Source organism: Peromyscus eremicus, chromosome 6, assembly GCF_949786415.1.
Source record: "Peromyscus eremicus chromosome 6, PerEre_H2_v1, whole genome shotgun sequence".
Taxonomy (NCBI): domain Eukaryota; kingdom Metazoa; phylum Chordata; class Mammalia; order Rodentia; family Cricetidae; genus Peromyscus; species Peromyscus eremicus.
In genome coordinates, this window is record NC_081421.1 from 64,903,959 (window position 1) to 64,972,770 (window position 68,812).

Genomic DNA, 68,812 nt, shown 5'->3' on the forward strand with positions numbered 1-68,812 from the left:
AAGAGAACCTGGCTGCTCTTCCAGAGGACCCAGGTTTGACGGCTCACAACAGTCTGTAACCCCAGTCCCTGGGGGATCTGACACCATTTTCTGGTTTCCTTGGGCATTGTATGAAATGTGGCACATAGGTGTACATTCAGATAAACACTCAGACACATAAAATAAAATAATAAATAAAATCTCCAAAAAAAAAAAAAAAAAAAGGAAAGAAAAGATATCAAAAAGGTTGGTGGGTGGCCCACTGAGGAAGGTTTTTGGGGCATTAGAGTATGACCTATACCTCAGCAAAGTTAGTGTGCCCAGGATGGTATACCATGCCTTGGTCTCCTAAAAGTCATGAGAATTCATCAATGCTCTAATCTGGGGGAGATTTGAACTTTTAAAAAGTTACCCTGGAGGCAGAGCTGAGGAGTCGTCAGAGTGAGGCCCAGGAGCAGGGGTGGAGGAGAATCTGCAGCAGGACCAGATGACTTGGAAGAGGCCTAAAGCAAGCAGTGTGGACAGAGACCAGGCGTGCTTAGAAACAAGCGTGCTGACCAGACATCTGGTTAGGAGCCAGGGGAAGCAGGAGGCTGGGAGGAAGCCAAGTGTCTGGTTTGGACCATTGGGTGGATGGCAGCATTCTTTGTGGCAGAGGGGAAGCCTGGTTCTTCCATCTGTCTGCCTCCAGACTCCATTCTTGCCCTCTGGAGACTTTGCTTAGCTCCCTTTTCTTGGTCCCCATGGTAGAATGTTTCCTGTGGTCATTCCTTGGGGATTTGTAGCCTCTGAGGCTGTTTTCCAACCTTGTCTCTTTGGCACTCCTGGGACTCAGAGGAGACGTTATTTGCTAGTGTAATCACTGGTGTGCTCTCAGAAAAGGGAGGGCTCCCTGACCTCTGGCTCCTACCCCCACACCCCTGTTGTCACTCAGCAGCTATAGACACTGGTAGGCACCTGGTGTGGGCGAGATCCCGTGCTCCAGCAGGAATGAGTGAGACCCAGTCTTTACTGGAAGGTGAGGGAGCCGACAAAGTTTTCTTCTTAGTTTATTTCAAATCCAGGCCACAGTACATTTGAAGTCAGCAGGAAAAGGTGCCAGATGTGGAGATGCTGAGAAGACAAGGCTCCTGGACCCTGGTGTGGCTGAGACTCGAGACTAATTTGCTGGGCAGATGGAGGCTGGTCTGAGAAGCAACTATCCTTAAGGCCTCTTGTCATCACGGGTGGCTGGAGCGCACGGAAGTGTAACACTGCTGGATCACCTTTTAATTTTCTCTCCTCCCTTGTTAGTTGAGTGGGAACATGACCTTGGGCCCCAGTTTTCTTTTCTATCAAGTTGGTGAGATTGGAATGTGAGGACCCAGCTAGGGCTGGATGTGGGCAGTTGTCTTACAAACCAGGGTTTGTAATCTATGGAAGCACTTGGCACACGGTAGGTACTCCACAGCCACAGGGATGCACACACCCCTTAGGAGCAGCAATCAAGAATGTAAGATGTGGGTCCTCTTATAATGACAGTGCTGCAAGGGGAGAGCCATGGGTAGGAGTTATAGAACGGATCATGAATGACTTCATGCAATTTGATAAGAAAAAGAACTTCAAAGCTTATTTTAGGGTGCAGGGGGGGATACTAAAAGTGATCCACCGTGGTGAAAAGGTTTAGGCTATGAGGTGTGGTACCACTTACCCAACATTGCAGGGTGAGTCAGAGACAATAGTGGCAGAGGAACCTGGGGCGGCGATAGTGAGACCAATTCTCTTTTCACTGAACTGCCTCCCCCCCCCAAAGGGGTGAGTGAGCTGACTTGAAGTGTTCAGGCTCTCATTTCTGACACTTTCTGCTGCCCCTAATCTTTCCCCAGGCATTTGAAACAGGTTCTCAGTATCTGGATTCCAGTCCAGTCCACCTAGGCTTCTCAGCAGGGACTGTCCAGGAAACCCCTTCTATGCGAAGCAGGTGTGGGTGTGGGAAGGCTCCCTGGAGATGAATCACCGCTGCCTCCTCCTTGGTGAATCATGCTTGGGGCTTGGGAACAGCCGGCTAGCTGGCAGCTGGCGGACCTGAAGGAGAGCCGAGAACAACATTGCAATGACACATCTCAACCACCAGAGGGCAGAAAAGGGATAGGCAAACCCGGAGCCAGCCACGGCTGGCACTCAGAGCTTGAGAGGGGGTGGATGGAATGTGAGGACCCAGCTAGGGCTGGACGTGGGCAGTCGGTGCCTAGGATGCCTCCATCGTCTGCCTCTGAGCTAGATTCTCTGCTGGAGAATGTCAGAACAGATTGGGGCTGAGGAGGGGGCGCGGTGGTGGGGTGGGGCTCATCCACCCAATGCTGTCCTGATCTTCCAAATACAGATGCCCAAGGTCACACAGAAAGTCAGAGAGGCAGTCTGCTTTTTCAAGTTTCGGGAGCATTGCCGTTGGATGGGGCACAGATCTGGCCTCCATGTCTGAGATGAGACACCTGACCGTGGACAGGTGTCCAGGTCTTGCTGACTCTGTAGAATCCCTCCTCTTATTGTGTGCCTTTCTCCCTGGCTCCTCTCTCTCACTATTGTGCTCTCTTGGATCCATTTCCTCATTCCCTTCTTTTTGCCTGACTCTTCCACCTGACTGCTTCTCAGCCTTCTTTGTCAGCCTCCAGGCTCTGTCCTCTGGGGACTTCGCTCCTTTCCTGGGTCCCTGGGGCAGGATGTTTCCGGTGGTCACTCCCCCGAGATCTGTAGCTCTCCGAGGCTCTGTTTTCCAACTCCATCTCATTGCCACTGCTGGGACTCAGAGGAGGAGTTATTATTTACTAGTGTGATCAGTGGTGTGCTTTCAGGCAGTGAGAAAAAGACCCCCCTGGCTCCTACCTACCCATTAACCCCAGTGACCCCTATTGCCAGGGCAGCAGTCATAAATGCTGGGAGGCACTGGTGTGGGCGAGATCCTGCGCTCATGCAGAAATGAGTAAGACCCAGTATTCATCAGTGAGCTCACCATGGTGAGGGCGAGAGAAAGGGAGTATGTAAGTGAATCTGCCTAAATAGGAGGACGCTAAGGGCAGGAGGGAGGGCACAAGGCGTGCTCTGTGCTCTGCATGTGCCAGAACAGGTAGAAACGGGGTCTAGCTGGGTTAGAGAAGGCCTTTTAAGTGGTCTTCAAAGGGTAGACGAGGTCTCAGCAGAAGGAGACACCATGTGGGGCTGTGGACACATTCTGAGCAGGGTCATCAGTGAAGCCACGGGCCTTGGCTTCACCATGTGCTTGTAACCTTGTTCAGACAGAGAGGAATGGCGGGGTATGTGTGTGTGTGTGTGTGTGTGTGTGTGTGTGTGTGTGTGTGTGTGTGGAATACAGCGGGTGTTGGCATGTAGAGTGTTTCACCATGCACTTTATGGAAGAGACACAATGTAGCTTCTGAGCAGAGAGGTGCCCGCAGATGTGAATGAAGTGGCAGAGTCACTGAGCGGCCACGCTTTGTTCCCCGTGGGCCTCAGGGTGGAGAGTTTTTATTAAGCTCTACCTAAAGTAGGTTGTGATGGAAAGGGAGGTATCACTTTAGGAGGGGGGGGCATTCACATGCCTTGGCGAGGAGGTGGGGGGACACTAGGTGGCTTGGCAAAGACATAGAAAAGGACACTGGAGGACCCAAGACCCACTTGATCTGTGCTGTGCAGGCTAGTTGCCACGGTGACCCCGAGGCAGAGACCAGGGGGTCTGATTCTGCTAGCTCTCAGAATTCAGTGGTTGTCCTGCCCTCCTCCTCTCCCTTGGTGCTGCCCGGTGAGGGCCTCCACACTGGTGCTTGTGGCTTGGGGTTTCTGGCTGCTGCTCCGGCCCTGGGGAGCAGGGTGTGCCTCTGAGTCACCACCTGGGCATCTGGGCCTGGAACCATGGGTGAGTCACCCAGCACTGGGGGAACAGAGAGAAGCTGCTTGGTGTATGGAGGGGGAAGAGAGCTGGGCCCACAGGAAGGGTGGTGCCCGACTGGGGATGGATAAAGGGCAGAAGGGGGCAGTAGGGAGTCTGAAGTCTTGAGGTCAGCTCTCCCCTGAAGACCCCTCCCTTGGACACAGTGTTTATTTTTCTCCATGGAGAAGACACATTGGAGACTGGGTCTAGGCCCCTGTTCTCAGCTTTGGGTAGAGGAGTCATTCCCACCCACTCACCCCTCTGTACAATGAAGAGGAGGTCCGTGTCTCCCTTTACTCCTCTTCTGCATCCTCTGCAGACTGTTGCTCACTGCAGCTGGGCCTGGTACGGAATAACCACCATGGCTCGTTTTGAGGTACTTGTAAACACACTCACTCACCTCACTACCGTCTTTCAGAGGGATTCTGGTGCCAGGCATTTAAAGCAAAACAAAACAAACAACTAAAGCTTTCTTCGAGCTCCTGACATCCTCCTCTATATGTCTCCAGCTGCTCTTTTGGACCCCAGCTTTCTAAGTGTGGCCTGGACTGCTTCTCTCCGTCTCTTTCTGTCTCCCTTACACACACACACACACACACACACACACACACACACACGCACACACACACACACACGCACACGCACACGCACACACACACAGACACACACACACACACACACACACACGCACACGCACACACAGACACACACACACACACACACAGACACACACACACACACACACACACACGAACACAGGCTGTGAAGTTCCTACCCACTCTGTGTCCCTGAGTCCTCTGACACAGGAGGGAGCTGTGACTCACAGGCATAATATGAGAACCAGGCTTGGAATGAGTCTCTAGGCCCCAGAACAAAAGCTGCCTCCCCTCATCCCTGACCAGGCTCCCCTTTCCCACAATGCCTCTGTCTCCTTGCTGTGGCCTAGATGAGCTCAGGGATGCCCTTGGCTGGGCCTGGAGGCTCCTCCAGCTAGTGTCGAGGCCAGCACTGTCTGAGAAGGGAGTGGACCAAGAGGGAGGATGTGGGGTGGCAGGATGCCAGATTCGATCAAGATCAGGTTGGGGCAGGTTCTGTTTCCAAAAAATGAAAAGTTGGAGGTCAGGAGAGCCTATAAATCCCTACCCTGGGTGTCTTGGCCACTTTACTCCCTTCTGGGTCTTTCTGCCACCTGGTCTGGTGAGTACCTCTGTGCTGCAGCAGACCTGGGTTCCATCTTTGTCCCGCTGTCTTGATCCTTGTCTGTATAGTTTTCTCTGACTTCCGAGTGGGGTCTCCATTTGAAGGGACCCTCTGTGGAGTTGTGGATGGAAGGACCTTCTCCAGATTACTCTTCAAGGGCTTAGGGGTTACTCTGTGGCCGGGTCTGAGGTCCCTGTGTTTTTCAGGTTAGATAAGCCCATCTAGAGCCTCATTTGGGGGTTTAGGCCTAGAGGTAGGTCATGGATACGTGAGAGGTGCTTTCATAAGAATCCCTAGTTTGAGCCAGATACAATGCAATAGAGCCTAGCTGTACTCCTGCACTCAGGAGACTGAGGCAGGAACGTCATGAGGTCAAGGCCTGACTGGGCTGCATAGTGAGATGTTGTCAACAAAAGCAAACAATACTGAGTTCATTCATTTTTGCTTTTGCAACGTCTTAGATTTTATTAGGACTAAGAAGCCAGAGACCGGGCCTCAGTGCTCAGCCCACCTGGGTCCCTGTGTAGTGGCAGAGCCTTGCCCAAGGCTGCTTCCTGTGCTTTTCTGAGTGGGTGAAGGTGGGCTGGCGGGGCGGGGCTGGCGGGGCGGGGCTGGCAGGGAACACTCAAGGCTTTCCCTTCTTCCAGCCCCGGCTCCTCTGGCCTTACCCTGGAATCCACTCAATATTCTTAGAGGAATTTGGAAAAAGTGACCTCTGAACTGTGACCTCATCTCTTCCCCTTCTAGCTTGATCCGAAGATACTGGCCATTTAACTTTTTTTTAGTTCTAACCCCAACAGAATCTTTCCTGATGGGGAGGGTCTTCAATTGGCTCCATCCTGCCACGGGTCTGCAAAGAGCCAGCTTGTGTGACACAGCTCTCAGCCTGGCCGGAGACACATCTGTCACCCTATGAGAGTCCCTGGTCCGAGGGACGAAACGTTCTTGCCTAAGAGAGTTTCCCTTTAGATGGCAGAGACTCTGACTTAGATAGACTAGAGTTGGCGAAATGTTCAGCCCCTTCACGGAGCCTCAGACTTCTGGGCTGTTCCCATGGCTACTGTCAAGAAATCCTGGGAGCCCGTGGACACATTTGTGCACTGATAGGAGTCAAACTGACACCCTAGCCACCCTGCCATCTCTTCCTATGCCCCTCTCTGCCTCCCATGGACACTCAAGGAGGGAGGCCTACCCTCAGAGGTGTGTCCCTTAGGACACAAGGTTCTGCTTCAGGTGACTCCCAGACCACAGGGGAGGTATAACATCCGATTACAGTGTAAAGTGGCAGTGTGGACCCTCATCCTCAGGGAGCACACTTCCAGGGCGGGATGCAGGCACCGACTTGCCATTTCTAGAGGGGCTTGGTGAAGCAGAAGCGGGCCTTGTAGACTGGACTTGAGGCCGCAAGTGCCTTGGTGGTTGGTGTTCTTTTGTGTCTCTAGATCCAAGATGTCCAGTCCCCTGGAAGAGGCTATATGAATGTGGTTGTCAACACCTTCTACAAGTACTCCTGTCAAGAGGGTGACAAGCGTAAACTCAGCAAGGGGGAGATGAAGAAACTTTTGCAGAAAGAACTGCCGAGCACTGTGGGGGTAATTGAGGAGGCTGGGAGGGGAGAGTCCTGGGGGGGCGGGGGGGGGGGGTTGGCGGGGGGGGTGTTGGCGGGGGGGGGGTGTTGGCGGGGGGGGGGGGGGGGGGATGACGACAACATCTTTTCCTGCTTTCATTCTCAAGGTGCCTGCTGGTGCCAGTGCCAGGGTGGCGCTGGGGATCTTCCCCTTAGCTTTCATGTCTCCGGTCCCTGGGATGGCAGTTAGGTCTATGGCCTTATTAATGGCTGTTCCCTTCAGCATTCCTGAACACAGAGTCCATCGGTCTAATCCTGTTGTTTTCTAGTTGAACAGTCCCAAACTCAGAGAAGGGTAGCAGCAGGCCCACGGCCACACAAGGACATTACTAGGGCATTAATTTCTCTTTTTTTTTTTTTTTTTTTTTTTTTTTTTTGGTTTTTCGAGACAGGGTTTCTCTGTGTAGCTTTGCGCCTTTCCTGGAACTCACTTGGTAGTCCAGGCTGGCCTCGAACTCACAGAGATCCGCCTGGCTCTGCCTCCCGAGTGCTGGGATTAAAGGCGTGCGCCACCACCGCCCGGCCTAATTTCTCTTTTTTATTTTACACATTTACATGGCAAGCCGAGAAAGTATGCAGAGAAAATAGGTTCCAGCTGAGACATGCGCCCTGGGACATTTGGCACAGTGGTTACAGCTAGCCCTCAGTTTACTTCCTGCCCTATACAGACTAGTGGGGAATCCTAGAGTCAGGTCTCAAGTCTTAATGTATGAGGCAGGTCTTGCTTTTTTTTTTTTTTCTTGTTCATTTTGGGTTAATTCTCTCTCATTGTTTTGACCGGTATTCAAAAGTTTGTCTTTTCTGAATTCATCCTTGAATGAATGCCCTTGCTGACGTAGGGGGCAGTAAACTTTGGTTTTTTTCTCATCATCAAGATGAAGCTGGACTCTAGCAGAGACTGGAGTTTATACATAGTCTGAGGAATACCCAGCATCCCCCACTTCAGCAGGCATGCTGGAGACTCTTACATCATACGTTGTCTATCTGTCCTTCCTCAGTGGGCCTTCTTGGTTCCTCTCAGGGGTTTCCTGCCCACCATGAACCTGGCTGCCCAGTGGGGAGGGGAAGCTGGATGCTGATGAAAAGAGGAGGTTTTGGTAGTGGGTCGGGCAGGGGCCAGCTTGGTGACAACTCCATTCCCTGTCACCTTCAGGAGAAGGCAGATGAAGAGGGGCTAAAGAAGCTGATGGATGACCTTGATGAGAACAGTGACCAGGAGACAGACTTCCAGGAGTACTCTGTGTTTCTGGCAGCTGTCCTTATGACATGGGAAGACCTCTTCCAGGGGTCCCCAGAAGGGCCCTGAAGCAGTGTGCCACTCCCTGCCACATGTCTCCTGGACCGATAAGCTCTCTGTCTTTTTGAACTTGTGTTAAATAAACTTTGGTTTGTTCGTTTGTGGACAATATTGTAATGGCTCAGTGATGCTTTGTGCCTTGGCTGGATCAGTTAAAGGGCTGGAAACAGAAAGCTCTCTGGTTTCCAACACTTTCTGTACCCTGACTCTCCTGAGGCCAAAGGTTCTACTCTTTGGGATTTCACATAAATGAATGAGATTTTGGGAACTGAGGTAGGCTGGTAACATTTTATTTTGTTAAGAAAGATATTTTAAAAAGGCAGGTTGGGCATAGTGGTTTAAACTTTAATCCCAGCACTCAGGAGACAGGGGCAGGGACATGGCCAGGGGCAGGACCGGGGCCAAGGGCAGGGCCAGGGGCAGCAGATCTCTAGGAGTTTGAGGCCAGCTTGGTCTACATAGTAAGATCCTGCCTTAAAACAAAACAAAACAAAAACAAACAGGAAACATACAAAAAGATAATTGCCACCTACAACTACAATCATTTCCTTTCCCTCCCCAATTTCAACAGAGAAGGGAGGGTATAACCTCAGAGCATAGCACAGGCCTTACCTTTCGGGACTGTGACAGGTGAGTGGGCCTGGGAGCTGCTCAGGAGGCGGAGTTGGCCTAAGGAGTCCTACAGTTTCATTAAGGGTTCCCTTGTCAGATTCCAGGCCCTGGGCAGTGTACTTGTTGGCTAGCTCAATCTTGAGCTTACCCTCTCCCGGTTGATCTCTGCTAAAACCTCTTAGGAGCCAGCTCAAGCCAAGAATTCTTATGTTTTCTACCATTTTCCTTAAAACTGTAACCTAAGCTGCCATATGTTTTCTATCATCCCCCCCCCCCCCCCAGCTGAGGACTGAACCCAGGGCCTTGCGCTTGCTAGGCAAGCGCTCCACCACTGAGCTAAATCCCCAAACCTATGTTTTGCATCCTAAGGCATATCAGGCCGCAGTTTGAGCACATTACTTGCTGTGTCACAACAAGGGTCACCAGCTTACAATCCTATAAACTCTAGGCCCTTTAGTTCCACGCTCTCTTACCTCCATCCAATTTCATCTTTTATTATTCTTGATAGGTTTTGATAGCTACTGGGTTTTGTACTAATAACACAAGCGTTCGGAAGTTACCCAAGGACTGACCTGTGGTGGTTTAATGGAACCATTTGCATTTGAACGCCCATGTGGTTAGACTTCTTGGTGGACAGTTCAAGTTTGGTTCAGTGACTGACAGAGATACCCTACTAGCTACCTGTTGCTGTATAGTGAACCATTCTAAGACATGGTGGGTGAAAACGTAACGTTTATGTCTCTCATGGTTCTGTGGGTAGGTTGGAAATGGTTGTGGGAGTCTTACTTGGGGTATCTCAGGCAGTTGTAGGTGTGAGTTGGGGCTGCAGTCACCCAAGGGTGCTCTCTCAGCATACTTTGCACTTGGTGATGGCTGTGTGGCTGGAGCTCAGACAGAACCACCAGTGTGCTGATAGATTTATGTCAACTTGACACTAACCACAGTCATTTGAGAGGAGGGAACCTCGATTGAGAAATGCCTCCATAGGTTTGGGCAAGCCTTTAGAGTATTTTCTTAATTAGTGATTGATGGAGGAGAACCCAGCCCATTGTGGGTGGTGCCATCCCTGGGCTGGTGGTTCAGGGTTCTATAAGAAAGCAGGCTGAGCAAGCCATGAGGAGCAAGCCAGTAAGCAGTTCCTCTTCATGGCCTCTGCATCAGCTCCTGCCTCCAGGTTCCTGCCCTGGTTGAGTTTCTGCCCTGGCTTCCTTCAGGGATGGACTACAGGGCAGAAGTGTAAGCCAAATGAAGTCTTTCCTCTCCATCTTGCAGTTTGGTCATGGTGTTTTGTTGCAGCAATAGAAACCCCGACTAAGACAATCAGCTTACCGTATCCCTCTCCAACAGGGTGTCAAGAAGGTGGGCTTCTCTCTTCTTATAACCACGAAAAGAGACCATTTGTCCCAGACGGCCTGCCTGGCCCTGTCTCCCGGCTCTAGACATGTAGGGAGGACAGAGCACAGAGAGCAAGTGGCTGTCACATGGCCTCTCACCTGGCTCCTTCCTCTTCAGAGCTCTGTCTGATCTACTCGGCAAGTGGCCCCCACACATCAGTTTCCCCGGGGAAGGAAGGAAACAAGCAGAAAAGCGCTGCCTTTACTTGTGTTATTAGAATTATTATCCATCTCCTCTTTTATTAAAAAAAAAATCCCAACTTTTTTTTCTTTCAAAGTGTCAACACAGCCAGCTAGAAGTAGCCCTATTACATAGCTAAGCCCCCAAAGATGTAGGAAAAGCCCTGTTTAGAGAGGTCACTTCTGCCATATTAGTGAGACAAAAGCTCTTGAGGAAAAAGCTTTTTGGCTCTCATCCTACTCTGTCTTCCACCTAGAGCATAGACAGTGAGACCTGGAGGTATAGCAGCCATGCTGTGGTCAGGAATCAACAAACACAGTGTAGGGGATGGTGTGCTGTAGGTTTAAAGAACAAAACAATGGAAGAGCACTGGACTTCAGATGTGTTCCTGGACCCAACCCCAAATCACCTACAGCAGACTTATTATGTAAAGTGATTAAAGTCACTGCCAGCCAAGTTTTCTACAATTTACTACTGAATAAACTCTGGATTAGTACAGAATTTGACATTGTGGATGTATCTGTGTGTGTGCACATGTGTGGACACATTTGTGTGTGTGTGTGTGTGTGTGTGTGTATGTGTGTGTGATGAGGGTGTTGTGTATGCTATGGCATACATGTGGACTCCTTTATGCGGGGTCATCCTGAATCTGAGCTAATCTTAATGATTTGTGGGATGAATAAAGTACAGCAGAAATGATGCCCTGGGAGTTCTGAAATACAGCTTACAAACCTTACAGCTTCCAGTTTAGGCTCTTGCAGGCCTCACTCTAAGATACGTTAGAAGCTAGGGCCATCCTCTGAGAAGCCCAAGCTCTGTGGGAGGACTACAAGTCAGACCTTCCTTCCCAGGGAAACTCTGATGTGTGGGGGCCACTTGCAGAGTAGATCAGACAGAGCTCTGAAGAGGAGGAAGGAGCCAGGTGAGAGGCCATGTGACAGCCGCTTGCTCTCTGTGCTCTGTCCTCCCCACATATCTAGAGCTGGGAAACCAGGCCAGGCAGGCCTTCTGGGACAAATGGTCTCTTTTCATGGTAATAAAAAGAGAGAAGCCCACTTTCTTGACACCCTGTTGGAGAGGGATCTGGTAAGTATGGGTCAGGAAGTCATGATGCCGGTAATTAGCATCCTGGGGGTAGTTCTCAAAGCTCTCTGTAAGCACATTGTCATTTCAGCCTCATGGCAATGTGAAAGGGGCTATCATTAAACCTTTTTTACAGATGGGAAAGCAGAGAGGGGCAGCTTCAGCATTTGGGGAGCGCTGCTTCTGACTAGGTGCTTGGCCTACCCATGCGACAGCCATTTAATCCTCACGGTGCCTGTACCTGGCAGGTGAGGAAGCAGAGGCCGAGAGGTTAAGGGCTAGTGTCTGGGCTTGACTCACATCTGTAAGAAAACTCCTCATCCCTGTGGGACACTGGCCTGACAGGCTGGGCCTCTTGCCTCTTTCTGAACTTTGGGCTTTGTGTGAACTGGAGGGGACCTGGCTGAATATGGTTCAGATGTACCCAGCACCTCACCCCAAGTCACAGAGAGATGGCACCTGCTTGCAGGTGGTTGGCTCTGTGAACTCTGATTTCTTTTGGTGCTTCATAGGTGCAGGCTTCTCAGGTTTGGATTTGGACAGTCAGTTGGGCTAGCAAGACCAGACTTACCTTGCTGCCTCTGAGGTTCCCCTCACTTGGAGAGGTTCCAAAGTGACTAACCATTCTTTTTGGTATTTGACTGACATCAGACTGTTGAATCCAGACCAGAAAGCTCCCCTCTTCTTTGTGCGGAGGCAGAGGAGGATCTGGACATCACCCTGCTTGTCAAGGATCTGTGGCCAGATTTCCCCCATTCCTCCTGGACTTGCTGCTGGATGAGAAATGTCGCAAGCTCATCTGTCATACTACCATTTTAGTGTGTGGCTCAGCCACAGAGAGCTCTCTAAGGTCTCATGGAAAGGGAGACTAAAGGCCAAGGTGAGTTAGTTATCAAATCCAAGCTGATCGTTTGCTCAGCCACTCAGAAAGGAGCCCAGGGAACAAGTAAAAAGATCTAGTTCAGAAATCCAGCAAAATGGGAAGATGGTAGGCTGGACAACACCTTAACCCAACAGTCAAGGTCCTTCTATCCTTACACAAGGGGGAAAGACGTGGGTCTTGACTAGGGAATGGCTTGAGACTTCCCTGTGCCTTTCCCATGATCTGGAATAGGACATTGAAAAGCGTGGTTGGAACACGTGCGGTCACAAGGTAGTGATGTGGCTGTAAACCTTAAAAACATCTTAGTTACTCTTATCTCTGTGTCTCTAGCCTTGAAGCAGGAGGAGAGGGGTCTTGTCCTGGGAGTCCAGACAAACATTCATTGAATGACTCACATGTCTACGTGCAGAGTTCAGCAGAATCAGACCCAAAGACTAAGGTAGAAAAGGAGACAAGCACAAATGGTGGAGGTTCCTAGCATTTCCACCCTCCTTTATTTATTTGTGACAAGGTATTGCTGTGAGAACTAGGTTGTGCTCAGACTTGCAGTGATCATCCTGCTTCAGCCTTCCTAGTTCTCAGAGTACAGGCATGCAGTGCCAAGCTTGACTTCTTCTTGTTTTAGTCATCCATCAGACACTCCTGGGGGCCAGAGGGGAAGTGCTTACAGGAAAATGGCTTTCAAAGAAGTCCTTGAAAAATACCCTAGATGACTTTTTTGTTTTGTTTTTGAGACAGGGTTTCTCTGTGTAGCCCTGGCTGACCTGGAACTTGCTCTGTAGACCAGGCTGACCTCAAACTCACAGAGACCCTCCTGCCTCTGCCTCCTGAGTGCTGGGATTAAAGGCGTGCACTACTACTACCCAGCACCTAGGTGACTTTTTAATTAATTAATTAATTAATTAATTCTATGTGTCTTTTTCACCATGTATCTTGATCCCATTCATTTCTTCATCTCTTCATGTCTGCTCTCTGCCCCTGCTGCTCCCCCAAATAAAACAAAATTTAAGAGAAAAAAAATAAAAACAATAAATAAAAAAAGGGAAAAAATTAAAAATCTCGTTTTGGAAGCTGCAGTGTGATACAGTGAGTCATACTGTAAAGCCTTTGCCCATATATCTTTACTTGCCAGTATTCATTGCAAAGAGTCATTGGTGTAGTTCGAGGCCTCTGGTTTGTACTATACTACCTGCTTGGCCCTCACTAGGACTCTTCCTGGCTATCCTGTTGTTACCTTGTGTTGTGGAGATCCTGCACCTTTGGGTCCCTCGGTCAGGTCCCTTCTCGTGCTCCCGCAGATCATAGATGGGGTGGATATTGGGACGGGCCCATTTGTAACCCTAGGCCTGGGCCTGGGCAGCTGTAGGGTTGGTCCACCAGATGAGAAATGGGGACAGCTCTCCCATGGTTACAACTCTGGGGCTGGCTCACCCACACCTGTGCTAACAGGGTTGGCTCTCTTGCTCTTGTGACCGCAGGGCCAGCTCTCCCATCTGCCTCAGGCATTAATGGGGGTGGGGCTGGGCTAGGTGACTTTTATCATTTTAAGTCAAACATGAGAGATGTCAGTTGAACTAGGAGACTTGCTCACCTCATTACCTCCAAAGCTGCTGATTTTCAAAGTCAACTAAAAGCAAGCAAAGCTTGAATTAGATGCCTCCGCATGTAAGAGCATGTATTGTTTACACAGAAGAACTGAGAGAGTTTGGTTCTCAACACCCACATAGCACTCAGTTACGGGTTCTGGGACAATGGTATGAACTGGTACCCCATTCCACAGCTTCCACGTGGGTCACGTGATCTCTACCGACCCCCTGTTCTCATCTGTGCAGTGAACACAACCAGCCTTTGGCTTGGTTGTCAAAACAAGCGATAGATCTAACCTCTGCAGGCTCTTCTGGGTCCAGTTTCGATTCCCTTCTTTCCCTTTTCCCAGCTCCAATTCTGTAGCTTTGGCTCTGGCTCCAGGGTCCTCGCTGGCCCCAGTGCTGGTCCCCGTAATCGGATACCCCTTCCCGTATGTTCTCCGTACTTGGCCTAGAAGATCAGAAAGGAGGTCAATTGTTTCGGTCAAGTTCATTTAACCTCACGGGGCTATTGGATTTGGTTGGTCACTCTGGCCCTAGGGCTAAGGCCCCTTTGCCAGAAATAGAACGTCCAGATTCTTGGGACACTATCTTATTTTGCCCTGAGGTGCAGGACCAGACACTGCCCTTTAGAGGGGTGATGTGTTTTCCAGGGATCTTAGGCGATGGTGGTGATAGCGAGGAGACAGAGGGGGAGCCAGGGAGAGTCAGGGTTTCAGCTTGTAAGAAGTCCTGCCAGATCGGCCAGCATCTGCTTTCACCTTTTGCTCACCCTCTTGCTGATCCTCTGAGGCCAAGCTCCCCAGTCTCGCTCCGCTCGGCAACAGCACATTTCTCAGCGGTCAGCTCACCTGTCCTCAAGGAGCTATGCAAAGTGAGAAGCCTTGGTACAAGGTTCAGCCTAAGGGTGGGGGTGGAGCAGGTGGACAGGAGAGAGTGGGAAGGAAGGAGGATGGCCCTAGTCCAGGCCTTCGAACTGGGGTCCACTGCTGTGCGTTGGGGGTCACTGCAGAAAGGGGTTCAGGGTAGATGCTGGAAAACTTCCAGTAGGGCAGGGAGATTCCAGGCACTTTAAGAAGGGTTTTTTTTTTGGGAACAAGGGAAGAGAATTTAGAGTCCTGACCTCCATCTCTGTGGCAGCAGAAGCTGAGTAAGATGATCTGGTGAGGAAGGGCTGAATCTTTCTCTCCCCTCCTCCATCTAGGGAACTCAGAGTGTGTTTCGAGTTAGACTTGGGGGCCAGAGCCCTCACATTGCCATAGTAACAACTAGTAACAAAAAGTACTTTGAAATGTATTTTCTTTCTTTCTTTTTGAGACAAAGTCTCACTATGTCGCTCTGACTGGCCTGCTGTGTACGCTAGGCTGGGCCTGAACTCACCAAGATCGGCTTGCCTCTGCTGTTTAAGTGCTGGGATGAAAGGCATGTTCCACCATATAAGGCAACACTTTGGATTCTTAGGGCAAGAATCCTCCCAAATCCTCTTTGGAGGTAAGGAAATTAAATTTCTAACAAGATAAAGGACAAACATCTGGAAGTCAGGTGGTGAGGAAGGGTGTGGGGTTTGAATGAAGGCCCAATGAAGTGTTCTTTCCATGTACATCCTCCAACCCCACATCTCTAGGCAGACAAGTCTCTTAGCCTCTCCCAGCTATCTCCTCACAGACAAAGATGCAGTGTTCTTAGGAGCTGTGGCGGTGCCCAGAAACATGAAAGGCTGCCGGCTAGAACATGTGCTCAGGAGCTAGGCTGTTGGACTCCAGCAGCTTATTAAACAGGGGTTTGTTATTGGCTGCTTCTCCCACTAGATCGTCATCCCCCTTGAGAGGGACTGTGTCTCTTTTGTTTATGCTATACCCCGGATGCCTAGTATCAGTGCCTCTAATGACTTGTATGAACAGTGACTAGCAAGTTTGCCATTCACTGGTTATATGACCTTGGGCAACTCATTACCTCTCTGGGTTAACAGTTACCAAGCCCTTACTATATTCTAGCAACATTCATTCTGTGTGCCTCGCTTGTGCTAACTCAAACTCCACAATGACCCTATGAGATGGTTACTATGTCTATTTCCATCAATGAGGAAAATCAGCTCCCAAGAGCAGAGATGACAGGCTTAAGGTGGCTAGTAGCAGGTGGGAATAAGTCATTGACCTAGAAGCAAATTAATTGCTGGTCCACTCTGGCCCCTCCTTCTGCTGCTCTGTGACCATCTCTGTCCTCTGTCCCAAACTGCTCATAACTTCTTGCCAATAAAACATGGTTAATCACAGCTCTTCCTTCCTTCTGCCTCCATTGCTCACTCCCCTCACCCACACGGCTGGCAACCTCTGGGAGGAGATGGTGGCCCAGGGAAAGCTGGGTGTTGGGCCCGGGGTGAGGTCAAGGGCTGCCCATACATGCATGAGGGTTTTGTCACCGGTGGGCGGGAAGGCAGGCTCCTCTTCTTCCTGCACTCTTCTGGGTTTTCTTTCTGTGAAACAGGGAAGCTGAGGGGTGGGGAGAGCGCAGAGAAGTAGCAGAAGATTTCTGTGTTTGGTCAACGGTAGTTTCCGCCTATGCCAGCTAAGAACAGCAGGAAATGCTGGACAAAATTAAAATGATCTTTTTCACAACATCAAAGAACAACAACGTATTAAGAAAAACCCAAACCAGACATGGTATCACACGCCTTTAATCCCAGCACTCAGGAGGCAGAAGCAAGCGGATCTCTGTGAGTTTGAGCCAGTCTATTCTACATGGTGAGTTCTAGGATAGCCAGGGCTATGTAGAGAGACTCTGTCTCAGAAAACAAAACAACAAAACAAGCCCCATTGTGTCTGGAGAGATGGCTCAGAGATTAAAAGTACTTGCTGTTTTTGTAGAGGAATCAGCTTTTGTTCCCAGCACCCACATTGTGGCTCACAATCAGCTATTACTCCAGTTCCAGGGGATCCGACACCCTCTTCTGACCTCCTGGGGAGAAGGCATGTGTTATACAGATATGCAGGCACTCACCCACATAAAATAAATATAAAAACATCTTTAAAAGAAAAAAAAAACAGTTTCAAAAGAAGAAGAAGAAGAAGAGGAAGGAGAAAGAAAGAAAGAAAGAAAGAGAGAAAGAAAGAAAGAGAGAAAGAAAGAAAGAGAACCACATCAGAATTTTAAGTGATGGCCGGAGAGATGGCTTAGCTGTTAAGAGTGTGTACTGCTTTTGTAGAGGACCAAGTTTGGTTCCCAGCACCCACATTAGGTGACTCACAACCACCTGTAACCCCATCTCCATGGGGACTCAATGCCTATGACCCTTGTGGGCACCTGCACTAATGTGTACAACACTCATGCACATATACATAAGTGAAGATAAAAGTAAATCTTTTTGAAAAAAACAACAAGAATACAAAACAAAAAACGTGTTAAAAAATGCTTAAGTGATAGCAAAATCTGTAAAGTTGAGTAGGGCCAAGCCTAAACTTGAATTTAGGTTTGATGATCTGGGGAATGAGGAAGATGTGAGCTGAAGTCCAGGGCTCACAGAGGAGGGGGCACAAGTAGAGAGGTGATGCTGAGCCCTCAAGGGACAATACCCTTAAGCTAAAAGGCAAATGAATGCTCTACCCCCAGGACTGCCTGCAAAGTTGCCCCAGTGTAGAGCAGAGCAGCAGACTAGGAACCAACTTCCTCAGGGGATCGGGAACATGGCCAGCTCTCACATGACTTTGTGGCCCAAATTCATCCATATCACTGGGAGCAGAGAGGCAAGAAAGTTCCAGCCCCGACAGCTGGAGGCTCCCTAGGAACACCCTTCCTTCTAAGTTTCAAAAATACCTCACAACAATTTCCTCCACTGAAATAAGCAATTCACAGCCCAAGGCCACCAAACACTCAGTGGTCTGGCGGGGCAAAGAGGATGTCCCATGGCCTCAGACTTCTCACCTGTAAATAAGGGCCTTAGCCAGATGGTCCCAAGGTCTCCTCCCCTGTACAGGGACTCAGGAGGTACAACCTAAGAGAATCCAAGGTGGGCTCCCATTTTGTATTCTGGGTTTCTTTCCAATAAAGAGCTCAGGAGAGGGATGTGTGTGGCTGGAAGATGCTACCAGGAAGCTGTCGCCAGTTCCCAGCTTTGGGGAAGGGCAGAGGGGGAATGAGTTGGGAGTGGTGTCTGAGACTCAGACTGGGCCTTTGATGTGTGCGTTGCTAGGTGGGTGGTGGGCCTGTAATAGAGGCTACTGAGGGAAGAAGGCAGGGGACCCTGGGGGCAGCCTCAGTGTTGACCTACTTGAGTCCTTATAATTGCTCCCTTCATCTCCCGAGAGGCTACAAATAGGGACGTCCAGTTGTTAGGCTCCACAGCTGAAGAACCAGCAGCAGTGGTGAGTGTGGCTGCTTGGGAACTGCCTGGGGCTGGGGTTGGGGCAGCTCAGGGACCCCTCAACGGCTAGCCTGTTCCTGGGTACAGGGCCCTGTTGTGGGAGCAGAGAGTTTATGTTAGCAGGTGATGGGCTGAGGGAAACTGGACATGGTAAACTCAGAGGTTCCCCTGAACACTAAGGGGCTGTGAGGTGGTTTGGCCTGGGGAGTGTGCGCAGCCAAGATCTTGTACTGATGTGGGACAATGGGCTATCTATGGTTCTGGTGCAGCCCTTAGGGAGCTCCTCGCCTCTTTGCTTCATTCCTGGGGATGAGTTGGGACAGGCTAGGGCTGCCAGGAAGGAGAGGATTCCTGTGAATCTTCAAGCCCCAAGCTTCTGAAATAGCAGCTGAAGTGGCGCCAGGCGGGCTGGGAGGAGCACAGGACTCAGAGGAGCTGAGCTCTGGGGATCATGGCCCTTTCCTCTACTGGGAACGTGGATCCTTGTTCCAGCCCTGGACTGTCACAAAGTAGACTCCTCCAGCAATGCTTGCCCCTTCAGCCCCCACCCCCCTACTTCCTTGCTGGCCATTCGCTCCCAGCGAGGGAACTCACCAAGAAGAGTCTTGGCTCTGGCTGCCCTGTGTTGCAGGACTCCAGTCCCCTGAGGGAGTCGAGAGTGAGTCATTGGACTCCCATGGAAACTATTGCCTTCCTGCCTGCCCAGGGTTTGCCCAGGCTGGGTGGGCAATGGAAGGGGACAATAGAAATGGGGGCGGGAGAGGGAAGGGGTCCTAGGAACTACTTCCCTTCCATCAGAGTGGGGGCCTCTTCTCAAAGCCTTCTGTCTTAAGACACCCCCCCCCCCCCCCCGGGGAATGGAGGGTGGCTATAGGATAGGGCAGGTCATAGACGAATAGATCTATGAGCTGATGGACTCCACAGAGAAGACCTGGCCCATGTTTCTGACTAGGCCTGTGAGACTGGATTAACCCACTTTACAGATAAAGACAATTGAGACCCAGAGAGAAACAGTTCACCCAGGGCTGCAGAGTGAGCAAGAGGAGGATCCCCAACTGCAGCTTCTTTGGGTCAGGGAAGGAGGCATAGTGAGGTGGTAGGGGATCCCCTCAAGCTGACCATCCCTGCTGGCACTAGCCTCACCAGGGCAAAGAAGCACTGGGCGGGGATTTCTACAGGATGGACCTCCAGGTCCCCGGGATTTCTACAGGATGGACCTCCAGGTCCCCAAGGGGCAGAGGCTTCTAGGACCAGGCGCTGCATCACATGGTGTCCAGTGGGGGACTGAGAGTTCCCAGGTGTTTGGGTGAGAAAGGACCGGAGTGAATCAATCCTTAGGGAGGCCCACGGTGGGGGTTGAAGGTGATGGGGTAGGATATTCTGTTCCTGAGGAATTTATGGTAATGCTGGGGAAATGAAACTTCTGTCCAAAAAATCACAACAGGCACAATGGGGAGGTAAATTGGTGTGTGTGTGTGTGTGTGTGTGTGTGTGTGTGTGTGTGTGTAAGCAGTTGTCAAGGATGGCTGCTCAGAGAAAGGGGAACTTCAGCACGGTAGAGATTGACAGGTCTGGAATTAGCTCCTGGGAAACACTGAGGGGGAAGAGTGATGGCCTGGCTCTCCTTGTGTGTCACATCCTTGTTTTGTGACAGTGAGGATGACCCGGCCCCTGGAGCAGGCAGTCGCTGCCATCGTGTGCACCTTCCAGGAGTATGCTGGGCGCTGTGGGGACAAGTACAAGATCTGCCAGTCGGAGCTCAAGGAGCTGCTGCAGAAGGAGCTGCCCACCTGGACCCCGGTGAGCACCCTCATCCCTCTCCCCGCCAGCGGAAGGCACCACTTGGACTCTGCAAAGAATGGCCTGGGGCCAAACACCAGCATAGGGCACCCAGAGGGAGAGACTGGACGGTGGGGAGGGGACATAAGGAAGTGAGCTGACATGGCTGCCCGAGCCTTAGCAAAAGAGGATGTAAAGGAGGGTGACAGTCACTTTTACCGTCCTGTGGATAATACCTAACTCCTAGCAGGCTCTCCATAGCAAGGAGTCGGTGCTCAGCAAATGCGCTGAGAAGCCGGGCTGGGAAATGGGTGTCTTATCAAGATGCGTAGGGTGAGGTTGGCCCCCCCCCAGGAGGGGGTGAGTTGGAAGGGGGGAGGTCCACCCTTAGGAGGGGGGTGGTGTGGGAAGCTGCTTAGGCTCCTCATCTTGGTTTTCCTGATCTTCCCTTCTCATCCCTTCCACAGAGTGAGTTCCGGGAGTGTGACTACAATAAATTCATGAGTCTTCTGGATACCAACAAGGACTGCGAGGTGGACTTTGGGGAGTACGTGCGCGCACTTGCCAGCCTTTGTCTCTACTGCCACGAGTACTTCAAAGACTGCCCCCCTGAGCCCCCTTGTCCCCAGTAGCCTCTGATCCAGAGGGGCATGCCATCCTGGAAGGGCAGGGTCTGCTCTAGTGCTCCGTCTTTGTCCCTGAGGTGGTCCTGGGTGTGTAGTCACACCCTTCCTACCCTCTCTGTGGGACCCTTTTAATCTGGACTTAACCAGGTCCCTGATTTGCTAACTCTGGCTACTCATGAGTACTTTCCTAGGGATGCCAAAGTAGTGAGGGGTGGAGCAGTAGCCAGCCTTTGCTTCTGTTCTTGGGAGGGAGAACATCTCTGCTCCCACTTTGGAGGCTCAGCCATGTGCACACAATTGGGACCACTGTGGCAGGGGCCTACTCAACTCCTAATAAAGAAATGTCAGCTCGGCTTGGTCTGGTTCTTCTGATGGGACACACGGGACTTTGGGATGGAGTCCTTGGGAACCTTTGCTCCTCTACGCTCATTACCACTGGAGCAAGGAGGCTGAAGGCAGGGCCTTCGAAGGCAGTGGCAGACTCCACAGGAATGCACAGGTCTCAGTGTTCAGAGGAGGGTGGGGCCGATATAAGGCCCCATCAGGTGAGGCTGGGGGTCTTTGTCTCCACTTCTCTGTCCCCTGTCTTGAGGTGGAAGCCCTTCCCTTGGGCTTTCTAGGAAGGCAGGGGCTCCTTGGGAGGAACTCAGTACTTGTGATGGGATGCTCCAAGGAGGGTGTGGCTGTGGTTGTGGGTGTGGGTGTGGGTGTAGCTGTGGGAGACCAGAAAGCAGCAGTAATAGGATTAGGGCCTCTGAGATACTTCCTTCCAGTCAGGGAGAGAGGCTTTGTATTTATTGGAGCGGGGAGGGGATACTTGGGGCAATCAGTCCCCATCTCTGAAACCACAGCCCCCTGAGGGCCCCAAATCACCATTTCTGACCCTCACTCAATTCCCGTGTTTGTACCCCATCCTTAGAGATTAATCCTGACTCCCCATTTTATCTGTTTCTCCTCTAACTCACTTCTCTAAGCTGAGCGTTCAACCCTGAATGCTCCCATCACCCCTGATACCCTCACTGGACCTTCCACCCATTCATGATCCTCCAGACCTCACTACCGCCCTAAGTCCATCAAGACCTCCTATGCATCTTTCCTACTTAATACCCGGGGTGGTCCCAAGGCCTCTCCTGACTTGCTAGTCTTCACTCTGGATCTTTGTAGCGGCAACGCCCGCGTTACCGATACCTGTTCACCATATCCGAGCGAGGGGCTGCAGATTAAAAAATAAGGGACAAGAGACAGCGAGTCATTCGCCATGGCTGAATGCCGAATGCCTTACTGATCATGACAGAGAGATGTTTTGGTTGGAGAGAAGGGCTGACCGACTGTCCCACTGGCTGGGGTCACCTTCCCAATTCCAGGGCCACACATTTCCAGGGCAGTTTTCCACCTCTTGCCCATCACCTCTCCATCTCCTTTCCTGTGGCCCACATCCCATGCCCAGGTTGCCCCTTCTCAAAACTTCCTAAAACTTGGACTGAGCTGCAGCTACTGGTTGGTATCTATACCATTCAGGTCTCTGCTGTGCCCACCAGGGCTCACTCACTGCTCGCCTGTGCCTGCTGGGGAGCAGGAAGCTTGGTTCCCAGACTGGGCTGATGGAGGGGGCTGTGACATTTACTACATCAACCAACAGCAGGAGCACAGTATTCATGCTCCCCCTCCATCCCCTGCAGGGGCAGGGCCTGGCGGGGTATAAATAGGGCAGACATTTGGGCTCTCCCCAAACCTCTCTGTTCAGCACTTCCTCTCTCTGGGTCTGGTGAGTTGGGTTGGCCTGATAGCAGTGTTAGCTGCTGAGACTGGGACAGGAGAAAGGGAGGCTGCTGGGGAGACAGATGTTTTTAATAGATCCAGATGTGGAGGCTCGTGTGTGTGTGTGTGTGTGTGTGTGTGTGTGTGTGTGTGTGTGTGTGTTGCACAAGAATGAAAACCAAAAAAGAGTGAATAGATGGCATTTGAACTCTCAAGAGTTTCTGAGATGCTACAGTGTATGTTTGTGTTCGGGAGCCGTGGGTAGGTACCCTGACAGTCAAGCCAATGTATGCAGGAAGCAGGTGCAGGAAGCAAAGCGAAGGAACCTGTAGGCTTTTAAACGTTGAAATTACAGTTATTTACTTGTGTGCACGCGTGGTGTGGGTTGGGGGTAGGGGGCTCATGCCGAGGTGCACTTGCGGAGGTCAGAGGACAACTTGTGGGAGTCAGTCTGTTCCTTCTACCGTGTGGGCTCTGGGGATCAAACTCAGGCCATCAAGCTTGGTGGCAAGCACCTTTACCCACTAAGCCATCTTTTAAGCAACGCTGTAGGCTTTTGTGTTCATAGTGTGTTTTGTGTTCATATTAGTGTCCTATGGACATATAGCAGCACCCAAGACCAGGAGAGCCCGGCTTCCCCACCCTCCCCTTATGCCCCTACCTCTGCCACCTCATCTCACTCCTCCCTAAGCTGGTCACCAGGCAGCTGGGTTTTTTCCGCTGTAGGGCCCTGGGCAGGCAGCCAGCAGCCACGCCCAACGCCGGGAGGGAGAAGAATGGGTCAGAGCCTGGTGCTTGTGGTTGAGTCGTGGGAGTGAATGAGCTGAGTGAGGGATGGAACACTGCTGTTGTTGAGGCCAGGGCTGAGGGAGGCCCCCAAAAGCTGCTGGCACGAACCTCCAGAGCTTGTGTGGTAGGCTCTTCAGAGCCCAAAGCATACATGACCCTCTTGCCATCAATGGGCCCCACTCCTCTGGGAGTGAGGACAGTCCCCTGAAGTGCTCCTAGAGGGTAGTTTGGAATGGAGCACTTAAAATGGGGCAGAATGAGTCTATGAGTACAACGCCACATAGCCAGTTCCTGAAACACTGTTGGTGTGGGTTGGGAAAGGCTACCTTTGTGTCTCCTGCCTCTAGGTCTCAACTGTCACCATGGCATACCCCTTGGAAGAGGCTCTGGATAGGATGGTGTCTACCTTCCACAAATACTCAGGCAAAGAGGGTGATAAGTTCAAGCTCAACAAGTCAGAGTTGAAGGAGCTGCTGACCAGGGAGCTGCCTAGCTTTCTGGGGGTGAGTGGGTCCTGCCTGTGTGTTTCATGTGTTGTGCATCCCCAGGAGGAGGATGGGGCTCTGGTAGGCACTAGCCTTGAGGCAGTGCCTGGCTACCACTGGCCTATATCCCTAGGGTGGGGAGATGGAGGCCAGAGAGCTTGCTCCAGGTGCTTGGTGTGAAACCACAGTGAAGCATCTACCTCTCACTAGCCCCCAGCTGAGAGAAGGCTTAGAATGACCACAACTGAAGAGATATAGGAAAACCAAAACAACTGCCTAAGGTAGTGTCTGAAACTGCAGCCTGGATCAGGACTATTGGCAATAGAAATTGAGTTTCTGTTTGTGAAGACACGATTGTGGAGGCACACGAATACCTTCAGATCCTCCCCTCAATAACACTTTGCATTCGCTGATGCTTCATGGTCATGGCTGTTACCTAATGAGATAATTAAAGCAAGCATCCGGAAGATGTGGTCTCACCCTTTCCAAGCTATCCCAAGTGCTCATCCAAGGAGCGTCCTCCTCTATATAGCTTAGCCCCAAGGCTGCCGAGGAGTGCCTGGAGGCCTTCTCGAGCTCCTGGCTGGAGGCAGAGATCTAGCTTGGGTTTGGCTTCTAATTGTGCTTCTTCTACCTCCAGAAAAGGACAGATGAAGCTGGATTCCAGAAGCTGATGAGCAACTTGGACAGCAACAGGGATAATGAAATAGACTTCCAGGAATACTGCATCTTCCTGTCCTGCATCGCCATGATGTGCAATGAATTCTTTGAAGGCTTCCCAGACAAACAACCCCGCAAGAAGTGAAGACTCCTCAGATGAAGTGTGGGGGTGTGGTCTGCGGGGGGTGGGGGTGGGGGTCTTCCCCATTGGTTCTGGGCATAGTGCCTTACTCTGGTTTCTTCACACATGTGCACAATGCTGAGCAAGTTCAATAAAGAATTTTGAAACTATGAGCTGTCGCCTAAGAGACTGGAGATTGTGGGTTGAGGGCTGAGGGAGGGTACGTCACAGAGTAGGGGTAGAGACTGCTAGGAGTTGAGCTGGAGCTTTGTGGGGCCAAAACCAGAAAAGGTTGAGGAGGAGTAGAATGGCTGATTTAGTGTGCATGCAATTGTGTGTGTGTGTGTGTGTGTGTGTGTGTGTGTGCTCCCACCCACATACATGCAACAAAGCAAGATCTGGGAACACTTAGGGAAGAAGCCACCAGAGGCTTGGCTTGAAAGACTCCAGATGTGGGATGTTAGCCAGCCTACCACCCTCCCTCCTCTCTCCAGAACTGCCTTTGGGCTCAAGCTGAAGTTGGGATGGGATTGAAGGTCACATCTGTTGCTGGTTGGAGTCTGGAGGGAAGACAACAGGCCTGAGTCACAAGGAAGGAGTCTTGAAGCCAGAGAAGGATGGGGAGGTAGACTGGCACTCATCCTTGACATTTACAGTCCAGGTCTTGCCCTGTTACCCATTCCAGCTCACGGGCCTTCAAACAGTGGATTAATCCTTTCCTGTTCATGGTTAGATAAGATGGGCGGTATAGAGGGGTCATTTGTAGGCACACAAGAGCCTCTCTCTCTTTGAGAAGAGGTCTCACTCCTATAGCCAAAGCTAGCTTTGACCTTCTGATCCTCCTAGCCAGCGTCTCCAGTTCGGGGATTGCAGATGTGTGCTACCATGGCTGACTGAAATAGCCATTCTCTTAACATACTGTCTCAGCCCTCAAAGGGCTGTGGGACAAGAGCTACTAAGAATCATGTTGCTTAGAAGGGGAAAAGGGACCTCAAGGAGAATAAGCGGGAGGTGGGGTAGTGGCCAGGTGGGATTGAAGGAGATGATGGAGGAGGTGCCCATAGTTTTAGAGATGTAATTTTGGCCATACAATCTGGTAAAGAAAATCAAGATCCCCATCTCCTCACTCTCTCACCCCTAGAACGTGAGGCAACTACTGCTTCCCCTTAGGGTTAGTGGTTCCAGGGTGCAGAGAATGGGACTGAGATTAGACGTCAAGCCCTTGCCTGGGTGATATGAGGGTGATTAAGGAAGGGTACACGGAAGCTGCCCTAGGGCTGGCAGGTTTGCTCCTGTTGACCTCAGGCTTCCCTTCTCGTCATAGCGTGCTCTTCTCTCCAGCCTCAGAGGAGTGGGGTAGGTGACTCAGATGTTCCCTTGGAGTTTGACTGTGGAGACTTGGGTCCAGGCTCAGCCCGTCTTCTCTTTTTTTTTGCGCTCCCAGTCAATCTGCCCATCTTCCACGGGAGTGTGTTCCCTGGAGCCTCGTCCTGCATCATTCTCTGCTTTTGGAAACTGCCGTTGCTTAGAGACAAGTCCCAGCTGTATCACTAGTGTACTAGCTGTGGTGGGGTGACAGGGGGCAGTGGAGAGGAACTAGGCAGGCTAGGGTGGGACATCAGCCAGGATTAGGGGCTGTGCCCACATATATACATATATATATGTATATGTATATATGTATATATATACATATACACATATATGTATATACATATATACATATACATATATATATGTATATATATATATACCCCCAACCAAATTCTGTTCCTAGAGTCAGTGTGAGTTTTCCCAGCATACGGGACACTCACCTGGACCCCTAAGCCATACATGACTATACCTTAAACCTGAGCCTCTTCCCCAGTCCACAGTCTCAATCCAGTCCTGAGCCTTTCTTTGAACCTCTTCCCCAACCCCAGATTCTTAGTCCTCCAACCCAGGAGTCTCTGACAATTATTGACCAGCTTTTACTTTGTGTTGGCTGGTGACTTTAGCTGACTGTCCTTGGCAGGAAATGTCTTCCTTCACTGATCCCATCCCAAGATGGGTCCTTTGTGCTCTTGGACTAGTGTGTGAGGATGGAGGGTCTCCACGCGGAGAGTAGCCTAGGATATGGGGAGATAGACGTATGGGCCACACTTTGTATTGTTTCTTTTCTGGAGAGCCCAGCTTGCCTTTTTCAGCCAATGGCTTCACCAGATGGTGAGGTTTAGTAGGAAAAATGGTTTCTGGTATTGAAAATGTGTATGCCTTGGTTAACATCCCGTGCCACCTCCAGCCCTGCTGGTAAACAGCAAGTCAAAGTTTCCAGAAGAGGTTCCCTTCAACCTTTTCTGGAACTCCTCACGTCTCTGATCCCTTCTCATTGGCCCCATGCCTCCTGGTTCCCTTGGGCATTGGGGACGAGGGAATAAAAGCAGAGGACACTGGTAGGGAGGCTGTGGCTGCAGCTTCGATCCTCCAGGTTCACTTCTTCCTTGGTGAGTCCTTCCTTCAGATGACCTTCATTTCTGCTGCACCAGCCTGGGCTAGGAAGAGTGTGACAGGATGTGGAAACCTCCACAAGGAAGGCCTGGCCTCACAAGTGGGAGTGTACTTCGGGAGGAGAGGGCAGAGTACATGGAATTGTGACTGTCATGATTTCCTGAGAATCCAACCCGAGGAGCAAGAACGCTGAGGCAGGAGGATCATGAGTTTGAGAGTAGTCATCTTAGGATACATGGTGAGACACTTGTCTCAGGGAGAGAGAGAAGGGAGGGAGGAGGTGTTGAGTGCAATCAGCAAGATGTTCCGGCAGATGCTCAGAGTCCCTTCCTTGCCTTGAACTGTGGTCCGGCTGAGCATCCATGAGGCAGGGAGAAGCTGATAGTCTGGGTGGCAGGAGATAAATGATGGGTTCAGTCCAACTCAAGAACTTCTTGGGTTGGACATAGGAGTCAGGGTAGGAGTCCCCACCCTCCTACCCAGCTCAGGGTTCTCCCCAGGATCTGCAGAAGCCTCCACTGTGGGCTTTGTTTCCTTCCTCTTTAAGGGGAAGTGGTTTTTAAGCCCGAGTTCCACAAGCTCCAGCTGTCTGCTCATTTGGGGAGTGGCTCTAGAACCACTAGAGCCATATCTCATAAGATCCTGGCCATGTCCATACCCACCCGCCCCTGCCCCTATCAGGCAATGGGTGAAACTCTCTGGGCAGTAGACTGGAGGTCACTGGGCAAGTCCAGTCACCTCTCTCCTGCTTCCTGCTGAGATCTTATCTCCCAGTTTCAGCCCCAACCCTCTCTGACTCCTGGACTCCTTTTTTGCCCCCACACCCTTACAATGAGACCTCTCCTTCATCTAAAGTGACTCAGAGGCTGGAAAGAGGAGGGTGACTAGGTGGGAACAGTGGCTGGAAAGCCAGAACCTAAACTGTGTGGGGGAAGATAAAAATCCTGTTCTTTTGAAGAGGCTGTCCTGTACCCTCTTTGCTCCTGGATCTCTTGGTCAGCATTCTTGATCAGGGAAGCCCACAGCCTCCTTTGGGGGCTGGACATTCTCACTGCTTTGGCTGCCAGTGTTTGTCATGGCTGTCATTATAACCTGTCTATATGTACAGCGATCTTCTTGTTGATGGAATTTGGTCTCACTGGGGGCTCCTGTCAATGGTGGTTGCCAAGAGGGCCTTTGGGTATGACTGGTGAGGAGCAAGTCCAGCTTCTCCAGTGCTGTGATTGTCCCCTCTCTTACCCCAGAGTGCACATCGTGATGGAGACTCCTCTTGAGAAGGCCCTGACCACCATGGTCACCACGTTCCATAAATATTCAGGGAGAGAGGGGAGCAAGCTGACCCTGAGCAGGAAAGAACTGAAGGAGTTGATCAAGACAGAACTGAGTCTTGCAGAGGTAGGTGACCATTCTCTCATACTCCACTACATATTCTGAGCACCCCTTCTGGGAGATGTCCACCTATTGCAGGGTACTCTAGCCTAAGCAAGGGGCAGGATGGCTGAAGGGCCAGAGATAGAGGAAGTGGTCGGCATCTCTGGCTACCACGGCTCTAGACCTCTGTGCTGGGGGATGAATCAGTCTTACTGGAAAGGAAGTGAGTCTGGGGTGTGCTACTACCTTTGGGAGCCTATAGGATCAGATAAAGGAGACTTTGATGATGGATTGCATAGTTTGTGTTAGGGATCTTGAGGGTCTGAGGGTTGTGGGTGCCAGGTTTGGCCGTGTATAACTCAAGGATAGGGATTCTTCTTGATTCTCCTCTGTGCCTGGCACAGCCAAGGTCCTAAGTGATGTTGTCAAGTAAACAGACTAATTTATGAACATGGGGTAGGAAGGAGAGTGCATTGGTTCCCATTAGATGGGGTGGCTGGCTAATTTGAAGGTCTATAAGATAAAGTAATTGAGCCTCAAATACATCAGAGAACTTGTCCATTGAGGCTGAGCTGGAATTCCAGGCTAGGCCTCTGCACCAACCTCCTATTTATCTTTACAATAAAGTCCCAAATCCCATTGTTTCCCCAGGAAGAAGGTTCCTGGAGTATGTCCATGGGTAGGGGTAAAGCAGGTGTCACTGTTCCCAAGCCTCTCTGTGGCTTCCCTAAGGCACGTGAAGTTCACCACGACATACACATTTTCTTTTCTTTTTGAGACAGGGTTTCTCTGTATAGCCTTGGTTGTCCTCAAACTCATTCTGTAGCTCCTGACCAGGCTGGCCTCCAATTCACAGAAATCCACCTGCCTCTGCTTCCTGAGAGCCACCATGACTGGCCTGGCATGTATATATTCAATACCAGAAACCACTCTGCTGTCCTGGAGTTAAGGAAGGTAGAGGGAAAGGCCACTGGTCCATCAGGTGCTAATTACTAGGGGACAGAGCCCCAGGGGAGGAGCCTAGTCTGGGGACCAGGGTCATGTTACAGAGAGGCTGTTTCCAGCATCCTGGGTATCAACATCCTGTATCCAAGGGAGACCTGGAACTGATTGCAATAGAGGGAGAGCAGGGTCTGCCTGCTTGTTCTACCCTAAGTAGAACTTCCTAGAGAAGCCAGGGTGTAGGGACCAAACTGGGAGGACATCCAGTGCCAGGCTGGGGCTGGGGGCATACTGGCTTCTCAGCTCCAGTGTACTGATCTTAGAGAGAAGTACATAGTCATGTCTGGGTCCTTTCCCAGCTTGGTCTTACAATATGGGCAGTCTAAGTCTGGGACTCGGATGATGCTCGTGGCTGCAGAGCCCAGGACTCAACCTGTTTTTAGTAGGCATTTGTATAGATTATAGATCATATTTTCTTTGGATGGGAGGATGTCCCAGGAGCAAAGGCTAGACTAGCCTTCCGACCGTAATTCATTTGGAATCAGCACTCAGGTCCGTGATCCCATTTGGTGTCAGGTCCTGTGGTAAAGGTATGGGTTGGGGCCAGGCTGCTGAGCAGTCTCCTTCCCCTGGGCCCTTGCAGAAGATGAAGGAGAGCAGCATTGATAACCTGATGAAGAGCCTGGACAAGAACAGCGACCAGGAGATCGACTTCAAGGAGTACTCCGTGTTCCTGACTACACTGTGCATGGCCTACAATGACTTCTTCCTAGAGGACAACAAGTGACCAGGGTCCTCTCTCACCTCACCGGGAGCTCCTTGTCCTGTCCTCTGAAGCCTCTTGAATGGCCCCTCTTTTGCCCCTGGTCTTTCTCTTTCTCACAGATGGATTCTTCCAGTAGAGAAATAAAGTCTTTTCCTTTCCATGTGTTGGTTTTGAGATGGTTTGTCTCCATTGGCTGAGGCAGGGGAGTACAAACAGATGTGTTTTGAGCCACTCGGCCTCAGGCCACACACTGGCTGCCTGTGGGGACAAAGGGTGGGGGCTTTCACCCCACTCCACTGACCATCCTTTGTTGTGGACACTGTTGGACATGTCTCGGCTTTGTCCTGCACTCCTGTGAAATAACAAAGCTGTCCCAGGCATTTGCATGCTTCCCCAGGCAGCAGAGATGCCGAGGAAACAGTGAGGAAAAGCGCTTTGGGAATGAGGCCGGGGACTAGTGCAGGGACGGCCCCACTGGTCTGATTTGGAGCATAAACCACAGGAGGCCACTCTGGCAGCCCCAGTAAAAAAGGGAGGCACAGACTTAGCACCCTTCCCACATCTGAGTGACTTAAGGAGGCTAATGTTAATGCCTCCTCCTCCTCTTCCTCCTCCTCCTCCTCCTCCTCCTCCTCCTCCTCCTCCTCCTCCTCCTCCTCCTCCTCCTCCAGCTTCCTCTTCTCAAGACTTTTCTTCAGGAGAAAACGTTCAAAACTTTTCACTTAAGATGAATAACTAAGCATGCCCGATGGGCTTGGCTCCACTGTGTGCACATTAATATGTAAGCTGCTCTAACAATGAAATTCCAGGCAGTGTCCGTGAGGAAGCGAGTGATGGTGTTAGAAATTTATTTTTGGTGGGGGAATGGTGTCTGAAATCTTTTGGACTGTGTCTCTCCCCCTTTTTTTTTTGAGACAGGGTTTTCTATAGTTCAGGTTGGCTCAAAATTCTGCCTGCTGGGATCAACGTACAGAACTAGATCCCAAGCCTTAAACTAGTGGTTCTCAGCCTGCGGAGAGGTTCAACGACCCTTTCACAGGGGTTGCCTAAGACCATTGGAAAACACAAATATTTACATTACAATTCATAACAGTAGCAAAATTACAGTTATGAAGCAGCAACGAAAGAAATTTTATGGTTGAGGGGGTCACCACAGCATGAGGAACTGTATTAAAGGGTTGCAGCATTAGGAAGGTTGAGAACAGCGATCTTAGACGATCTGGTAGACCACTGGCTGCTTCCCTTCCTTCATAGAGCTGATCTTGCCACTAGAGAACGCGGCAGCATCGGTGAGGTTCCCACTCCCGCTCACACTGATGCTAACTTTAGGGACACATTGTGCTGTGGCTGGCAGATGGCCCAGCATACATGCCAGAGTCACGAGTCACGTGCCAGAAGGGCAAACTGAATTATGGAAATGAGGAAAAACCCGATGTCTCCGGTTTTCTTTGGTTTCCTGGACCGGGATGACTAGGCTCCCTCATGCCACTCCCAATCCGGGACAGTCCGGGCAGCAGAGGCGTGGAAAACTGAGGGGGTTGGGGTTCTGTTTTGCTAGCCTCAGGCGCCGGGTGGGGCTGGGGCGGGCCGGCACTCCTTGGGCGGGCCTCCCGGATGCCGGCAGCTATAAGGCCAGCCGGACTGCGACACAGTCCAACCCCTTGACCACTCCTTTGGCTCATTGCTGTCTACGGTGCGGTGAGCTCTTGCTGGGGCAGCCCTAGGTCCCTCTAGGGTCAACCTGCTCCTGGGCTGGGGGCGGGGAGTGTTAAGCCCCTACGGGCTCCGCGGGTGGTCTGCATTGGGATCTAAGTCTGCTGTGTCCGAGGGAGGCAGGGAGAGTCAGGATCAGTTGGGTTATTCCAGGCAAACCCCGAAGCTAAAGCATCCCTTTGGGGCGGCTCCCCGAGTCTGCTCTTCTGGGGTGCGGGAGGGTTTGCCCTGGGTGTGTGTCATTGCCATCGCAGTGTGTGGCCCTGTCAGGAGATGCCCAGGGGCAGCTTCCATCCCTTCCTCTGCTCAGTCATAATCCCCAGCTCTCCTGGAAGCCCTGGAGGACAGTGTTCAGACACCCCAAAGTCGGCTCCATCCTTACACCCCTGGCCCCACTTGCCCTGGGCTGTCACCTGTGTTGGCTTGAGGCTAGCTGGTTCAGATATGTAGTCACCCGGCTTAGGGGATGATGGGAGAAGTTTTTGCTACCAGCAGCACTGATTAGCCCCTCCGTCCAACAGCTTCTTCTAGCCCAGTGGTCAATTATGGCATGCCCCCTGGATCAGGCCATTGGCCTTCTCGTAGCCATCTTCCACAAGTACTCTGGCAAGGAGGGTGACAAGCACACCTTGAGCAAGAAGGAGCTGAAGGAGCTGATCCAGAAGGAGCTCACCATCGGCTCTGTGAGTAGCCCCTGCCCGGGTTCCCCCCTCCCATCTCTATCCATCCTAGTGGACACAGTTCCTGATCTCACCTTCCTTGGAGAGAAGCCTGCATGCTCCCAGCCTGCTGTCCTATCCCCTGAGGGAGGAGCAGGGACTGAGGAGAATTAAACAAAGGTAAACGTAAGCTGAAGGCCCATCCTTGGTGACTATGAGCAGAGACACTTGCATGAGCAAGGGCTTCCAGGGAAGGCGTAAGGAATCTGGGGTGCTGGCCACCATTGAGTGTGGACTTCTCTTTCTCATGTATTAGAAGCTGCAGGATGCTGCGATTGCAAAGCTGATGGATGACTTGGACCACAACAAGGATCAGGAAGTAAACTTCCAGGAGTATGTCGCCTTCCTGGGGGCCTTGGCTTTGCTCTACAACGAAGCTCTCAAGTAAAATGGGAAGGTAGCAATGCCCCCTGGACGCCTATCTCAGTCAAATCCAGTGGTGGGTAATTGTACAATAAATGTTTTGTTTTGGTTACGTCTACTCCTGTGTTCTGGCTCCCCGTTGGTTTCCAGTTGCTTACTGGTTTGCTGCTGAACTCATCACTGGGCCGTCTTAGTCATGGTTAATCTTTGAGAGTAGCTCACTGACCTACCCAGACAAGGTCTGCTAGCTCACCAGGCGTCTTTAGGCTAGGCAAAGCCACCTTAAACAAAGGCTTTAGTGATCTCCAGGAGAGAGGGTCTGCGGTGTGGCATAGAGTTAGGGACCGTTAGAAGCAGGGCAGCAAGACCCCAGTCGTCTCCTGGAAGACATGCTTTGGTCTGGGTGTGGTGAGAGGGGAAGTACTAGATGGGCCCTGAGGTTGGGCCATCCACCTTTTCACTGTGTGTTTGTGTGTTGTATGAGGGAGGGGTGGGGAAGGGCACATCTGGGGTGCCTGAGGTGACCAAGGACCCAGCATGACCGAGTTTTCTGCAGCTGCCTGTGTTCCAGTTGGAGGTGGGGCACACTTCAGGAGTCTGTCCCTACTTTCACATGTAGGGTCCTTTTCGTTAGGGTGGTGACCTGAGGAGCTGGCAGCTCCATGAACCTGTGATCCATGAGGTGCCCACAAACAAGGCAGAGTTGGGGTTCTTAGGCACGCCAGACGCAGCTTCAGGCCTTCCTGTCAATATTGACCCAGCCTGTCCCTGCAGAATGACTCATGGGGCTACTCCCCTGGAAGCCAGCTGAGCCCGCAATTCCCATCAGAGTAGATAGCCAATTGAGTTACTGTCTATTGTGTACATTAAGGCTTAAATCATAGGGGTAGGGAACACTGTGATTTGTCTGGGTGCCATGGAGATAGCGTTTGCTGATATTCCTCCTCAGAATGCCTAATCCAAGTTGGGCAACATCCTGGCCAAAACCTGAGGGGAAAAGATCTTGACTTCATGTGGAGACCATAGCCGTTTTCTCTTATCTCCCCCACTTTCTCCAGTCAACCACAGGGCATTAGGTGGACTTTTCTTGCATCGGGTGGGAGGTTAGTAAACAGCACCAGTGGCTTCCTTCTCTAGTTGCCTTCTGGTCTCACCGCACTGTTGGGCAGCGAGAGGGTCCCCGGGCCGAGCTCCCCCTACCCGGCTCAGCGTTGGTTCTATTCGGTGGCTCTGGAAAAGTACGCCTAATGTCCTCGCCCACACCCAGTTGTTGACTCTTTGGGGTACGGAGTGATCGCCCTCTTGTGGACAGAGAACAGGTTGCTGATAGGGAAGCGGGGGCGGGGAGGTGGGGCTTGGAAGGTGGGGACCCGGGAAAGGGGAAAAGAAGCTTGGTAGGGAGCGGGAGGAAAGTCTAACTGGTGTTCTGAGCCTTTGAGGATAGGGCAATGGCGATGAGGCAGGTGATGGGAGCCAAAGCTTAGGAAGTCTGGGCTGTTCGAGGGGAGGCAGAGTTAACTATTCATGGAGTGTCATGGTGGGGGCATCGTTTAGTTTCCGGCAATCAATTTCATCCGAGGCACATTTGTTACAAACAAGTCAAGAAAGAAAAGGTTTCTGTAAAGACAAGGGGAATCCGAGCCCCTGTCCCCCAGATCCCGTTCCAGGTTTAGAAGACTGAGGCTCTTGGAGGGTGAGGGTGAGCTGTTTCCGGTGCAGAGTCTGGTGGTGGAAGGTGATGCTTGGCTCCTCGGGAGGCGGGCAGGCTCTGCTGGTGTGTGTGTGGCTAGAGAGGAGCACAAGATACAGAGTCCATCTGCTAAATAAACCTTCTCCTCCTTGGGTGTGGTGGCGCACATGTTTAACGCCAGCGCCCAGGAGGCAGAGACAGATGGATCTCTATTGAGTTTGGGGCTAGCCTGGTCTACATAGCGAATTGCAAGCCAGTCAGGGCTGCATAGTGAGACCCAGTCTTAATAAAAAGAAAAAAGAAAAAAAAAAAAAAAGCAAGCAAAGCAAAGCGAAATAAAACAAGTAGCAAAACTTTTGTCTGCGTTGGGGATATAGTTGAAAATTGAAAAGTGAAGAGGTGTTTACACTGGAAATTTTGGTGGGTGCATCAGGCAGGGGGTAGAATTGGGTGTGGTCAGGTGCAGACTGACTACTTTCATTCGTCCAGAAGATTTCAAGTTGGCTCTTGAGCATGGTCTAGGTTCCAAGGAGGGGCCTGGAGCGGGGGACTTTGCAGCAGATCCCTTTCGTGCAGACGCCCTAGGACTATACAATACACCTGTAGGCTGGGCAGAGGGAGTGGCCCTGCTACCCCTCTTCCTCAAGTCAAGGCTCTGTTCTTCCCTTCCCCTGCATACTAGCAGTAATCCCATAATCTAGTCACCCTTATAACCATGGAGCCGGAACAGCAGCATCATGTTTCCATAAACTGGGCGGTCCCCAGGTTGGGGTTTGGGATGAGACTGACCCAGGATGCATTATTTGTCCTCTGCCAAGCACGTCTGAAAACATCAAGAAAACAGCGCCACTTCCCACAGTGTCAATGTCCTACAGTACTTGCACATGTCCAAGGTGTCACTATACCTACTGTGGCCTCATCTCCAGAAGAATTATGTGCAGTGCGTGTTACTAACCCTGTTCGAATAAAAGGACAGAGTTGCAGGACCTCCACCAAGGTGCGGCAGTAGGAGTTCTGGGAGGGATTGAGCTCTCCTAACCCCAGGCCAGTTCATCAGCTGCTGTTTTCAGATGTAATTTCACTATTTCTTCTTCATCTCTTTCTCTTAAATGTTTTAATTAAATATTGAGAATAGACAGTCTATAGACTACACCTAGAATATAAAAATTGCGACACAAAACCCCTGGTTTAAGAAACAAACATTTGGGCCTGGTGGTTGTGGCTCACGCCTTTAATCCCAGCACTCAGGAGGCAGAGCCAGGCGGATCTCTGTGAGTTCGAGTCCAGCCTGGGCTACCAAGTGAGTTCCAGGAAAGGCGCAAAGCTACACAGAGAAACCCTGTCTCGAAAAACCAAAAAAAAAAAAAGAAAAAAGAAACATTTGGCTGAGATGGCTCAGTGGGTAAAGACGTTTGCTGTCAAGCCTGCTGACTTGCATTTAATTCCTAGGATCCACATGGTGGAAGGAGAGACCTGATTCCTATAAGTTACCTCTGTCTTCCACATACATGCATATGTACACACAAATAAATAAATGCAATATAATTTAAAAAAAAAAGAGACACCAGCTTGAAGAGATAGCTCAGCAGAGGACTGGAACTGGGTTCCCAGCACCCACCGGGGGCAGCTCACAACAGCCTGAACTCCGGATCCAAGGGATCTGACCTCCTCTTCTGGCCACTGCATGCATGTGCACTCAATTGCACATCCCTCCCTCCAACACATATACACGTCTTATTAAAAAATAAACTTGAATTTTTAAAAGAGAGAAACACTGTAGCAGATAGAGTTTGGTTCATTTGCTAGCGTGACTCAAGGAGCCAGAGAGAGCCATGTGCACTGGTTCACTGGGGATACAACAAAGGAGGCAGAACAGCCGGATGGAATAGATGTGGAAGGCCAGGCACGTGAGGAGGGGCAAAGCACGTTCCTGTCCTCTTCGGGTGCTCCACACACAAGGAACCTCTAATAGATCCAGCTATCTGAGCCCTCTTATTTGTTTTATTTTATTCAGTCTCATGTAGTCCCAGAAGCCTGGGCCTTGCTGTGTAGTTGAGGCTGGCTCTGCGTTGAATTCCCAATTCTCTTCCCTCTCTCTTCCAAGTGCTGGGATTACAGGTGCGTGTCACTGTACCTGGCTTGAGCCTGATCCTTTTAGGCTATGTATGGAAGCTTCATTATGATTGACTACATCCCTAGCCACTGACCGAGTTTGCCTTCAGTCCGGAGGGTGGCAGGGGGATGAAAGTGTCGATCATCTAACATTTGGGTCTAGTTAGGGTTACTATTGCTATGATGAAACACCATGACTAAAGCAAGTTGGGGAAGAAAAGGTTTATTTGGCTTATACTTCCACATAGTAGTCTGTTATTGAAGGAAGCCAGGGCAGGAACGCAAACAGGGCAGGGACCTGGAGGCAGGAGCTGATGCAGAGGCCATGGAGGGATGCTGCGTACTGGCTTGCTCATCATGGCTTACACAGCCTGCTTTCTTATAGCACCCAGAACCACCAGTCCAGGTATGGCACTGCCCACAATGGTCTGGGCCCTTCCATATCAATCACTGATTAAGAAAATGCCTTGCAGGCTTGCCTATAGCTCAATCTTTTTTTTTTTTTTTTTGTTGAGACAAGGTTTCTCTGTGTAACCACCCTGGCCATTCTGGAATTGACTCTGCAGACCAGGTTGGCCGCAAACTCACAGAGATCTGCCTGCCTCTGCCTCCTGAGTGCTGGGATTAAAGACATGCGTCACCACTGCCCGGCTATAGCGCAATCTTAATGGGGGTTATTTTCTCAAATGAGGTTTCTTCCTCTCAGATGACTCTAGCTTGTGTCAAGTTGACATAAAATTAGCCTGCACACATATAAAACACTTCCTTATCACTCTGTAGATTCCAAGGGTTCTAGAGGCTGTGTGTCTGGAACAAGAGGAAGACCATACATATATTTCACAATGCCACAGCATGTCTTTTTCTGACTTTTTCTTTTTCACCAATGCCAACACAATGCATCCTGGTATATCTTACAATAATGTTTGAAATCTACTAAAGCAAATTTCCCACTTGTTCTTCATTTGCAGGGTATTTTATCTATTACTGGCTTCTACTTTAAGATGTACACTTTAGGGGGCTGGAGAGATGGTTAAGAGCACTTGCTGCTCTTACAGTGGACCTGGGTTGTGTTCCCACTACTAACACAGCGGCTCACATAGGCCTGCAGCTCCAGTTCCAGCAGGAGCTGACACCATCTTCTGGCCTCCGTGGGTACTGCATGCATGTGGTGCACTTACACACATCTAAGCAAAACACCAATACACATAATATAAAAATCAATAGGCCAGGTATTGTACAATAAGTACAGACCTTTAATCTAGCACTTAGGAGGTAGAGGAAGGCAAATCTCTATGATTAGTTTTAGGCTAGCTGAGGCTACGTAGGGAGATCTTGTCTCAAACAAAACAAAACAAAACCCAAACAAACATCCTCCCTAAGTAAACAATATGAATATATATATATATATATATATATATATATATATATATATATACTTCAGTGTGAGATGATCAAATTCTACAATACAATGCTTTAGAATTTTGGTTGGTATTGCATTGATTCTGTAGAGCAAATTTTGGAGAATATTGACTCTTCAAACCCATGAACATGATTTATACCTTTTTTGTTTGTTTTTTGAGAGTGTTTCTCTGTGTAGACCTGGCTATCCTGAAGCTAGTTCTGTAGATCATGCTGGCCTCAAACTCAGAGATCTATCTGCCCGGGACTTCCAAGTGCTAGGATTAAAGGTGTATGCCACCATGCCTGGCTTATCTCTTCATTTTTAAAGGATATTTTCAATATCTTTGGATGACATGTTATCATATCTAATTATAAGAACTTGTATTAGCTTTCTGCTACTGTAGCAAAAGACGTGAGACAATCAACTTAAGAAGAAAGGTTTATTTTAGTTCGTAGTTTCGAAGACTTAAATCCATGGGAGGTTGGCCCTATTGCTTTGGGGCCTGTGGCAAGGCAGTGCACTGTAAAGGGAGCATGTGGTGAGATCATCTGCCTCACGGCCTAGATGTGAAAGAGAAGAGGGATGGGCTAGGGCCTCAATATCCTCTTCAACAATCTATCTCCACTGACGAGAAGACCTCTCACTGGTTTCTACATTTCCTTTGTGTGCTGTGTGCTAGGCAAGCATCCCACCACTGAGCTAGACCCCTAAAGGGCAAATCTTGTGGTTTAAAATATTTATTTATTTGGCCCCACCACGACTGTCCCCGTGCACAGCCTGCACTAGGTCCCTAGAAGAATCCCAAGGTCAAAGGACACTGGTGTCACTGCCACTGCTAGTGTTCCGTGCCCCCAGGAGCCAAGCCCCACCATTCTAGTCTCCAGCCAAGACCCCACCCTCTGGCCTGTGTCCAGCAAAGCCTCTCTGTGCACCTTTGAATGTGTGTCTGCCCTCTCCTCCTGCCACCCCCCACCCCCAGTCCACCCAGGTTATGTAGTGTCCCACCAGCAGTTGGCAGAACTTGCCTCAGCCTATTCTCCTCAGGCTCCAGATGTCCTTGCTGTCTGGGCCTTCAAGGCTCCATCTTTTGAAAGCCCTCTCAAGCTATTCCTCACCCTCAGCCTGGAAATGGGGCTTTCAGACTCCATTAGCACCTATGAGTGTCAAGCTTTTTAAAAGGAAGCTGCTGCACGTAGAGATGTCAGAGACGCCAGGAAAGGCTGGTCTCATCGACTGCTAATGGAAGTGTGAACTGTTATTACTGTTTGGGAAAGTAATACAGCAAGAGCTACTTAAATTAAATATACATGTAGCCCGGCACCCAGCAGCTTCACTCCTGGGATCCATGTCATCGAAATAAAAGCATCATTCCTTAAAGATGTAAATATAAAAACACTTCAGTGAAACTATTAATTGCTTTCAGTGGAAAAAAACAAAAACAAAAACAAAGCAGGAACGGCCTTTGCAACAAGGGAGTTAGCAAATGGCTAGATGAATTGTGGCACTTCTCAAAACAATATATACACTCACCTTAAAAAGTATCTGGAGTCCGGTGTAGTGGCACAAGTTTGTAGTCTCAGCACTCAAGAGGTGGAGGCAGGAGGACTCCTACAATTGTGAGGCCATTCTGGATTATACTGTGAGTTCGAGGCCAGTGTGGTAATATATCTAAAACCCCCATTATCAGAAGCCAGGTAGTCCCACCCTCATCGGCAGAGCTGGGGGAGAGGACAGAGCTGCGAGACGGGGTGGGGAAGAACCCAGCTGTGGAGCTCTTCTTGAGTAGGTGCAGTAGGTGAACTGGGAGCAAGGAGGAACCTGGGAGCCACTGGGCATCACAGGGATATGTTCAAGGAGTTCCCCTAGTGCCCACACCCTAGCAGTGTCCTTTCAGAGTTTGGGGAGGACAACTGGTTTCTGTGTCCAGGAGGAGGAGGAGTGGGGAGGCTGTGGACTCCTGTTTCCATCCTTCTTCCAGAGGAGGACGAGAAGCACCAGTCAGTAGGACCCTCTCCCGCCTGAAGGCTCATTTAAAACTCGTTTAAAATGGGGAGGGTCTCACATGATGCTTCCTCTCTGGGATACCTCTCCTCCCTCTTCAGACCTAAAGCTCTGCACGCTCACATCCATCCCTATCTCTCTCCTTACAGAAGCCTATCCCAGCTGTAGTCCCTGGTGGGTTAGAATGAGGGTCGTGGAGATTGCCCATGATGTTTTGCCTAGACCCAGCATGGAGGATGATCAGCGCGCTGATTCCCGTTCTTCTTTTCTGTATGAAGGCTGTTACTGATTTCCTCACGAACTATCTAGATGAAGGGCCACTATGACTTCCACCTGCTCCTTGCACTTTCCCTTCTGGGTTATTTCCTCCAGAGAAAAGAATTAGTAAGCCAAGATGTCACACATCCACTTCTTTTTCTGTCACATGTTTATTTATTTTGTGTGTTTGTGTGTGTGTGTGTGTATATATATATATATATATTTGAGTGTGTATATGTGTGTGAGAGACACACATACACAGATACACAGACACAAAGACACAGACACACACACACAAAGAGAGAGAGAGATGACTGTAAGTTTGATTATTATAGATGACTATTAATCTGTGTTTCTTAATTATACATTACAATTTTAAATGAGTTGCATAAACATAATACCTTAAACAAGAGTATAAATATATATACAGTATAACAAAATTAACTTTAAATTTGCATCAATAAGGTAAAATCCATAGCAATGTAAAACATTTCAAACAAATTGTTGCTCTTTAAAAGTAGATTTGATAAGTTATGCTTTCGTCCTATCATATCTACCTCTCCAGCTCCAAATCAGAGATCTTTAATAAGCTTGGCATTCTATAACCTTTACCATGTTTTTTTTTTTTTTTTAAACTTGTGGTGCTTATTTATTTGTTTATTTATTTAATTTATGTATATGAGTGCTCTATCTGCATGTACAGCTTTATGCCAGAAGAGGGCATCAGATACTACAATAAATGGTTGTGAGCCACCATGTGATTGCTGGGAACTGAATTCAGGACCTCTGGAAAAGCAGCCAGTGCTCTTAACCACTGAGCCATCTCTCCAGCACCCCTTTGCCATGATTTGATTTCAGGTCATTTTAATCCCTTTAGCAACTTGGTGCCCATTGGTAGTCCTTCCCTCTGGCCCCTGGCACCCACTAATACATTTTTCTGTCTCTATGTATGTGTCTACTCTGGGTTTTGTATATAAATGAAACCACTCAGTAGTCTTTCTGACTGCTTCACTTCTTTTCAGTTCATCTCTGCTGCAGCACACATCAGTATTTAGTGCTTTTTATGAATAGCACCTCATTATATGTACACACCTCAATGTGTTGATATGTACAACAGCTAATGAACATCTGTGTTATTTTTACATTTAAAAAATTACAAATCGGGGCTGGAGAAATGGCTCAGCAGTTAAGAGCACTGGCTGTTCTTCCAGAGGTCCTGAGTTCAATTCCCAGCAACCACATGGTGGCTCACAACCATCCGTAACGAGATCTGGTGCCCTCTTCTGGCCTGCCAGCACGCATGTAGGCAGAACACTGTATACATAATAAATAAATAAATCTTTAAAAAAAAAAAAAAAGAAGAAGAAGAAAATACAAATCATGCTGTTCTAAACATGAGTGTTCACATAGGTTTTGTGCAGATACATTTTCAGTTCATGCGTTCAGGGACATATGCAGGCATGGATGAGCTCCTTCTTGTACACAGAAAGCAAGTTATCTGGCTTTTCACGTCACTCACCCTCATTTGGGAAGTAGTAACACGGGCATTATTGTGGCCCTTGGTTTCCTGTGAGCTTCTTGGCAGGGTCAACCTCACTAATGCTGTACAATTCTGCCTCTACTGTTGGGGTATTTGGCTCCGTCTCCAAATACACTTTCCAATCCCCATATCATCTTCTGAGCAGACAAGGGAAGACCTATTTCTCTATGACGTGGGAGAATCCAGCTGTCTGATCTGTGGTAGGGCTGAGGAGCACAGCTCACCAGGCATGGGGTTCTCGGGTCATGCTGCCACAACATGGTAGTGTTTGGTTGGTTTATGTACCTGTGCCATCTTCTCCTGGCACAGTGGTCCTTGCCAGGCTTGGCAAGTGTTATGTAGGTGCTCTAACCCCATGCCCAGAGCTTTCTGAAGCAGGGAGGGCAAAGGAGCCTCCCAGGTTCTGCTGTGTTAGTACAGTCACAGTAGCTGCAAAAAGAAACAAAACCCCCCCAAGAAACAAAAAGCACCTGCTGAGTGAAATCCCCTAGTGAACCCAGCAGCTGAGAAGCAGGAGGCAGGCTGCCAAGGTCACCACAGCAACCAGAAACAGAGCCTTTCATACAGTTTCCCTGCCTCTTCAGAGACAAAGACCTGTGGACCTCTTTGTGAACTTTTGGCAAGGCTTGCTCAGGTTGCTTCCCCTCCCTTCCCAGGTTTGATAGATTTTCTCTGATTGGTGCAATTTTTTCCACCTTATTTGCACACCCATAAGCAGCTAGCTAGGCCCAGCTGGCACCCTGGCAAGTCTATGAATCCTGGCATTCCAGAGCACCGAGCTAGAGGTTCTGCAGGAGCCCACCAAAGAGGAAGGGAAGGGAGACTTCAAAGCCTGCCCCCTGGCCCTGGCCGGCAGCCTGACTCCAGATGTTCCTGCTTTCTTCAGAGATACTTCCTGAAGACTTCTGGCTCCTGGCTCCTGGCTGGCTCACTCACTGGAACAGGAAGAGTGCCTTCTAGAATTACCAGGGTCAGAGAGGGGTCCTTGGATCCAAGGCTTCCACACCCTAGGCAGGAAGCTTGCTGGATTCCAGGATCTGATGAGCAGGTGCAGGTGAGGGACTTGTACTTGTCTCAGCCTCCAAGACTCTTCTCACTTGGTGGTCTACGGAGGAGAAGTTCCCTCTGCAGCAGCTTTTACTCTCTGAGACTGGACTTCTGAGCTTGGCAGCTCCAGACTTCCGGATCCGCTTTGGATTCTAGCTTTGGAGACCCATTGATTCAGAGACATTCGACTCCAGCCTTCTTTGAGGCCTGCTAGAGACAGAAGGCCTCTTTCTGTTATTCTGGTCGCTGCCCTGTAGGCTTGCTCTGCAAGACACCAGTGTTGGCACCGGAAGCCTTTGAGGTTTAACAGTTTCCAGAGTTCTAACACTTCTCAGAGCTAGCACCCCAGCGCTACCGAGAGTTTAAACCTCTCCCATTTAAATCCCGCCTGGACACCTGTTTCAATTTCTATCCCATTGAAAGGGAACCAACAAAGTACCCCCCCCCCCGCCCCCGTTTGTGCTCTTCACTGTCTGCCCACTCCATTCTTGGAAGAAGGTGGGACAAGAACTTGGTTGGAGGCAGACAGTGGTCTCCACTGACTGCTTCAGAAGGGATGTGGTAAAGCGCAGTGGCTAGAGCTTAAGTTTTGGAGTAGGCAGAATCAAGTTCAAACCTCATTGTGAGCCTGGTGTGGTGCTCATGCCTGCAACCCAGCACTCAAAAGTCAGGGTAGGAGAATTAGCAGGGGTTCCAGGGCAGGATGATCTACACAGTGAGTTCCAGGCAAAACAGGGCTACAGTGAGATCATCTCAACCAAACCAAAAAAACACATGAACACAAAACAAAAGAAAGCATTTGCAGACCAAGCAAAACAAAACAAAACAAAACAACTCCAGAACCTTCCCTTTGCCTTAGCTATGGGCATAGCTGTGTGGAGGCTGAAAAAATCCTCAAGCCTTGGTTTGGTCATCTTTAAATCGAGATACACATAGCTTCCTGTCAGAGGTGTTTTGAGAATGAAAGGAAAGAATGCATTTATAGTCCTTAGCATTGCAATATAGTTAACGATGATAACTATTATTAGCATAGTAAACAGATTACTAGTTAGTATAGTAAATACTTATTAGGTAGTAGTTAGAGTGGGTTGAAAGACAATAGCAGTATCATTCCACAATTAGATCCCTCAAAGCTTGGGGTGGGGTGGGGTGGGGGTGGGCATAGGCAGCTGGGAACACAACGGCCATTGCTTCTATGGAGGGGAAAGCTAGCCACATGCTGGTGGCTGGCAGAGGAGCTACCAGGGTTCTGGTGAGCATCAGGCTGAAGTGACCAAGCTTGGGCCTAAGACCAGAAGTAGTAAGCCAAAGTGTTAGAAGTGATTGAAGTGGAAGCAGGGTGAGAGAAGTCATTTTCCTTATAAGGGACACTGGAATCCCTTGTTTTAAACCCTGTTAACCCAACGCCAGCACCAGAAAGCTGAGGGATGGAGTAGAAGAGGAATAAGCATGGTACGTGCACTAACAGACGCTGTCCCCAGAAGAACGTCATTCAAAAAAGTTGGTCACAGGGCCCACAGAGAGGGAGACGACCGTTCAGTCTGTCACCAGCTGTTGTCATCTTTTTGCTATAAACAATAAGAACAATAGCCAGGCGGTGGTGGCGCCCGCCTTTAATCCCAGCACTCGGGAGGCAGAGCCAGGCGGATCTCTGTGAGTTTGAGGCCAGCCTGGGCTACCAAGTGAGTTCCAGGAAAGGCACAAAGCTACACAGAGAAACCCTGTCTCGAAAAAAAAAAAAAAAAAAATCAACAAAAGAGCGAAGCCAGTTGGGGGCAGAGTGAGGCGTGTGTGTATGTGTGTGTGTGTGTGTGTGTGTGTGTGTGTGTGTGTGTGTGCGCCCACTCTATCAGGAGGTCTTGCATAGTGGAGTGCTTGGGGAGGGAGTGGGCTAGGGGAGGCTGTTGAGAAGCTTCCAGGAAGAGATGCATATGGATGAGGGCATCCAGGAAGAGGGGGTGTGGCCTGTTGGAGAAGGCTGGCATGGATGACATTGTAGTGCCATCTCTATGGATGAGGGACTGGTGGCCAAGGTGGCAACAGTCCTAGACAGTGGATACGGGCTATGGTGGACTGTCAGGCCCGCTGTTCCTGAGGGATAAGGGTGGGGCAGTAACCTTCATAAGAAATTTGAAAAGACACTATTCTATGTATATATATATATATATATATATATATATATATATATATATATATATATATATATATAAACCCACTAAAAATTCCAAGCTCTACCGCCCCAACAGGGATGGGTTTTTATATTGTCTTCCAAGACTCTTATGTCATCATATGGTGACTTACACCATTGGGCATTTTATATTTTCTACTTGACCTGTGGCATAAATTGCCCCTACCACGTGCTTAACTTATTCTGGGTACAGCAGAAGGGGGTCCTCTCCACGACACCAGGAGTCTGGGGATGCCCATTGCTGTACAGTCGTCCTGGGGGTCTCAGGGAAGCTGTCCTGCTGGTGTGTGTGTGTGTGTGTGTGTGTGTGTGTGTGTGTGTGTGTGTCTGGCTGTGCAGGTCAACTGTCGCTGGGCAGAGTAGCAAGTTCCCACACAGAGGAATTTGAACAGAGACCAAAGTGTTGAAGACTGAAGGGTCAGCCGGAAGGGCTAGACCAAGGGGCTGACTGGTGTCTCTTTGATAATTCTCCCGGCCCTGCAAGTTCCAAGTCTCCTGACCCCACCCCCTTGTGGACACCCTGGTCCTTTTCTGTTTTCTCCTGACAACCCCCAATTCACTTCATCCTCCACCACAGAAACCCAGTCTTAACTGAAGTTTAAATATAAAGCAATGGAAAAACCAGTCGAGCCTGGGAGGTCTCATTCTTAATGACTGTTACATGGGGCAAAAGGTCAGTACTTATACTTTTATATTTCACACGGTAGCAAAATGTAGATGGATATTTGTATTTTATGTAGAAGTTTCCAGAACCTATTAAGTTCTGGAACAATATATTTTGAAAAAATTTAGATACTATAAAACATCACATAAAAAGCAAAAAAGAATCTCCTCCCCTCCCAAATCTTCAACTAAGCAAGAAGTCCCTTGTGCCTTCTCTTAGCTCAGGTGAGAGATGTTTGGAGTCTGCCCCGGGAGCCTGGCCTTTCACTGCAGACCCCCCTCCCCACCGGAAGACAGCACTCACGTTCATCATCGAGTCTTCCTAGGAAAGCATAATCACCATTTTAATGTCAGAAACAGCTGCTTGCGGCCGCTGAGCAGCGTTTGCTAAAGTCCCTTCCTTCTGGACGCTTCAGACTGTTTCTGCTTGCAGTTCCCTGAATTACCGATGGCTCCCGGAGAATGCATCCACCAGAGCAGCTTCTCTGTATCAGTGACTTTCCAGAGCAGCAGGCATCATCGGATCTCTCACTCCTGTGGCTTGTGCCGAGTCCTGGAATGCCATTTTGTTTTGACAAGCCATTTCTGCAGCCCAGAGCCACAGTGTTAGTTTAGAAACACACGTCTAATTGTTTGAAACGTGACTGTTGACTGATTTACAAATTTGGTAAGTAAAAACTACTCCAAGGTGGAGCGAGGAGACAGCTCCAGTGGGATCCCCCAAAACCCACTTAAAAAGCTGGGCGTGGGTGGTGAGTGCTTATAATCCCAGAACTGAGGAGGTGACACGTCTTAGGGATGAAAAAACCCATCTAAAAAAAGGGGGGTTCTCAGTCCCAACAGATAACATCTACAACACAACGCTCACCCTAAGGTTTAGGGATCATCTTGGAAAAGGGGGTGAGAACATTGTAAGAGCCGGAGGGACAGGAAGTTTGCTCTGAGATTGGTGGGGACATCAGGTGAGTTGCAGCAGATCACTGTGGCTTTCAGATGCTATTTGGTAGTGTGCTTAGCTTTGGGTTTGTAGGAACTAGAGGTCTGTCACTCTAGTTTCAAAAGGGCTTATGTGACAATCATAAGGAAGTTAAGTCAGACACAGGGGCGGAAATGAATGGTTATTAAGGGAACTAAAGATAGACCAAGATAGTTCGGCTCTAGATCAACAACGTTCCAATGCTCAATCACAAAGATCTAAGCAGTAGTCCATCTTGTGGATCCATAACATAGGTGTGGCTTCTTTTCTGGGAACTTCAGTTCATACTCCCTACTCCAAATGTAGGAGTGAAAGACACCCCCTTTCTACTTTGTGCCCCCATCTGAGCTCAGAGCCTGAGGGCAGGAGTGATGAAGCCTGCAGGGTCTACACAGGTGAGGCATCTGTCTTCCTCTTTTCCACCAGACAGGAGGAAGCTGATCAGCCTGAGGTGTCTCATTATCCATCCTTTAGCACCTCCTTCTGGCCATTCGTTGTGGTCCTGCCGGGAAAGTTGTCTGAGGTGGTTAGGCTGCTAAGGGGTTGCTGGAGGAGCCTGGTGGTGGGAGTTTGGCCAACAGCTGGTTGGAGCAGAAGCCAGACCAGTTTGTTTCTCTTCAGGGCTAAGTCACTGGGCTACAGCAGAGCATAGGCTCCTACAGGGAAGAGCTGAGCTAAGCTTTTCTGTGCCAGCATAGCGTCCATGTTGCGGTTGAATGTGCTTTGGTTTTCACAAACCAAACTGATCCTGTAATTCAAACTCTCCATGGGCTTCAGCCACAGGCCAGATCCTAACGCTAAATTTACACAGCAAACCCTCCACAGTTGTGTCTCTGCCTCTTCTGTTTCATTTTCTGCAGCTTGTTCTTTTTTCTCTAGGCCAAAGTTTACAGCTGGGCAGAAAGATTCCTGGACACATACATAAACCAAACCAAACCAAACCAAACCAAACCAAACCAAACCAAACCAACCCCCCTAAGCCCTAAAACAAACACATCCCCTCCCAGTAAAAAAACCCAAAATCTTTCCTGTTGGTTATCTTGGAGAAACTTGGGTCATGACAGGATGAATGAATGAGGTACCATTTGCCTGATGGTGCAGGCAGAGGCATCTGAAGTCCTCTGAGAGATTAACTATTGAAAACAAGCAAAAACGCACCTGGACATAATAAAGCCTGTGCTAACACTTTGCAAAGAGGACGTGGATGGCATATTGGTGGGAGAACATGTATCTTTCTTGTAGAAAGTGGAATATTAAGAATTTTGTTTGCTGACAGGTATTTTAAGAGAAAATGATCACAGCTAAACTGGAGTCGAGACACCCACTAACCTCAGTCCATAGAACCCAGCCCCCACCCCTCTGTTGCTGGCCAAGGAGCCTGGCTCACGCCACCTTAGCGACTGCTCTCTTCTGATCCTGCATCCTTCAAGTCTGCAACTTTCCTGTCATGTTTCAACCCTCCCAACCTTCTGTACCCAGCTGCATGTTGTCTACTCAGTGACATCTCAGGTCCTGGACTCTGTCCTGGCTCTCCCACGGCCCTGATACATTCCTCTGCAACAGTCCTATGATGCTGGTTTGCGTGACTGCCCCTTCCTCCCACTTCTCACAGGGCCACAGCGCCTCCTCTTCATTCGGCCTAAGTCCTGCCATATAGTGGGTGCTTAGTAAATCTTTGCTCACAGGGAGGAGGGATGTGGGCAAAGGGTTCAGGGAGGGAGCCTGTGGAAGGTGTTTTTAGGTAGGAATCTGATCTGTGAACAGCTTGGAGGATGAGCCAGAAAGATGAGAGATGTGAGATTAGGCCACATGGGTGTGTCCTTGAGACTTCAGTCACAGGGCAGGGGTGTCTGTGAGTCATCATCTCAGGGATACCTGGAGGGCTCAGTCCTGAATGCTGCATTCATTGCTGTGTTCCCATCTGAGACAGACACAGCAGGTGTCTGAGTCACGACCATGGACTTGCTGAAGTACAAATGCAGATGAAACCTTGTTCTCTTCAAACAGCACACTTTCGGCCACTATTCTTCACCCTGGATGAGTCATGGCTGGCCCCATAGCCTTTTTGGGGTCTCCAAGGTCATGGGTTCCAGGTGGTGGAAAGTCTGTCTGAAGGTCTCCATTCCAGTTCCAGTCAAAGGGCTTCTACTGCTCCAGCTGGGCCTGCCCTGCAATGGGGAAGGGGCACGTGGGAAGCCTTTCCCTCTTCCAGCCACCTGTCCCCATCACTGTGTCTGCTTGCTCTTCTAAGTAGGGGGAATAGAGACACAAGGAGTCCAGGCTTTCTGACCGTCACCCTTATAATCCTCAAGGCGGGTGGACTCCTGTGGGCTTATCTAGTTGTCTTTCTCTTAGTGGAGAGGATACCTCTGATCACCGTGACCATCCCCACCAGGATCCAGCTGATGTCTCCACATGGACTCTGTTGGGGTTAAGTTGTCCTATAGTAGGCCCTATTTTTCAGGGTTCCCTGTCTGATCATGGGACTTCAACAATTGCCCCTGGCATCAGGTGGCGGCATAGTTGACTGAGGCAGCCATTGGTCACTGGCTTTGGGGCAGGCAGCCTCCCATCTTCAGAGTGTTTTACACACTGGTCAGGAACTAGTTCCTGTCTTTTCCTTTACACGACCCAGCTCAAATCAATTGAGAGGTTCTCTTAGTGAGCCCCTCACTTGTTCTGCAGGGATAGTACCTGCCCTCCTCCTCTATGGGGGTGAGATAGAAACAAATGGCACCCCGAAACACCCCAGCTCTCTCTCTGAATAGTCCCAGACTGTCTTTTTCTTGAGGTGAGGATTTATTGTTTGCTAATTCCCATAGAGGACCAGAGCCTCTCTAGAAAGCTTAGAAACGCATCCCCTTTACCTTTTGCTTTGGGGCCATTGTGATAGAAGCTGTGCGAATATTTAGCTTCCTGTGGCCTTGGGGTCTGGAGAATGAGTGAATGGATGGAACTACAATTGGGCGGTCTCAGGGTCGTTTTCTCCAGGAGGCTTCCTGGGTGAGAAACGAGGCTAGTAGGAGGAGAGGAGGCTGGCGAGAGGGCAGGGGAAGGGGCTCGGCTCTGGCCCCACCCCTACCCCGGGGCAGACTTGGAAACTTGGGCTTGAACCCTGCTGTCTTGCCAGCGGTGTGCTCTTGGTAAACTTACTTGTTTTCTTCGCAAGTTGCTCCATCTCGAACACTCAGACAATCGTAGAAGCTGCCACATAGCAGTAGTCCATCTGAAATAATGTCTTCAGGAGACGTTGCGTTCCGTCACAGTGTCGGCATTGCCAGAGTGACTGATCCTTGAAGGCCGAGGCTAGCTGTGGTAAGAGAGTGGTTGGGAGGCGAAAGTCCTGGAGCGAGGAATTTGGTGCAGAAGAGAAGCTGGTTTCCGGCTCCTGGTGGAGTGGCTATCGGAGAAGAAAGCTGAAGCTGAGCACTGTCCAGGCCACACTAAATACGGGCCTCAGCCCGTCCTCAAGGATGAATCTCATCCTGCATGCCAGTCTCTCGCCTATGTCTGCGAGGGCCTTCCACTCAGCCTCGGGCCTGGAGAGGGCCCTAGTGGCCAGGGTCTTGCTCACTCTGAGGCTGGCTGTTTTTTTCCTGCCTCATCCTCCCTCAGGGCCAGCTTGCACCTCAGGCCCACTGTCATAGGGGCCCGGCCTGGGCTCAGGGGAGCTGATTCATGGCTCTGGGTTCTCTGGCAATAGAGTCCACCACCTCCCTTGCCTGGCTTGGAAGTGGAAATGTTTGTTCATGGAACTAGTGAAGGAGGCCAGCTGCATGAAGCTGGTGAATCCAACAGGTCTGGGTGGTGGTTACAAAAGGATCCACTAAGTCCTGAGTGCCCAGAGGAGGGTTCTGAGTTCAGTGAGTCCTTGCTATCGTACTTGCACCCATTCCCATCTGTCCAACCCCTACCCTTCTGCCTGTCTGATGCTTTGCCCTCATTTCTAGGGCAACTGTCTTTCTCATTTCCATCTACTCCTGGAGGTGCTTTAAAAATCTAATACCTGCTTACCATAGTGTGGCTGTGCTACCAAGAACCTTGTCCCTTCATGCCATGAGCCCTAGGTAAGCCTTTTGTGTGCAGCCCCCCAAAGCTCTGAAATGCAGGAGGTGACTTACGGTGAGCGGCCCATGATTGTGGTGTGGCTTAGCTCACATGGGTGATGGAACGAGACAGCACTTACAGCCGACCCGGGGGTACGAGTGAGGTGATGTGGTCACTTGAGGGTGGGTTTGGAACCCCGTTAGAGTGCCAGTAAGACAAGGATGAGGACATGAGAGGGAAGGGGAGACCAGTCAGCAAACATCCCTTAGCTGGCACCCTCAGAAATGTTCTGAGGAAATGGAGTCCTCCGGCTATTTAACAGAAGCATCCACTCCTCACAAGCGAAGCATCAGAGGGCGCCCTTTTCTCTAAGCCTTTAATCTAGCGCTTGTGGATGATGTCATCCTGGCCACAGTGACTGTTGAAAGAGGTGGACATGTGATCCGAGTCAGACCAATCAGAGCTGTGCATTAACCAGGTCCTTTATTCCTAAGGTTATAAAATCACCTCACTATGAAGAAATGTGTGAAAGAGGAGGAAGAAATTAACACTCAGAATAACCAGTGACCATAGAAAAGGAGGGAGCATTCAGGAGCCCGAATGTTGCATCTTCAGAGGGGCAGGGGCAGTGGGGTGGGGTGAGGGGTGTGTGTTCAGGAAATGATTTTGGCGGGGACGATTGCACAGGAAGCTGGTTATGTAGCGGTATGTGGGCACCTTTGCATTGCAAATCAGTATATGTAGCTTTCCACCACGGAGTGATATAAACTCCATAGGCTTCTTTGCTTAGCAAGAGAAACTCCACAAGGCAATCGGAAGCCAGATGAGACAGAAACTGTGAAAGTCACGGTCCAGGAGGAAAGCCCACTGAAGACGGCCATCTTCAAAGATGTTTACAAACTGCTTGACAGTTTGACCCACTTATGTAGTGAATTTTAGTTGTTTTCACCCCAGTCCCTCTCTCACCTCCCTCCTTCTCCCACTGAACCCTTCTTCCAGCCAGCCAGCCCCCTTCTTATCTTTTTTTTTTTGTGACCCATTGAGCTTAATTAGAGTTCTTGCCAGTGAGTGGGAGGCTATTTACTGGAGGAAGGGAACGCGTCAGTGGCTACACCAATGAAGAAAACGGGGACCATGTCAGCAGCTACACCAATGAAGGTCACCCTCTACCGTAACAGCTGCTAACTGCTAATAGTCCCTCAGGGAGGGGTGTCATCAGATCCCTCCCCAACTCATGATGAAATGTTGAAGAGTCCAGTCACATCCAGGCAAACACAGCTACGTTGAGTTCATGTCTGGAAGAGATCTTTTTTGGATGCGTCCTTACGTAGTGGAAGGACGAAGGAACACTGGGATTTCTTCACTAATCCAGTCATACATCCTGTCTCTGCATAGCCTAATTGCCCAGTAATACTGGGGACTAAGCTTTGACCTATGGAACTTGGGGGTGGCATAGATATCAGTCTATATCAAAATGAAGGAAAAAAAGTGTTTACTTTGCTTAAACCGTGGAAGACTGAAGGTTGAGACCCTGGATCACTAGACAAGGGATGAGGAGCCGTCTGTGCCGACGTTTCTGGCTGTGTGGCAGGTAGTGATGCTGCTGCAACTTGTAGTTCCACCATCCCATAAACACGGTGTTTGGCTTTCAGTTGTGTATAATAAACCTAAAGCAGAGCCTGGAGCTGTAACCATGGGTCCGGGAGTGTGTGCAGATTTGTCTGAAGATGTAGAAGCAAAGGTCTGACGGAAGGAGTGGGTGGAGAAAGGTGTGTGGGAAGCTGGAGGAGGGTGGGGACACACTTTCATCTCAGGAGTGCAGAGGGACAGTCTGAAACACACACAGGAGGATTAAGGCTGTGATGAAGAGTCACAAAGGTGGGCATGGAGAGATGGCTCATTGGTTAAGAGCACCGTCTGCTCTTACAGGGGACCCAACTTTGGTTCCCAGCACCCACCCGGCAGCTCACAACCATCTGTCACTCCAGTCCCAAAGGATCCTATGTCCTCTTCTGGTCTCCACAGGCACCACACACATACCTGGTGCACATACACACAAACTTGCATACAGGCAAAGCACCCTTATACACGAAGTAAAAATGTGTCTTAGAAAATAGTCAAAAAGGTAGTCAGGAGAAAGAATACCATGGTAATTACCAAGACTTAGGAGGGAGCCGGGGAGAAGAGGACAAGAGTTGTCTGCCCCTTTCATCCGGGGAGTCAGTGGTAAGGGCCTCATCCGTTAGTTAAATAAATCGGAGCATAAGTCGCCTTACCAGGGTGGTGGCACAAGCCGAGAAAGGGAAAGAGAAGCCACTAAAGGGACTGCCCCCCAGGAGAGGGGCTGCAGGCAGGGCAGGGGTACTCTTGTAGTATAAACGTCTGAACTGTTTAATTAAAAAAAGGCATACGCATGCACTGGTTTGATAAAAATGTAGAAGGAAGGAAGAGCCGCTAACAGAGAAAAGTAAAACTCATTTGAGGCATAACGGCTGCCACATTTCCCTTACTATAGTGGGGATGAGTCACTTTTATAATTCAAGAGGGAAAAAAAAGCACAAAAAAGAAAGGTTAAAATCGATATCCTGGGATTTACCATCACGGTGAAGTGTTATACAAACCCAAGGCCCCGAGTCTGAGTCCCACTGAGTCTCAGCACCCAGGTGAAAAGCCAACACCCCTCTTGTAACCTGAGTGCTGGGGAGGTGAGTGGAGGCACATCCCCAGGGCTTGATGGCCAACCCGCCTAGTCTAACCGGCAAGGCCCAGATTCCGTGAGAGAACAAAAACACAAGCCCAAAGCACACCTCTGGTGATATTGTGTACCCGAATAAAATGTGCCTGAAGATCAGAGGACAGAACGAGCCACTAGATTAAACACAGAAGCCAGGCAGTGGTGGCACATACACCTTTAATCCCAGCACTCGGGAGGCAGAGATCCATCTGGATCTCTGTGAGTTCAAAGCCACCCTGGACTACATGAGATAGACTCAATCTAGGAGAGAAACAGAGCCAGGCAGTGGTGGCACACAGCTTTAATCCTAGTACTGGGAAGCACACGCCTTTAATCCCAGCACTTGAGATCTCACGCTTTTAATCCCAGTATTTGGGAAGCACACATGCCATTAATCCCAGCACTAGGAAGTGATGGCTAGATGGAAAAAGGTATATAAGGTGTGAGGAGACAGGAACTGGAGGCTTTTCAGGCAGAGGAGTCCTAGAGGGAAGACGTGGCAGTGGCTTGTTCCTTTGTCTCTCTGATCTTCAGGCGAATTTTATTAGGGTACACAATATATCACCACATACACCATGCTTGAGGAGGGACAACATCTGAAGCTGTGCCCTGGACCCACATGCAGGTGTATGCTCCCACACACATGCACACAAATATAATATCTTACACAGTCACCATTATATAATTAACACATCTATAATAATTACATATGCCAATAAAAACATAAAACCCCTTAATTCTCAGACTATAATCAAAGCGAGAGAGAATCTTATCTATTTCGCTTGTCTTCCCTTCTCCAGTGCTGAGAGCAGCCTGGTGCCCAGCAGGTGCTGAGTGAATTGAGTGTTGGAGGACAGCCTGGAAGAGGAGGCCTTTGAGAGGAAGGGAGGCGAACCTTGTCTGGGTTAGCTGAGGACGTGGATCCTTCCTTGAAGACCTCTCAGAACTTTGCTTCTCCAAGCTGCTTTGACATGGCTGGCTCCCCCAAGCTGGGTTGGGGTTCCCTGCTTTCGCTGAGGATCCTCAAGGATTGCAGTCTGTCTGCCATGGCCTGTGCCCTGGTCCTTGATGTCGTTTAGAGAGCCCAGAGGGCATAGCAGAGGTGGTGTGTGGGTTGTTGGGTGACACACATGGATGCTGGGGGAATAAAGGCCATCGGCCCTTGGGAGTACCAGGTCATAGACACTTGATGTCACGGGAAGCTAGTACGGAAGCCATGTCAGCAGGCAGGGAGCAGCTCATGTACTCTGTACTTTCTTTTCTTTTCTTCTCTGTTCGTCCTTCCTTCCTTCCTTCCTTCCTTCCTTCCTTCCTTCCTTCCTTCCTTCCTTCCTTCCTTCCTTCCTTCCTTTCCTCCTCCTCCTCCTCCTCCTCCTCCTCCTCCTCCTCCTCCTCCTCTTGTTTGTGTTTTGAGATGGAGGTTTCTCTGTGTAGCTCTGGCTGTCCTGGAACTCACTCTGTAGACCAGGCTGGCCTCAAATTCAGAGATCCGCCTGCCTCTGCCTCCTGAGTGCTGGGGTTAAAGGTGTGCACCACCACTGCCCCGGCCTGTTCTGCACTTTTCTAGTGGGATTAAATTCCAGGAAAGGCAACACACACCTTGGGAGTATATCCATTGCCTCAGTGCAGTTCAGAGCAGGTGTGAGCCTCACCCTCCTGTACTCTGGGCAGCCAGTCTGTCCTAGCTGGGGGACCGCTAAGGTTTTCATCCTTGCTCGGTGCTGCTGGGGCTTGGCTGGCTTTATGCCACTGGCATTTCCTCAGCTCGCCACAGAAACTGCTGATCAAATGCTCAGGACTGAGCATCACAGAGCTTCTCTCTGGCTGGGACAGGGTGATCCAGTCTTGATTCTTTCTTCACTCTCGAGAGTAATGTGTTATAATGTGAAGAATATAATGTCAAGACTATAATGTATCTCCTGGCCTTGTGGGAGCAGTAGTTGGGGACTAGTATATCCTTGAGAGGTGGGGTGTTAGTCTTTTCAAAAAGGAAAAAAAAAAAAAAAGAAAAGAAAAAGAAAAAGAAAAAGAAAGTATGGGAGAGGAGGACCTGACTGGAGAGCTGGTTAGGGCCATTGCCAAGAAGAACCAGCAGGGGGCAGCAGTACCATTTCATAGGCGAGAGGTGGTGAATGGGGTCGGGGTGGGGGCGGGAAGGATGTTGATAAACGGAATTCCCAGGGTGCAGGCAGAGAAGTGGACGGCAGTAGACTCAAAAGCCAGTGGGGCAGACAGGCGACCACCTCGTTTCACCTCCGGCCTTGGCAGGTGGGGTCTGCAGACTTTTGGCTGCTCGCTTGAGGCTCCTGTCCAGCATGGCTTCTGGGAGTGGAGGCTGAGTTTTCCTTGGCCTCCACCTGCTTCTGCAGCATCTGGTTTTGATGAAGAATATCCTCTTCTAGTATATTCTGAATTTTCTTTAATCCTAGGGAAGTCTTGTTTGTTTGTTTTTCCTCGATGGAAATACCGTTTCAGAGATTCTTCCTTCATAATGTTTAGGAACACCAGCGTCCACGAGTGCTTTGTGTTTTTCTCATTTGTTTGGTTTTGTGCCAAGGCTTGTGTTTCTCACACGGTAGAGGGCAGATGTCTCGTGTGTAAGGCTGCAGAGGCAGAGGTGAGCCCGGGAATGCCAGGCCTCCCATCACTTGTAGGAATTTTGAGAAGGCTTTGGACGTACGTGAGAGGTGGGGGTGGCTTAGAGTCGGGTGGGAGCGGAGGAAATGGTGGACGTCCAGGCTTCTGTTGAAATTCAGGTAACAAAACCTGCCAGGTTGGAGTGGAGTGTCTCACTAATGTTTCACTAACATGGCTGTGGTGGGCTATGAGTGAAAATGAGGACATGGCGCTCCTAGGTCTGGTTGAAGAGTTTTATTTTTATTTTTTATTTTTATTGTAGGTATGAGGGAGAGAACACCGGATGCATCTGGAAGAGTCTAGACTGAATATGGCGGCCGAACAGAGCAGGCCATGCGGGGAGGAGCAAGAAAGGGAGAGGCATCAAGAGAGCTGGGCCAATGGCTGTTTTATAGAAAGGAGAGGCTGGGGAAAGAGAAGCTCAGGGCTGGAGAGTTTAGTGTAGGGGTGTGGTGAGAAGCGCTGCAGGAGCCAGGACTCTGTAACCCCTACTTGCTATACCGAGAGGACCTGGTGGCCAGGTTGGCCATTTGTCGTGAGTTTCTTTGAGACCTAACAGTCTATGGAAGGCATTGAAAACAAGGGACGGGAGGGCCCTAGAATCCATGTATCTAGAAGCAGCAAGTTAAGGAAGAAATAAAATTTCGGGTGAGGAGGCCACAGATCCGCAGTTTAGAAATACTACATTGTCTTCATTCCATTTTCTGCTGCTGCTGCTGCGATTAAATACTCCACAAAAGCAGTTTGACCAGCCACCCCAAGCTCCCGCCACCAGGACGTCCCTGCCAGAATGGACAATACTTGAAAACTGCGAGCCAAAACAATCCCTTTCTCCCTTGTTATGATTTGCTTAAATGAGTTGAACACTAGCATTCAGCAGGAAGCAGAGGGTGACAGACGCTAATATTCATCTCATTATTTTCACCTGCTTGTTCAGGTTAGGCCCCCCCAGCCCACTGAGTGGGGCCACCCACAAACAAACAGCAGGTGCTCTCACCTCAATTAACCAAATCATGATAATGACCCATAGCACACCAGAGGCCTGTTTCTCAGATGATTCCCAGTCTTATCAAGTTGACAATTGAAATTAAGCATCGCACATCAGTGGAAAAACCAGGTTGACTCTTTTCCTCCCTCCCTCCCTCCCTCCCTCCCTCCCTCCCTCCCTCCCTCCCTCTCTCCCTTCCTGCCTCCCTTCCTCCCTTCTTTTTCTTTCTGTCTGTCTGTCTTTCTTTCTGTCTGTCTGTCTTTCTTTCTTTTTCTTTCTTTTTTTCTTTCTTTCTAAGACACAGCCTTATATAGCCCAGGCTGGCCCTAAACTTGCTCTGCAGTCAAGGATAGCCCTGTACCATTGATCCTCCTGCCCACACCTCCCACATGCTGGTATTACAGGTGCATGGCACCAGATTTGACTGTTTCTCCTTACTACTCCATCTTCCCTTCAGGATCGCATCTGGTCTCGTGTTTCTACATGTCTACTCAATCTCTTCTTTCCTGAGAGATCTAAGCAGGAGGCAGGAGTTAGCCTAAGTGACCCTTTGTATTCTTGGGACTTACAGATGATGTCTGATTTCTGGGCAGCCACAAGGAAGGGGCCTGGAGATTGAGTGCTGCTGTTGTTGGCCTGGAAAGAAGAGGACCTTTGTACCAGCTGTGGCCTTTTTGGTTGCAAAACATCAGAATAACTGATTCAAGGTGGGTTATAAACTGAGTAACTAGAGGCTAATCTCCTACAAAGAACTTTTGTATGCAAGAGGCTGCAGATGTGGGTGATTATATCAATCAATCATGCCAACTTCTTTGCAAGTATTTTCTTTCCAGTCAAGAAGCCATAAACATGCCTCCTTCCATGATGACAACCACATCTAGCTGAAAATAGCAATTTCTTTTGGTGATCTTCCTGCCTCCATTTCCTGGCTGCTAGGATTATAGGCGTGAGACACTATGCCTGATTTTAGGATTTATATTATTATATGATACAGAATGAAACACAATCCTATTTTCTCCTATCTGGATAGTTATCTCAGCACCACTTACATACTAGGCTGTCATTTCCTACAGATCTGCAAAGACCCTCCCACAATCATTTCATTGCTTGCTTTCATTAATGTGTGGCTCCATTTCTGGTGCGCACACTTGTAATTCCAGCGTTTCTGGCATCTCTGCTTTGCTCTGGACTTTAGGGCAAGCAAATCTCTCTAGGAAAACCATTCTACACAGCACACTGGTGAAATCCCTACGCTGAGTGAGCCCTTCGAGAAAACCTCAGTTGCCATGGTAGTTACATTTATGGCTCTGTTGACTGTGACTGTGCCAATCCAGCCTAGCTGATGAGTGCAGGGGTGGGGGAGAGCCTCAGTGCTAATGGAGCCGGACTTGGCACTCAGTAGCTCACCAGCAGTTGCTGACAGCGCGTGATCCACATTAGCTCTTGGATGGTTGCTAGAGACAAAGTACAGACGGAAGTTGCGCTTAGTGGATGGGGTTGGGAGACTTTTGTCTGGAAAGTAAGAGAGGTGGTTAGTCTCTTCCTCTGAAGAACCCTTGCCGAGTATCTGGATAGTTATCTCAGCACCACTTACATACTAGATTGTCATTTCCTATAGATTTGCCTGCAAGCCTTTGGGTAATGGGAAGCAGTGCACTCCAGGCCAGCACTTAGTCGGCTGTGGTGGGTGGGGCTGGGCTTGAAGCCCAAGTGGGACAGTGCTTGGGATGGGAAGAGAGGCAGCAACAGAGGAGGAGGTGGCTTGAATAGGGCCTGATGGGAGAGAACGCCTGGGGAGGGTGAGGCCAGGACTGGGGGTACAGTGGTACATACTGAACTTAGACGGTAAAGACGTACAATGTTGCTCTGTGGCACACACTGAACTTAGACGGTAAAGACGTACAATGTTGCTCTGTGGCACACACTGAACTTAGACGGTAAAGACGTACAATGTTGCTCTGTGGCACACACTGAACTTAGACGGTAAAGACGTACAATGTTGCTCTGTGGCACACACTGAACTTAGACGGTAAAGACGTACAATGTTGCTCTGTGGCACATACTGAACTTAGACGGTAAAGACATAGAATGTTGCTCTGTGGCACACACTGAACTTAGACGGTAAAGACATAGAATGTTGCTCTGTGTCACACACTGAACTTAGATGGTAAAGACATAGAATGTTGCTCTGTGGCACATACTGAACTTAGACGGTAAAGACATAGAATGTTGCTCTGCTTTGGTGCCAACATCCAAGTGTAAACTCTTCACTTTCCAAGTCAGGCCACACCTGGGCAAGGCAGGGAGCCAAGAAGTAGCTGAGAGCTGGGGTATGAAACCTCCCGATTCCCAGCGTGAGAGGGCTTAAGGAATGCTCAGTCAGCAGTGCTTTCTCTGGTGTCTTCCTGGGCCGCAAAGTTGAGGGTGGTGCACATCAGCTCCTTGGTCCCCTCCCATCCCTCCCTTCAGAACCTCCACCCAGATCTCTCCTAGATCTAGTGTCTTTCCTAGGTCCTTGCTTTAAACAGGCTGCCATGTAGTTACCACCAAGTGTCAGCTAATAATTTAATGACTTGGTTGATTGAGGGGAAAACCACTCTGAGTTTGTTGTGGGGCAAGTCCTGCACTAGACGCTGGTGATGCGGTGGAGCACATACTCTTCTCAACAGCATCCCTTTCCTCGCCGAGTTCCCCAGGAGTCCTAACTGCAGCACACACAATCCGACTTAGGAGTTCAGGGAAGGTCCTCACAGATACCTAAGCCCATGTCAGTCAGGGAGAATGAAGGGTGGAAGGTTGATCTGGGCATATCCACAGCATGGAGAAACCTCTGGGGTGGGAAGAAATCACGACCCATGATGGAGGAGCTGGAAGTGATATCCATTGCAGCTGGAGAAGATGAGGCCAAGTGAGGCAAGGATTGAGGCCTGAGGCTTGAGTGGAGGCCAGATCACCTACAGCTTTTTTTTTTTTTTTTTTTTTTTTGGTTTTTCAAGACAGGGTTTTTCTGTGTAGCTTTGCGCCTTTCCTGGAACTCGCTCTGTAGACCAGGCTGGCCTCGAACTCACAGAGATCCGCCTGGCTCTGCCTCCCGAGTGCTGGGATTAAAGGCGTGTGCCACCACCGCCCAGCCACCTACAGCTTTTGAGTGACACAAATTTATACTCAAACAGAAATGGGAAACCCACACATGAACTCTCTCTGATTCTCCCTCCATCACACTCTCTGCCTCTCTCCTTTCTTTCTCTCATTGAGAGTGGAGTACGTATTTATTAGTATAGGTAAATGCATATGTGCATGTGGGTATGTAGAGGTCAGGGGATGATGTAGTGTCTCTTCTCTGTCCATTTCTACATATTTATTATTTATGCTTTATTTTTGTTTTATTTTGTTTTTCTGAGATAAGATTTTACTCTGTAGATTTTACTCTGTAGATTTGAACTCCCAGACCCATTTGCTTCTGCCTCCCAAGTGCTGGGTCTAAAGGCCCGTGCCACCACATCCAGCAAAATATTTATTTACTTTATTGTATGTGTTCATACCTGAGTGTATGTATATATACTGTATGTGTGGAGGAGGCCAGAAATGGCACTGAATCTCCTGGAACTGGAGTTACAGGTGTTTGCAAGCCACCATGTGGGTACTGGGAATCAAACAGGCTCTCTGGTAGAACAGCCAGTGCTCTTAAGCTCTGAGAAATCTCCTTAGACTACTAATTTATCTTAAAATTTATTTATTTATTTATTTGGTTATATATGTATAGGTATTAGTGCTCTCAGCCTCTGAGCAGTCTCTCTAACCTACTAATTTATCTTAAACTTTTATTTACTTATTTACTTGGTTATATATGTATAGGTGTTTTGCCTGCCTGTATGTCTGTGCACCACATGCATGCAGTGCCCATGGAGGCCAGGAGAAGGCTTACCTGGGACTGGAGTTACAGTTGTGAGCTGTTGTGAGTCTCCCCAGGCCCCCACCTTTTTATTCTTTGAGATAGGGTCTTTCACTGATGCACATGGATTTGGCTAGGCTGGCCAACCAATAAGCTTCAGGGATCTGCCTGTCCCCACCCTACTCAGTGTGTGCGGGGTAGGGGGTGTTATGTTTGTAGGTGGGCCCTCATGCTTGTAAGGCAGACATTTTACCAATGGAACCATTCTTCACCCCCTTTTAGTACCTTATTATTAGAAGGAATAGGTAAAGATGACCAGAGGTTTAAAGAAAATGAAAGACTAAAATTCTCACAAACAAACAAACAAATAAAAAAAACCAGTAGAATCCGTGAAGACATCAGAAGAAAACTCATAAGTTTATATTTTTAGAGTTAGGAAAGATATTTTCTCTGAAACAAGATTTAGAAAGGAACATTCAGAGAAGAAAAGGAAGCTATTCACTACAGAATAGATTTGCTTCTGAATTTCCTTTCAGTGTTGGTAGGAATAAAAATGTAACATCAGTGCTAGAAGATGAAGACGAATAAAAAGTAGAACCCAAAACCAAGCAAATAGCAAAAAATGGAAAGTAAGACAGAAAAGTAACAAAGTAGAGAATCAGCCCAGGGCTTCCTGGAGCAGAGAATGGATTAAGAACCTCGCTAAGGCTCACATCATTTGAGTGTCCCTCAAGGGAAGTTTAATTCCTAGTGTGGCGATGTTAGAAGTGCTGGGACCTTTCAGAGGTGAAGGTTTTGTTGAGGTAATTAGGTCACCGGGAGTACTGCCCTCAGAGAGGTTGAATGCTGATGTCTTGGAGTGAGTTCCCAGAAGTGTGGATTGTTACCAAGAAAATCAAGACTGACCCTCTCTGGTCTCTGGATTCTGACCTCAATCAGTATTTTCCTCCTGTGTTTCCACCATTCAAAGAAGGTTTTCACCAGAGCTAGGCAGGAGTGAGAATTTTGAGCTAAATAAACCTGTGGGAGCCATTCTCATTCAAACCACAGTACGAGCCCGGCACTCATGAATCAAGTAAGTCTAAACGAGTCTTCCCTTCTCAAAGCTGTGTTTTAGGCATTTTAGCACAGTGGCAAAACACTGATCTGCACACATCAGGTCAAGATTTTCCTTGGAAGAATTAGGAAACTGATGCTGCAAATCCCCTGCAAGAAATATGAAAAGTGAATTTCAGGACATCCAGGGATATATAGAGAAACCTTGTCTAAAAAAAATGAAGAGTGAATTATTTGCCCATGGGGATGTCCACTCTCTACTCATCCTGTTCCTTTAGCCTTCTGCTCATAAAGCATCTCTTCCTCTCCACATCAGGAACATTCTTTCCACACCATAATCCACACCTTGACACCCTCCAGGGCTCACCTCCCACTTTCCAATATCCTGCTATTCCTCTTCATCTCCCTCCTTTGCATACTCGTCTTTATCCTGTGAAATTGCTCTACTCATGGTCAAGAGTCAGTAGAAAATTGAAAGTACAAGAGGAGAGAAGATGGAGAAAAAATATGGAAAATGGAAACAAATCAACCATTAAATTATTGAACATTCATCTTAAAAATAAATGAGGATGATCTTACCTCCAGTTTCTGGAAGGCAACCAGGAACTATGGCAACAGCCTGTATTCCTCTGGAAGTCTCTTGGACTCCCCTGACCACAAACGCTTGCACATACACTCATACACACACACACACACACACACACACACACACACACACACACACCCATGAACCCATATACACACAAATAGATATATGGAGAGAGAGAGAGAGAGAGAGAGAGAGAGAGAGAGAGAGAGAGAGAGAGAGAGAAAGAAAGAAAGAGGAGAGAGAGAGAGAGAAAGAAAGAGGGAGAGAGCTTTAAGATAAACTTCTCTTAGAAATTTCAAAAGTGAACTGCCAACATGATACCCCAAAGAAATAATGGATAGAGGAGAGGAAGGAGTGTTAAGCAAAACTAAGGGTGTGCTAAACGCCTTATTGAAAGCTATTGCTCTGTAAGGTAATTTTTAAAAGAAGAAGTTTGAATGAAGGTACTCTGCATGGGCTATCAAAAAAAGAAACATGGGTTATTAAACAAAAATCTCAATGCCAGGCATGTGATATCTCTGTGAGTTATTGGTCAAGAAGGCTTCAAAAGCCTCCAGAACAGTACAGGCTGCTTCCCTTTCTCTTGGTTACTCACTATAACTAGCTGGTATAATTGCTGAAGGCACCACACACTTTTGTTGTAGGACATAAAGAAATCAGGAATGAACTTACAAGGAAAGCTTCTCTTTGATGACTAGCTTTCACAGTGCAGGAAGGTGCCATACGGAGTGCTGGAGCGGAAGAGACATCAGTGGTCTCACCCAGCACTGGGCCCTGCCTGCTAGAACACCAGTCTACCAGGGAATAGTGGCATGCTTGTTATGGGGATAACTAACCACTTTCCAATTGGATTTGCGGACTGTTCCACAGGGGAGAACTTATGCCTAGCCTTGTCCACTTGGTCAAAAGCTCATGGTTGGGTAGGTCATTGGCCTTGGGGAGTGACCTACTGCTGCTGTTTTCTAAAAGCTTTTGTTACCAAGCTACTGCTAAACATTTTTGTTTTTATCCATAGATTATCTTCCCTTAAGCATGGTTGGAGAAGTTTTAATATCAGATATGTTCTACTGTCCCTTACCATTTGACTTCTCTTATCTTCTGAGCTCTTTCTGACTTCTGGCCTAAACAGAAACTCCAAAATTAAGCAAGTCTAAAATTTCCTAGCTAGGATCCACTTATGAGAAAGAACACATATCATTTGTTAATCTAGAGACTCATAATGATCAAAGAGCTGAGAAGAGGTGACTATTGAGTACTCAGCTCTAAATGTGACATCTGTATTGGCCCACCCCAGTGGGCCCCCAAGGCTTGGAAGCTTTCACCCCACTCTTCTCTGTCCCCAACCTGTATTGGCACTACTTGTCCTAAATTCATGCCAGAGACTTAGAAGAGGCCTGAGTCTTGTTTTCTTTATTTTCAAACCTACCATTCCTTCCTTCCTTCCTTCCTTCCTTCCTTCCTTCCTTCCTTCCTTCCTTCCTTCCTTCCTTCCTTTCTTTCTCTTCTTCTTCTTCTTCTTCTTCTTCTTCTTCTTCTTCTTCTTCTTCTTCTTCTTCTTCTTCTTCTTCATTTTCTCTCTCTCTCTCTCTCTCTCTCTCTCTCTCTCTCTCTCTCTCTCTCTCTCTCTCTCTTCCAACAGAACCTGTTTGAGGTTCACTGTTCTTGAGGCCTATTTGGAGTCTCTAGCAGGGACGTTCAATTGCTCCTCTACCCTTGACAGAAGAGCAGTTTTCCATCAGGGAAGGCTGTCTTCTTAGACCAAGTCCACAGCTTCACAAGGATGCGCATGGGACTGAAAGGAAGCGGACAGCATCCTAGCCAGCCATATTAGCCAAATCCATTCTCATGACCAACGGGAAGACAGATACTGAGGTTGAACAGCCTTCTCCTCACATCTGGATCCCCTGCTCTTGTTAGCTAGATTCTGTTTTAGATTTCTTAGTGAACTTTGTCCACTGTTAAATTTGATCAGTGGTGGTATTACCAGTGCTGTGCCACAAAATCAGAGACAGTGACAGAGAGTCTTCAGGAGGCAGGAGCTATAAGTGATGCTTTTCATCTCATGAAGTGTCACTGACAGCAAGAAGGAGGTCCACTCACTGACCTCGAGTAGTACATTTTTGCCACCTAATACCAAACCATCATATCCATGTAACTCTTTCCCAGTTCAATACCTTTTCACTTTTATCATCTCTTTAGAATCTCCATACTAATCCAAGATAGGAAGTCACATCATTTACTCCCCTATACAGATGTGGTCACAGAACTGAAGAATAAGGTTGACTTCTGCAACATGAGCAACACGAATATTTTGCCATAACAGAGCCCAACCAAGATTGAAAAGTCAGACCTTCATCCACATGGACATTGAAGAACTTGAGGAAATTCCCCTTCAATATCTTCATCAAAGCTGGCTTGTCGGTCATGTCATCTTTATCCCTGTATTCATAAAACGTGTTCATCATACCCATCATGGACTTCTCAGCTTTAGCATTGCTCATCTTTAGTTTCAAAAGTCTGTAAGGAACAGAGATAATGACCCTGTTTCTCTCCTCCTTCTCACATGTGGCTAAGTGCCTCAGGACTGAGGGAAGGAAGACTAAGGGAGGGCGGGAAGAGCTACTGCTTTCAATGTGATAGAATAATTCTTATTCGAAAAGAGGAAGGTCGGAACATGCCTGGGACTTTTGTTTATCTACTCGGGAGCCAAGAGGACAATATAGGTGGATCAAAGTCTAGCAGTGGAGACCATGAGCCTGTTCAGGATGCAGAAGCAGGCAGAACTGGGGGGTTAACATACAAAAAATGATCGAGCCCTAGGACAGTGTACCCAGCCACACTGAGTATTTGATAGACCCCTCTTTAAGAAGCATCAAAACTATCTCTTTCAGCTTCGAAGTCAAGGTTAGAGTGGTGGAAGCAGGATAGTGTCCTTGGTCATCTGCTTACTGACCATCCTCTATCAGGGACAAGACACCGGAGAGCCTCATCATTACTATTTCTAAGTTCTTCATGAAATAGTGTGTTGGCTCCAAGTGTGAGTATATGAGTAAGGCTGTGAGCGGATGTCAAAGCCCCATTCTTGACTAGTTAGAGAACTTCCTGGAGCACCCTGGGAATGAGGAAAAAGGATGGATGACCACAATAGGCACCAACTGAATAGAAACAACTGTCTTGCTTCTTATGCTGTTGGGTCAGATTGCCTGTTTATAGAGGTTAGTGGCATTGTGTTTCTCTCTTCTTTGTGGCCTGCTGATGACTGTGGCTAGCCAGGGTCCCACAGTGCTTCCTATCCTGCAGGTAGCAGAATGGGCTAGGAGAAGGGCACAACAGTCCGGAGATACAAGAGGCAATGCTGACTTACCTGAGCTGAGGAAAGTTCTGTGGAGAGAAGACAGGTGAGATGTGTGCACCTGGACACAGAGTAGAGTCCCTTTATAAGGTTGAAACTTTTGGGATGCTGGGAACCACAGGCCACTGATACAGCCAGTTTCCAGAAGCCTTGCCCTACTTCATGTGGATAAGACACGCTTACCACACTGTGCTCAGCATTTCCAGTGACCAGGTTCTGTGCCTCCCAAGAAAACTTATTTGGAGCAGAAGGCTCTTGTCCCAGCTCAGATTGGCACTTGGATGGTCAGCAGATTGGCAAATGGGAGAGAAACACTGAGCTGCTAGGATTTCTGAGCCTGTGTGTGAGGCAGCATGGTTTTGTTTGATCATTCACCTGACCTCCTACAAATTCCCACGTATTTGTCCTGACAGTCACAACACCCCCACAATTAATGTTTGATGAACTGCACGTCAAGAGTCCCACATTTACCTTCAAATTCTCATAATCCTAACAGCTAGGCTGTGTTTTCATTTTAGCTAAAGAGCCCCTGACATGTGCAGAGTTCGGCACACTCCAGAAGTTTACTCGGCAAACAGCAGAAAGTCCTACTTCAAATTCATACTTCTCTTCCCTCAGGGGAGGCTCCCCAGGCCTCATCAGCCACTGCCCTCTGGGAACTCACAGTCCAGGGAAAGAGGTAGGGTCGCTTCAGTGCATCATACGAGCAGATGCTCACAAGGTTCTCAAGAAGAGGGGAAGAGAACATCAGTGCCCCTCTCTTCCCGCTCTCCACTGTCTGGATTCAGCGTCGGAAGGACCACCAAGGAATGAGTCTGGGAATTAGGCAGTTCAAATCTACGCAAAACAGCCTGTGCAGGAGTTGGCTGTCATGCTATTAAATATGATGTGCCCCACCATGCAGAAAAGGCTAACGTGGGTGGAGGATGAAGGAATGGGTGGTCAGTTGGAACTGGGAAGCCGGTGGGAGGAAAGGGGAGATGCTAACTGAAATGAGACCCCCTTCTGTTGCTCTGTGCCTGACATTCCCTGTGTGGCACAAGAGTTCAGGGTTCACTTGGTGACCATCCCTTCAGGCATATTGGGGCTCCATTGAGCTATGATGCTTTGTCCTCCCTAGGTGGGGCCCACTGTCTTAATCCACTTTATTCTTCCAACCTTCTCCCCAGCTGATCCCTTTTGTAAACAAGGGCCTCTGTTTTCTTTTTCTCCACTTCTCCATATGATGGAAATACCATTTTGTGTTAATAGGCTATAAATAATTTAAATAGAAATAGTTGAATGTTAGAGTTTTTTGGCATACAAGGATTTCTTATTTCTTTTTCTTTTTCTTTTTTTTTTGGTTTTTCAAGACAAAGTTTCTCTGTGTAGTTTTGCTGTCTGTCCTGGATCTCACTCTGTAGACCAGGCTGGTCTTGAACTCACAGAGATCCGCCTGGCTCTGCCTCCTGAGTGCTGGGATCAAAGGCGTGGGCCACCACCGCCCCGCCAGGTTTCTTTTTTCTTAATTTTAAAATTAACATACATGCTAATGAATTTCATGATGACATTTTCATACATGTATGTCATTATACTGTTCCAACACTCAATGTCCACGTCTCTTTCCTGATCATTTCTACCCTTTCACCAGCAACACTCTGCCCCCCAGTCAGTCAGTCCCCCTTCTCTGTGCATGTCCTCTACGTATGAGAGGACCCTTGCAGCATTTGTCTTTCTGAGTCTAGAGTATTTTATTAGTACAATGATCTCCAGGGCTATCCATTTTCCTGCAAATGACATATCTCCCTTTTTTCCTTAGGGCTAAGGAAGACTCCTCTGTGGATATAGGCCACATTTTGTCTTCTTGGTTTGAGCCTAGCCTTTAGTGGCTGAGCCACCACTCCAGCCCTATAGACCACATTTTCTTGGTTTATTCATACGTCTCTAGCCACTGATGGGTATCCAGGCTGATTGTGTATGTTGGCTATTGTGAATAGTGCTTCTTGCTATTATTTCTTGAGCTACTAGAGTCCTTACCACAGTGTCCTTGCCTAGTGTTCCCCCTATGCATTCTTGTAGCTTCAAAGTTTCAAGTTTTGCATCAGTGTCTTTGGTTCATTTTATAAACGACTGTTATAAAAGATAAGAAATAGGGACCTATCTGAACCTATACATTGCTTTTGGAAGGGTGGCCATTTTCACAACCATCCTACCAGTGTGAGAGGTCTTTCCATCTCCTGCTATCCTTTTCAATTTCTTTCTTTGCCGTTTTAAAGTTTTCATTGTACAAGTCTTTCATTTTTCCTGGTTAGATTGACTTCCAGTCATTTTTGAGGACATCAGTGAGTGGACGAGGCCAGGAAGGAAGAGCAGGTAGCATAACCTGGGTGTCTGAGTCACTTTTGGTGCATAGAGTCCCCCGTTGGGGTTTACTGTGATCAGGGAGAGAGACAGGAGTCCCTGGTGGGGGTGGGCTGTGACCAGGGAGAGAGACAGGAGTCCCCCGTTGGGGTGGGCTGTGATCAGGGAGGGAGACAGAGTCCCTGGTGGGGGTGGGCTGTGATCAAGGAGAGAGACAGAGTCCCTGGTGGGGGTGGGCTGTGATCAGGGAGAGAGACAGGAGTCCCTGGTGGGGGTGGGCTGTGATCAGGGAGGGAGACAGAGTTTCTGGTGGGGGTGGGCTGTGATCAGGGAGGGAGACAGAGTTTCTGGTGGGGGTGGGCTGTGATCAGGGAGAGAGACAGAGTCCCTGGTGGGGGTGGGCTGTGATCAGGGAGGGAGACAGGTCAAGAGGAGGTACTGATCTTTGACATGCTGTTGTTTGGTTGTTAGATCATTCCACACGTGATGGCTAGAGCTGAAACACAGAATGTTATAGAGCATTTGTCTAAGCGCTAAGAGTGTGAATTATATGATTTGAAGGTTTTCATTTACTTCTGTTTCTACATTATAGATATCAGAGTGGGGATTTCTGAATTATTG

At 49.0% G+C, this 68,812-nt stretch overlaps 6 protein-coding genes across 10 annotated transcripts in view; all 6 read left to right on the forward strand.

Annotated features, from left to right (window-relative positions):
* Positions 1 to 3,763: 3,763 nt before the first annotated feature.
* S100a2 (S100 calcium binding protein A2) lies at positions 3,764 to 8,116 on the forward strand. Its single transcript, XM_059264821.1, has 3 exons — positions 3,764 to 3,868; positions 6,526 to 6,675; positions 7,864 to 8,116. The coding sequence occupies exons 2-3, from the start codon at positions 6,559 to 6,561 to the stop codon at positions 8,014 to 8,016; spliced, it is 270 nt and encodes an 89-aa protein (XP_059120804.1). The 5' UTR covers positions 3,764 to 3,868; positions 6,526 to 6,558; the 3' UTR covers positions 8,017 to 8,116.
* An 11,646-nt stretch (positions 8,117 to 19,762) lies between these two features.
* On the forward strand, positions 19,763 to 20,797 carry S100a3 (S100 calcium binding protein A3). Its single transcript, XM_059264822.1, has 2 exons — positions 19,763 to 19,903; positions 20,350 to 20,797. Exons 1-2 carry the CDS (start codon positions 19,763 to 19,765, stop codon positions 20,512 to 20,514), a joined length of 306 nt encoding a protein of 101 aa, XP_059120805.1. The 3' UTR covers positions 20,515 to 20,797.
* Positions 20,798 to 22,250: 1,453 nt separating this feature from the next.
* Positions 22,251 to 24,438, forward strand: LOC131912528 (protein S100-A4). Its single transcript, XM_059264823.1, has 3 exons — positions 22,251 to 22,273; positions 23,403 to 23,558; positions 24,181 to 24,438. The coding sequence occupies exons 2-3, from the start codon at positions 23,418 to 23,420 to the stop codon at positions 24,343 to 24,345; spliced, it is 306 nt and encodes a 101-aa protein (XP_059120806.1). The 5' UTR covers positions 22,251 to 22,273; positions 23,403 to 23,417; the 3' UTR covers positions 24,346 to 24,438.
* A 3,616-nt stretch (positions 24,439 to 28,054) lies between these two features.
* Positions 28,055 to 29,924, forward strand: S100a5 (S100 calcium binding protein A5). The gene is made up of 2 exons (XM_059264825.1): positions 28,055 to 28,200; positions 29,762 to 29,924. Exons 1-2 carry the CDS (start codon positions 28,063 to 28,065, stop codon positions 29,903 to 29,905), a joined length of 282 nt encoding a protein of 93 aa, XP_059120808.1. The 5' UTR covers positions 28,055 to 28,062; the 3' UTR covers positions 29,906 to 29,924.
* A 1,519-nt stretch (positions 29,925 to 31,443) lies between these two features.
* Positions 31,444 to 32,797, forward strand: S100a6 (S100 calcium binding protein A6). 2 transcript variants are annotated; one of them, XM_059264826.1, is made up of 3 exons: positions 31,444 to 31,577; positions 32,119 to 32,280; positions 32,573 to 32,797. In XM_059264826.1, exons 2-3 carry the CDS (start codon positions 32,143 to 32,145, stop codon positions 32,702 to 32,704), a joined length of 270 nt encoding a protein of 89 aa, XP_059120809.1. In that variant the 5' UTR covers positions 31,444 to 31,577; positions 32,119 to 32,142; the 3' UTR covers positions 32,705 to 32,797. The 2 variants fall into 2 exon arrangements, with proteins under 2 accessions (XP_059120809.1, XP_059120810.1); XM_059264827.1 differs by having other exon boundaries at positions 31,451 to 31,582.
* Positions 32,798 to 57,537: 24,740 nt separating this feature from the next.
* The window catches only part of LOC131912531 (protein S100-A15A), a 16,349-nt gene continuing 5,074 nt past the window's right edge, over positions 57,538 to 68,812 (forward strand). For all 4 annotated transcript variants that reach the window (XM_059264829.1, XM_059264831.1, XM_059264828.1 and 1 more), the window contains exon 1: positions 57,538 to 57,669. The gene's annotated coding sequence lies outside the window, so the exon portion shown is untranslated. The remainder of the gene's footprint in view (positions 57,670 to 68,812) is intronic.

Bases quoted from the DNA above. Each gene is read 5' to 3' on its own strand.
- S100a2 (XM_059264821.1), top strand. From the start codon at position 6,559: ATGAATGTGGTTGTCAACACCTTCTACAAGTACTCCTGTCAAGAGGGT. The intron at 6,676-7,863 runs GTAATTGAGGAG...TGTCACCTTCAG, and splicing joins AACTGCCGAGCACTGTGGGG to GAGAAGGCAGATGAAGAGGG.
- S100a3 (XM_059264822.1), top strand. From the start codon at position 19,763: ATGACCCGGCCCCTGGAGCAGGCAGTCGCTGCCATCGTGTGCACCTTC. The intron at 19,904-20,349 runs GTGAGCACCCTC...TCCCTTCCACAG, and splicing joins AGCTGCCCACCTGGACCCCG to AGTGAGTTCCGGGAGTGTGA.
- LOC131912528 (XM_059264823.1), top strand. From the start codon at position 23,418: ATGGCATACCCCTTGGAAGAGGCTCTGGATAGGATGGTGTCTACCTTC. The intron at 23,559-24,180 runs GTGAGTGGGTCC...TTCTACCTCCAG, and splicing joins AGCTGCCTAGCTTTCTGGGG to AAAAGGACAGATGAAGCTGG.
- S100a5 (XM_059264825.1), top strand. From the start codon at position 28,063: ATGGAGACTCCTCTTGAGAAGGCCCTGACCACCATGGTCACCACGTTC. The intron at 28,201-29,761 runs GTAGGTGACCAT...GGGCCCTTGCAG, and splicing joins CAGAACTGAGTCTTGCAGAG to AAGATGAAGGAGAGCAGCAT.
- S100a6 (XM_059264826.1), top strand. From the start codon at position 32,143: ATGGCATGCCCCCTGGATCAGGCCATTGGCCTTCTCGTAGCCATCTTC. The intron at 32,281-32,572 runs GTGAGTAGCCCC...CTCATGTATTAG, and splicing joins AGGAGCTCACCATCGGCTCT to AAGCTGCAGGATGCTGCGAT.